Raw genomic sequence first — 72089 nt, 5'->3', positions numbered from 1 at the left:
CCTTGATCCAACCCCACTGTGATTACTGGATCATGGCACTCAGTGCCACATCCAACCTCATCTTAAAAACCTCCAGGGACTGTGAATCCACCACCTCTCTGGGCAGCCCATTCCAATGCCTGATCACTCTCTCTGTAAAAAACTTCTTTCTAATATCCAACCTAAACCTCCCCTGGTAGAGCTTAAGCCCGTGCCCTCTTGTCCTATTGCTGATTGCCTGGGAGAAGAAACCGACCCCCACCTGGCTACAACCTCCTCTCAGGTAGTTGTAGAGAGTGATGAGGTCACCTCTGAGCCTCCTCTTCTCCAGACTAAACAACCTCAGCTCCCTCAGCCTCTCCTCACAGGACTTGTGCTCAAGTCCCCTCACCACCCTCGTTGCTCTTCTCTGGACCCTCTCCAGCACCTCAATGTCTTTCCTGAACTGAGGGGCCCAGAACTGAGCTAGGATCAAGCTAATACACCAGAGTGGTGTTTGCTGTGCTGACTGCTGCCTTCCAGGAGCTGCCTTACTCCTAGGAGGCAAAGAGCTGACCTCTGTAGACATAGAATTAGTGGAAAAGGGAAAATGTTGTGGTATCAGAAACACAGAACAAGAACAGAAGCAGTATCCTGCTCATTTAAGTAAACCCTTATGAGAGCAAAGCTTTCCACGGCATGGCAAGAACTGAGTGGATTTGGAGAGATCAAAGGTTGGTAACCAGTTGTGATAGCTGGCAGTGTGAGGTGGGTATGCACTTTTTACTGGGAACTGAACTAAAACTAACATTTCCTTGAGTGCATCGTGGAATGAACCATAGATTCAAAGGGATGAAACTTCATGTCATCATTTGTAAAATTGTCTGAGCGTGGTAAAAGTCCTAGTGCTATTTCTTGAATTTGAACATCTCTGCCCTCAACTGAAAGAGATTTGAAGAGGAAGAGAACTCTTATAGCAAGATGTTTGGTCTGCTGAATTAATTATTTCCACCTTGAGGTTCGCACTAATTTTGTTCTCTTTGCTACTCTTTCTACCAATCCTTCTAAAGAGAAAAAATACCCAACAGAGTAAAAAATCCAGTACTTTCCACCATGTTCTCTAGGTATATGACAATCATCTCTAGGGACAGCTATGAGACCTGGAATATCTGAGCTCAGAACCTGCTTAGAGCAGGAGAGAGGAATTTATGTGTCCTCACTGGTAACCAAAAGGAGGTGAAAAAAGAGGGGATGCTGACTGGGACTTGAAAAGTGTGGATTTTTTCTGCCCTCCAGAAACCAAAGCCCGAAACCTTTGTTTCCTGTTCCAGTGAAGATCTGAAGAAAGATAATAAAAATATAAACTGGTAAATAATTCAGAAAGAAAACACTTCTAGTCCAAGAAGTATAATTGATAGAGTTTCAAGATAAAAAAAAAAAAAAAAAAAAAAAAAAAAGGAGAAAGAGAAAATTGTGGTAATATAATCTGATCCCTACTGTCACTCTCTCCTGTAACAGTTTATGCTGAGGCTGAAGCAAATACATAATTACAAAAATGTCTGCAACACTGATTTAAATATTTCTGGTTTACAGGGTATCAACACCAATCAACAAATAACTTATTTCAATAACCAATCATCCTCAGTGTTAAAATTACTACGTTATCACTGTCCTGAACTTGCCTAGATTTAACTCCCAGATATTGATTCTTATTATATCTCAAACAATAAACCAAAGAGGGCTATTCTCATCCAACTCTGGTTTCCACAGTGAAATCTTAATATGTGACTTGGCATCATGTTTGGTGATATTTGGAGATTTCTGCAATGCTGTTACAATGATGTTGGCTGATACTCATTATGTTCCTGACTGGAAGAAATCTAAGAGATAAATGAGTGAGTAAGCAGTTTCTGTAAGTCAGTATGAACCAAACCTCAAGAACGTTCCAAGGAAAAAAGAAGTGAAATGGTGATAATTAACTAACAAATCAAAGTGACATTCCAGTTTAGCTTTATCAGAACGAAATAACTGATGCTCTGAGGCTGACTATGACTCTGTGTACCCACCATCAATCTAAGAAGAAAGTTGAAAATGTGATCAAAGTGTAGGCCAACACTTATTGTTACAGAATAAATGGAAAAAAAAAAGCCAACAGAGAAAATGCTGTGGCCTGACTCGTGCCTGTCAGGGGTGAGACAGACAAACAACAACCCATAGTGGATTTGGATACTGACTTCTGTTTAAGATCCAACTGATCACTTCATGTGCTCATACTCTACCACCAGCACTATCTTCCCTAGGTCTTGACTTCCCTCCCCAGATGGGAGATCCCCCTTGGCTTGGGAAGATCAGGCTACAAGTTAGGATGGTTCCTGCTGCAGTCTCACCAGCTAAGGTTCCTGGCCATTCCTAGCATATACCTTGTTTATCTCCACCATTTCCAAGTTCTTCCTCCAGCTGGGCTGCCTGCACACACACACACACACACACATGCAGATAATTATCTGCTGCCAATAAAAAACCATTCACAGTGATATTTTTTTCACCTGCCACAACGAGTATATTTTTAATTTTTGTAACTGGACATTTTGCTAAGCTACAAAAAAACCTCTGAGATTGTCAGAAGCATCTAATGGCCCTAAAAGTGTCCATGAATTTCCTACAATAGAGACATTCTTTACAGAAAGAACTACCTCAGCTTAACAAATCAATACTGGATGACTTATAACAAATTGAGAAACTGAACTAGAGAAAAAACTACCCAGATCAAATGATATTTATTCATGATTTTAAAGCATTTCAGCTATGGAACTGCCATCACATGTGATCTATATCTGAGCACCGACAAAGTGCTAGTGGAATGAAAGATGGCAGTATGGCACCAACTTTAAACAGGGGCTCCCTGCCACTGGTAAAAACCACAGAAAAAATTCCCAACCAAAGAAAAGAATGAGTAGTAAATATGATGTATGTATGAACATTTATTTTGTTCAGGGAAGACATCCGTGTCATCCATCATACAGACACAATCAATGCTCAAGTAATAGGTTTGCCATCTTCCAAAAAAGGTGGCAACAGTGCTCCTCATTGAAAGCTCTTCAGCCCTCTCAGTTTGGAAGGAAAGATTCCCTCAAGGACTGACAATATCTTAAAAAGTAGGAAAGGGAGCACTGAACTAAATACAGTCAGTTTTCACTGGAAGGCAGTGGAAAGGCAGTCATCCTGCTCCTCCCAGGTTCAGTGCTGGATCTGCATTCTTTAACAAATAAATGACACGAAAAAGGCTATAAAGTGACATGACAAAGATTTCAGATGATACAGCAATTTCTGTATGCTGAGATATAGTGTGGCATACAGCTCTGACTACTGTGAAGTGCTGCAGAAGGACTGCGTGATGTTGATTGACTGAGTAATAAGATGGACAATAAAACTGAAGAACAACGGCTGTAAAGTAATGCACACGTAGAGAACTAAATCAAAACCACACAACTCCCATACAGAATGTTTCATAAATTGTAAATGAGCTATTTTCATTCAAGAAAGAGCTCTCCCACCCACTGTACATGCTTCTCTGGGAAGACCAGCTGGATTTTCCAGTAGGTGTCAAACAGGCAAAAATAGATGCTTTAGCCAAATAAGCGTCTCACTGCTGACACAACTTGGAAGCCTTACTCCCCCCTACTCCCCCTTCTTAGTTCTTTCCTTCAGTCCTATCCAGCCTTCCCTTCTCTTTCCTCCCACATCCGCTGATCCCAAGTGCATGACCCTCCGTCTGGCTCTGTGACCTACTGATCATGAGGCAAGCCAGCTCGGCTCACCAAAGACAAAAGCACTTCTTTCTGTTATTATTTAAGTGACCTTTCTGCCATTTCAGTGAATTGGCTTACTGTGTGTCTGGACAAGCACCAGCAGTGCACAGGCAATCTGGGGTTTATGAAGCCAGGAGCTGGGGGTGCAGAAGCTGAAAAACAGGGCAGGACCTTTCTCTCTTGGCAGCAACAAGCTCTTATCCTGCCTCAAGCTGTATTACGAAATCATAAGCTGGTGCTCATTTCTAAGCATCTGCTACTGGCCCTGGAAAGCAAATTACCTAAATTAATCTTTATTCTGATCCTACACTGAAATACTTATATTCAGTGATTCAGTCTTGGAAAGCAATATGGATAGTTAACTGCAAGCACTGTAGATAATTCTGTGAACACTGTCCCAGAACTTCTATACACTTCTCCCATTAAGTCATCATTAAGGTAATAGATCTCCCAGATCTTCTCCCTGTTTAACAAATCACAAGGAAATTTAACTATAGAAATCTATTATAAACTTTATATATTTTGAGTCTCTCAATTCTTTCCTTGGTTTAAAGTGGAATATACCCATCTTTATTGTTTTGGGTTTTGTTTTTTTTTTTCTGATCATAGAAATAAATATATTGTTATATACCCAGGAGAAATATTATAGCTGAATTCATACTGATATTTTGGAAAATATTTCACCACTATTGTGAAGTCCCATATGTTGCAAAACTTGTCAAAGAATGAAATGCTTTAGGGATTAATTACAGGCTTTGAGTCATACTTTCATAAAGCTACCACAAAATGGCATCTAAGGATTACTCAGAGATGAAACCATTTTAACTTTTGAAATCTTCCAGCCTGAAAACAGACAACTCTACCTGGAGACAGTCTTGAAGTTTGCTATGTCTCTGTCCTAAGCTGAGGCATCAAATCGAAACATGGAAATATGGTGGCCAATCAGTCAAAAGGATCCTCAACTGGGGATGAACACAAGGTCAGCAAAAGAATGTGTCGTTCACAGATGTTACCTTCTTTTTCTTCAGGACATACCAATGCAGCAAAAAACTGCACAAATTTGAATGCTTAAGCTGAAAAAAGCCCAAGAAATAGAGTCTCTGCTCATTTTTCTAAGAACAAGGCATTTTGCACTACTGTTACTGTCATAGATGGTAAAACTCAAGGGGTCCACACACAAGGCAGCTAATGAAGCACAAGAAAGGTGAACATTTGAGACTTTGGTTGATTTCTCTCTAAATAAAAATGAAACATTTAGCAGATGTGCTAGCTTATCTGTTGTTGATCAACACATTTTAAAGAAGACAAAATTTGTCCCACAATACAAATATTAGCTTTGGTAACTTTGCGCTTGTGTGTGGTTTTTGTACCATTTCTTTGCTCTGGAATAGCTATAACCATACTGAACAAAACAACAAGAAACTTTATGTATTGCTTGCTGGTATAGCTTGGAATAACACAGGCCAAAACCATTTTAAGTTGTGTCACACTTCTCTTCCAGCAGTGTGGCTGTATCCAGGTTAAGTGCAAATATAGCAAGGCCTATATACACCAATTGATTTTTTTTTGTATGAACAGGAGGCCAGTGAAATCAGGATGCCAGCCTGTCTTAGATGGGAAGCTGCTGGTATTTAAATGAGCATTACAATCCACTGCAGCAACACCTAGGGAAAATAACAGCCATAGGCAGCTAACAGATTGGTTAAACATTCTTCACCTTCTGCTCTAAGCGGAACTATGAAAGTGCATTAGTATAAACATTTGCATTTAGCATATTACATCATCTTGGAAAAATGATCATGAATAAATACAAATCCAAGCACAATTTTTTTTTTTCTAGCTTATAGTGAGAGAAACATATGATCCTGTGTTCTGCTTTTCAAACATTCTCAGTCCACAGAAGCCCAGGCAGCTAGCTTGTGAAGCAATGACAAATTGCTGTTATAAAATATGAGGGAGGGAGGGAGGGAGGGGAGGGAGGGAGGGAGGAAACTCATCGACAGCACCCGGTGCACATGGCTGGAGCTGAGATGGTGCAACTCTGCCCTGGCTCCCACCTTCTGTTTGACCTTGGGCAGAGTGCTGCCTTTCTCTGGCCTCTGTTTTCTCTGCTATCTTCTGTTTCTCTTCAATGTGTAAGGCATGTGATCAAAAGTGAAGAAGTTAAGCAGAAAGATTCCTCTGCAAGTCCATTTGGGAATTTAGTTGCATGTAACCAAAAAGTGAATTTTAGGTCAAGGATTCACAACCAGGCACTACCTAGGGTAAACCTAGCCTAAAAATGACTTTTTAAAGAAAACAGTTTGCATGGCCATGAAGCACTGCCTTAAGAGAGGTAACTGACTTAAACCTCAGTTTGCAGTTAATTCTCAATTTAATGAGATTTCACAAATTAGGACTTTAAAAAAGGGCATCTTTGCAGTCTGGTAGTTCAGCATATGGATGCTGGGGGAAGGAAAGCTATTTTCCATGTCTATAAAAACTCATACCAGAAGCTGACAATTATGAAATGTGTGTCTAAAGAGAGCAGAAGCTGTTTGTCTGATGGTGGCTTGTGTGGGGAGCAGGGGGAATATCTAGAAGTGAGTAGGAGGATTCAGTGCTTGGCTTCAGCACTGAGATATTGCAACTGATGTCAAGCAGGAGTGATCAAAGGTCAGTGCCAGAAAACACCTGGAGAGAAAGTGTTGCCCACTGATATAGAAAACATTTCTTCTTCCCTCCCAACATCTTAAAGGACATAGAATGACCATTTTTTTTCCTTTTCTTGGAAGAGTGGAGGGAAAGAATGATCCTCTGTGTGTTTTTTGATAGCAGGGTTGTTGCAGCTTTGATGGCCAGAGAAAGTGAAGCTTGGAGCAGAGCTAACATCACTCATCAGAGCAGATACAAAATATTTTCAAAGCACAGAGTCAACTGTACAGGGTCTCAGAACCTGAAAGCACATCTGATTTTTCCAACTATATCAACAAATCTGGTAAAAAATGTCTCTCCCTACTGATCTTGCTTTCCTGAAAATACTTTCTATAGTTTTCTACTATAACAAGTTACAACACAGTTAAATTGTAGAAAATGTGAGGCCTGCGGAAGTTCCTGTACTTCTACTGAGTAGAACAAGAGAAAGAGAAGAACTGCTGAAAGACAATAACCTTTCCCTTCTTAGCAGTGTTTAAGCAACATATCTTTTAGAGTTTTGGTCCCTTGTCTACCCCCGGATTCAGTGAATGTGACCCCAGTTTGACAGAAAGCATAGCTTTGCTTAGTATAAAGCAGACATGAATGTCAGAAGCAAATGTAGTTTGAAATGAAATGAGAAACCCCAATCACTGCTACACTAAGTGCTCCTTCTGGGTGTCAGTAGAGTTGTGGCAGTTTGCCATGTAAGTATGATTCTTCTCATTTCTCCAGACAATACTTTACAAAACTAATTCAAGTATACAGTGATTAATACTAACAGCAGTCATGACAATTATTCTGTGAAAGCAGCCACATAACATTTACCACTCTGGCTCGATGAAGTGACTTTCCACTGAAGCAGGGAGAATAATGGCTGAGATCAGGAAGTAGACTGAGGACACTAGCAAGCAAAGAAGAGGAATAAAAAATTAGAAGAGAAAAAAAAAAAGTTAAGAAGTGAATAATTAGTAAAAACACAATCAAAACCAATTTGCCAGTTTTACTGCCTGCTGATCCCTTTTCTTTCCAACCAGTGCAAGAGGCCACATGCTACGTCAGCGCAGATCTCAGGAGTATGTTTATTCCCTTGATCACAGCCCTTTCTCATTGTTGAAATGCATGCTATAAAGTTGGCTCTGACAAACCTTTGATAAAAGCCTCCCTAAACAAGCACAATGTGATAAAAAAACAAATCCAATTCTCCTCCATGACTTATTTTCCTTTAACCTCTGTCATCCTTGAAGGAGATATCAGAGTGGTGCAAGTTACTTGCTAATCTCAAGCACCTTCTGAAAGTAGATTCTAAAACTTGGCTTTCCAAAATAGTCCTAATCTCTGAAAACTGCTATCAAAAACTGCAGTAAACCAGCCATCCATTCTCAGCTCTTGTCACAGTAACTCATAAAGATACATAGCCATGCTGACGTGTTGAAAGCAAGTCAGATTTCAGAGACGGCCATCTGCATGCAAAACTTGCTCTGTTTTCGCTGTCTGAAATTAAGCCTACTTTTATTTTCTTAGCTGTTTTGTGTGTGTGCCCATGTGTGGCTTGTAATAGCACTTGCTTGAAACGGGCACAGAAGAAAAGAGATCTCAAGCACAAGGCTGGAGTAATGCCCAAGTATACCCACCCCATTTGCTCCAAAAGGTAAACTTCTTAACAATCTGGTCATTGCCAGGACAAGGTCATATTTTAGGACTTGGTATTTTTTGTGCATTAAAATAAAGAGATTTGTAAGTTTTTATATCCTGATTTCATCCAGTTTCTGTTCCTTCTCTCCTGCTTCTCTCTTGTCTGCTGTTCTTATGCCTACACCTTTTCATTCTGTATAAGACTTGCTTCCCCTTGACTGTTTTCTCTGGATCTCCTGAGCCCAATTTGCTTCTAAAATATTCTGAAAATAATTTGTTTTGTGGTTTACCCTTTAAATCTAGTTCTTCATGATCTTCATGAAGATCTCCAAATCCCTGTTCTAAAGACATAGGGATAGGTGGAAGAGTTGTCAAAAATAATGGCAAAACAATGCTAGTGTTCTGTGTCAGGAAGGGGCTGCTGCTGCCATCATCTTAAGGGACAAGTCACACTGTATTTTTGGTAAGAGAAGGAACCACAACTGTTTCAGCATGACTGCACCAATTTCAAAGCAAGCCAGAAGTTGAATCACTATAATTTAGTCCCACGAAAAAAATGCTTTTCAGAATCACCCTCACTGTGCACAACCCAGATGTCCTATGTTCCTTCCTGAATAAAATACAAGTGGTCTGTTACTAGTAAAGGGGAGCAGCAGCCTCTGACAGAGTGGGAGAGGAGCACTGGCAGGACTAGAGAGGCAGCATCTGTAGCTGAACACTTTTGCTAGTTCATCAATGAGCCTAGCCAGGACTTGCACAGCTTTTGGGACTAGCAGCCTGAAGGGATAAGGTCCATAAAGTTACAACAACAAAGCTGTTCTGTGCTTATTTGAGCAAAACTCTTCCCCTGAGGCACAGTCTGAGAGCTCCCCAAGGAAAACTTATTTACATATTTGAGTGATACATCACTCAGTTATGTGAACATTTCTCAGGACTGTAAATCCCGTAGCTAGTCTAAATCTGTGATCTTGCTAGGGTTTTTTATCTTCTTCCCAGTTATAGGCAGAGAAAAATTCAGATAAACCCTTTTAAAAGTGACTCCTTTTTTTACAGCTGAAGAAGAAACAGTAGCAAAATGAGCTATAAGTTTTCAACCAGCTGGTGGCGAAGTTTGTGACTGTTTTTAGCTCTTGAACCGCAGACCATAGGCTTTGAAAACTTGCAGTCCCACGCAACTCCCTCTTTGAATACTGAAGAAAAAAAGTTGTCTTTTATTCTAGCTAACCAGAATGTTTTGGGTCACTGAAGCAGTGCAAGTCTATGAGACAGCTCAAATCTAATTGAGTAGAGATTTGGGGAATCAACCGAGATACGTTTAATATCAAGTGGTATGGAATGGAAAGTCAATGTATCCATTAAAGCATAGGACTCAGATGTTATAGGAAATCTGGACATCTGTGTGATACATACCATATGTTGCACTGGAGTGGGGGAGCGCTACATATATATGGGATTTATAGGAGAGGAATGGACTGGAATAAGAGAACAGTCGTGGGAGTTTATCAGCAGCAATATCCCACAGAAATGCACTTCTGGAAAAAGGATAGGACCAAGCTCTTCTCCCGCGCCCGACCTTTGCAGGAGCAAAGTTTAACAAAATTCTCTTTTTCTTGTGTGACTAAAATGGAAACCTGGACGTCTGTGATTCAGATGCTGGCTCAGACATGTGGTTCACAAATATGAGTGCTGTGGTCTTCAGTGCTGCAACAGCACAGAGCATCTGGCCACAGCAAGAGCAAGCAATAATACTTCACAACATAACAAGACTGCACCGGCTGCTGCCTTGTGCATGGAGTTAGGCTGGAGTCCTTTAGGTGGAAACCTTCAGTAGCTCCAAAATGCTGAAGGAGTTACACACACACTTTGTGGGCCTGTACAAATACTGCTATGGACCTTGCTGGAAGTGCTTCCCTGTGGAAGTAGATTTCTTCTTGTACTTCAGAGCAAACACAGAGGACAAGGAGCCCTACACAAAGCCATTAGCATTCATTGTTGGGCCCTACTGCTGCTCTGGAGTTCGGAGGGGAAGATCATGCACCCTTCGTATTGCTGATGAGTTGTTTTCCACAGGGATACTGCTGCTGGCAAATTACTCAGTACCAAACCCCTACATTGTATCTGTCTGCTCTAGGGCTTCTTCTCTCTCCATAAATGTGGAGAGAGACACAGGACCAGAGAGATGAGGGAACGATCAGATTACTGCAAGGCAGAGGAGAGCAGATGGAATTGTAAGCAGCAGCAGGCACAGAGAGGAGGCAGAAAGACGTGAGCAAGTAGCTTTTGTTTCCAGCTAGTAGCATGGTCAAATTATCCTGGCAAGATCAAAATTACAGCTAAGGTGGAGTGTGTCACAGGGAATCCGTTATTACTGGAGAAAAGGGGAATTGGCACCAGCTGCCTGCAAGCACTTCTGTGAGTGAATCAAGGGTTGGCTGATGACAGACTTCACCTGGCCACCTGACTGGAGAGAGGGACAGAGAATGCCAAAGGCAGTGCAGAACCAGCAGAGCAAAGCTGTGAGGCCAAGAGGAGTGTGCTTTGTCCAGGACCCTCCCTGGTGTCCTGCAACTGGAGTCCTCCAGGACCTGGCTCCCCTCTCTGGCTTGCCTGGCTGTATTTCTGTCCTCCACTTTGCACAGAAAGAAGAGCAGGTGTTAAGCAAGGAAGAAGTAGTTATCCCTGGAGAAGGTAATCAAATAGAGAGATATGAGGAGCAGAACTGAAAAAAAAGAAAGAGAAAAGAAGCTCTTCCCCAGGAGGTACGGCGAGATAAGTCCCGCTCTGTCCTTGGCACTTTATTGTGCTGTGTGTCGTCTGCTATCCAGAGATGGCCGCTGGCCATTCTCTCATTGTGTGGCTCTGTTTGCCTAGTTAGGCTGTAAACTTTGAGGTGCAAGGACACCCAGGCTCTCATTCTGCTCCTGCACCATGTCTGGTAACAGTCGTGGTCCCTCTGGATCTGTGTGAGCCCCCAGGAGCTGCTGTAACCGTGTCAGCGTGTGTGTTGCATTGAATGTTCTGGTTCCCTTTAGCTGCAGCAGCAAATCCAGCAGCTGCAGCAGTGGGATTTGCTGAGGATCCTCTGAAGCTGTTAATATCAAAGCAGAGTAGAAAACATATTTAGGAATAAGTAAACTTTCATCTTCACAAGTTCTTAGCAGGGAAGGAAGGAAGAATAAACAAGCAGATCAGCAGCAACTGAAGTGGATAAGGTACTAAGATCTTCTGAGGACATTCTAGGCACAGAAAACTGTTTGGAGTGCAAAAAAGTAACTTTGTGATGCTCCCAGAGCAGATCTCCGAAGTAGGTGCCAACACAGTAGCTCCCTGTAATTCTTTCTTTAAGGCACTATCAGGAGGAGGTCACCATCATCACCATCATTATTCCCAGCTTATGGATGAGGAAACTGAGGCAGAAGGAGGAGAGATGAATGGGCCAAATATGCAGCCTGATCCAGCTCACTCAAGCTGCTTCTATTCTCTCACGCAAACAAAACACAGCCTCATGTTGTCCAGGGGTAGGCACTGACAACCCAAACTCCTTTTATTGGTTCATCAGCAACAAACACTGCAATGTCATTAGTACTGCCAATCTGTTTTGAAAGTTATGGTTTGACGGGATGGGTAAAACTTTTTCTAAAATCAACTGCGTGCACTAGGAAAGATAAAAAAAGGATCTGCTACACAGAGATTTCCACCCAGCTCATGCACTAGAAACAGTCAGAGCTAATGCTTCTACATCAGCTGAGAAGGGGTGGAGTTCAAATCCTGCTAAGAGATAGTTTTCTTATGATATTTACTTTAACAAAGATAAATGGAAGGTAAGATGTTTTCATTTTGCCCATGGTCTTATCCTGCAGCAATTTTCAAGCATGTCCTGTTCTCCCTGAAGAGTAGTGGCTTAGTGATGGAGATTTTAAAGACAGAGGGCTGCTTGGTGCAAACTGTTCTTTCAGCAGATTCTGGTTGTTGCTGCAGTCTGTTGTACTGGTTGTTTGGTTTCACCTACCTCTTATCAGAAAAGCCCTATCTGCTCTGGCTGTATATGTAGATTTTATAAACAGGATCAGAGCTTTCAAAAACAGTATTCTTAATTTTTTTTTTCCTCTTCTGGTATGCAAGCTGAAAAATACAGACACATTTCTGACTTCTAGTACAAGTCAAATGATTCAGAACTGGAGACAGACTTTAATTAGAACGTTTAACCTTCAAAACGCCATTAATGCCATATCATTGCCCTAGGATATTTTCCAGAATGTCATGTGTTTTCGAAGTTACGTATACACACATATATATATCTCTGTATATATGTACTTTTTTTTCTTAGAAGGGGTTCATGATCTGCATACTATATATACACCAGAAAAAGCACTCATTACTGAAGATGCAAATGCTGAAAATGAGTTGAAAATAAGGATGTCACTGCTAGGGCTCCACTCCTTAAAGTCAAGCTGGAAGAGGAATATCAGTTTCCACGCAAAGCTACTGGTGCAGCAGAGGATGTCTTATGTGAGAGGGCTCTGGGAAGCAGCAGCAGTGCTGGGTGTTGGAGAAGAAAAGAGGTTGCCTCTTCTAAAACCTCTCATCCTAAATCTCAATTGTTTTAATGCCTATAACAACAGATCCTGCAGTCAGTCCAGGAATGAACAACCTACTCACTGTCTACATCCCCTGAAGGTGCAAATGCAAATAACTCATTGCAAAGTGGTTTGCACCTAAGAACACATAACCTTGTATCCCCAACACTTCTCTGCAGAGAGACGTTGTGATATTGCCATGCTAATTCTGGTGTCCCTCTAGGGAGGTGCTGAATCAATTTTTTAGGAAAACAAAGGGAGAGGTAATTGCACAATATGCAAAGGCTTTTGTAATTTTCTTGAAAGGCTGAAGAATCCCCAGGGGATTATTTAAGCAGAGAGGCAATGGGCAAAGCCATTCGAAATACACAGAGGTACCAGTGAAGAATTGGAAATGAACTAACAGTACCTAAAGGTCAGTGAAGGTTGCAACAGAAAAAAAAAAAAAAAAAAAAAAGGAAAACTAGATAATTATCCTTTCTTTCTTTCCTAATTAACCCTTGTTTTCAGCTTCTGCCTAGCTTTCCAGTCCTGAGGGAGAATATGTTTGCAAGACAGATGACAGATGATCCAGTTCAAGGTGTCTCATCACTTCTGAGGCAGAAGCAAATTACCTGAACTTGAGAATAAGCTGGCAACTACAACAAAATCTGCTGTCACTTGGTATTTTTAGATCACGAAAATGAGATATGTGGCCACAAAGGAAACCCCACCTGCACGCTTCGATTCTAGGGCTGAGGACTATTTTTGTTTTCATCTTAAAGGGCGTCACTCCCCTGTGTCAGGCAATTTTGACAGGCTTTAGAAAGTCAAGCTGCCCTCTGCAAGCCTGTGCAAACTCTCTACTGAGTAATACTGAAACCTAAGTTTAGAAGCTAGCTTTCACTGGTCTTTATAAAAGACAACCCATAGAAGTGTGTTTTTCTATGCTTTTTAACTTATATCTTCCCTCTTTCCTTTAAATGGTCATATCTAATAAAATCATGGTGTTTTTAATTTATGTAGAAAAGAAATTATTGCCTGACATTTTCTAAAAAACATGAAATTTTTCTCTAGAAAAAGTAACAAGAGGATGTGATTCATAATTTACCAAATCTATGTTAGGGAGAAACCAGCTGCCCTGCAGGAAAAGGAGCAGTCATGGGTTGATCTAATCCCCACTAGTTCCAGACAGTGCCTAAAATCTTCCAGCACCACTGGAGGTAGATTCTGAATCAGGAGTAAAAGAGATTTTCATGTTGCCCCAGCCCCTGACTTCATACCACAGAAATAATTCTTGCATGTTAGAGAACATAATAAAGAATAGCATGAAGCAAATGATGCTACAAGCATTTTGCAGCTATCTACTTCTCAATCAGTCCTCCCAGCCAGAGCCTCCTGGAAAAATTTACATTTTTTTCCCATAGCTCAGACACATGTTCTACAGAGCAGGAAGAATGATGGGAAAATTAAATCCACACATTAGACTAAAGTGCTTCTCTGCTCGAGGAAGATGTGTTACATCCACAGCAGAAGAAGAACAAGCAATTGATCACTGTGTGTCACAGGACAGGATAGAGCTGCTGAATTAGTATTGAGCTGGAGTGTTCCTTCTGTTAGGAAGCAAAGCTGCATTTCACAGACGTCATTTATAATGAAAGACAAGATTTGTATTCATCTGCAGGTTAGATCTTTAATGAGATTCCCTTTGCTGGCCTGTATGTCACAATGAAGTGACTAGAGCTCTCCAGCAGCCACAGACCACCCAAATAAAGTGCCCAGCAAAGCACCCTCTTACTTTCCCTTGTCATCACATATTCACTCGGGATACAGCACCTACTGTCACCCACAGAGCCATGAAAAGTGGGAAACTGCTGTGTGTGGTCAAAATGAGCTGCTGCAGAGCCAGGATGCTTTCGTTTGCCTGAAACTTTCACTAGAGAAATAAATAGTCCTACTCAAAATACTGTCTAAGGGAAGGCCTTTCCTGAGACAAAGGCCCTCTTTGCAAATAAGAATTTGTAGCAAAATAAAATGAGTTAAAAAGAAATAAAAGGCGGAAAATTCCCGACCCTGAGCTAGGTCATTTGTCCGTGGTTGCATGACCTCATATAGGACTTTGTGTTTGAGAACTGTTAATTTTTCTAGTGCTCCAGACAGAGCAACTTAATGTAGTTGTTAGGCAACACTACAAATTAATGCAACAGGAAGCTGAATTCAAATTGTACCTTATCTTTCCTAATTTTTGAGTGATTAAACGAAGTTCCTTAATGCTGTGTCTAGGGCCTCTGATTGAGTATCCAAATGTCATGCCTGTTTGATGAATCCAGGTTCTGTTTCTCACCCATATGTAGCCTGCAGACACTTTAATAATAGCACTTAAGTAATTCATTACACACCTGCACAGATGTTTCACATAATCTATTTTGGAGCTGTCACCCAGAGTCACATAGTTCAGCCTTTGCAATAGCCCTGGTGTTGGCCATCAGAAGCCAACAGTGTTGCCTGGCACCCTCCTCAAAAAGCCAGGAGTTTTCACCGGCTCAGATGCTCAGCAGATTTATAGTCTCCTCAGTCAGTCACACAAGCACCAATGTCTGACCAAAGAAGGGAGTAGGATTAGACAACTTGGGGCAGGAAGAGGAGTAGAATTGTTTGAGCCCTAAAGAAGAGCATTTTAAGGTTTTACCATCCAAAGTTCTGCCTCTTTACATTTCAGTCTTTCATAGCGTACCCTGAAGCTCCTCGGTGTGACTCACAGATAAGGACTGCCAGCTACCTACAATGGTTTGAAACTGGCTTTTAAGTCATTCTCAGCATTGATCCACTAATCCAAAATGCAAAGCAAGGAGACAGCAAAATGAAACTGGTTGATTTTTTAGCTGTTTTCTCACTCCAGTGCTGCCTATTGCTAGCTTTGGCTGAAATAAGGAGAGATGAAATAAGTAGGACTGAAATACATACAAAATAAGCTACACTATTTCTAGCCACATCAAAAGCACTTGGAAATCAAAGCTTAGCATGCAACACTGTTGTCAGTAAGTTTGGATGAAGATTAAAATCAGATTCAACTTTCGGGAACCCTACTCAAATGAAATTTCTAAACTTATCAAGGTTTACTTGTTGTCAGACATTCTACTCATTCACCATGGCAGTGGTGAAAATTAATGAAAAGATAATCCAGAATTCAACTTTCATAATACATAGCACTGCAAATATACAAATTCCTCTGCAGATCAAAATATGACTTGTTTTAAAAGTAAGTGACTTCACATGGTGTGATTTCTTAGGGCTGTCCTGTGCAGGGCCAGGAACTGGAATTTGGTGATCCTAGTGCATCTCTTCCATCTCAGAATATTCTGTGATTCTGTAAGTCATTAATAGAGTCCACATAATTTTTTCACTCATGTAACAGACTCATAGAAATGAAGTAAAATCTTGAAGTCAAGTTTTGTTTTGCTTATTTTGCCACTGTTGGGTATGAGATCACTCAGACACTTTGGGAAGTAATCAAGACCTCTTTCACCTACAGAAATAAAAAATATTTAATAATTAATTCTCTAATAATTAGGAAAATAAATAACAACAACATCATCTTTTTCAATACTGCATCTTTCTAAAAGCAAGAAATCCTATAGCTGTGAGGTATTCTGAAGTTCTCTCTAGCTTTTCCCCCCTCCCACTTGTTTCTTTTAATCTTAGCTATATCAAAAAATATCCATGTCATTAGGCAGGAAACCTTTCCTTTCCCTAAAGCCTGTTAACCAAGTGAGCCTTTTATTCTTGAGTTATAGGAAGTCCCTTCTCCAGTTTCAGTATTATTTTGATGTCTTTTAATTCCCCCCACAGAGGCCTTCTGCAAAGGCAAACTACATGTGTCCAAGTCAATGGGAAGTAAAAAACATGGAATAAACAAGCTGCCTGTGGTAGCTTTGAACTTTTCTCTGTGTGTTTTCAGAAGAGCTCTCTAAAACTGAAAAGGGCAAATCTCATAGTAGCTGAAACAGAAAACTTTCACTTCAGCACCATAAGATATTTAACATCTCAGCATTAACTATTCATTAGGAGGATACATGGATCAGTTCAATAAATGATGAAATAAATTCTCAAGATACCAAACCACAAATACTAGAAAGAAACATTCTCTTTCACAGATGAACTACAGACTTACAAATTTGCTGCCAAAGGCCAAATTGCTCTTAACCCACTGAAAGCTGTATGTGTATATCTAGGGTCTCATAACCATTTTTCCCAGGTTAAAGAAAATGGGTTTCCCATTTATCACTTTTCCTTTCCCCCCCTCCTGCCTCTCCAGTGATCCTCATCTTCTTTGTTGGTCTCAGTATAAAAAAAATCTGTAGTAAAGATGACACCAAGTGCTAGATGATTGAGATTATTCACTGATTATTCAGATCATACTATGGGTGGCATGGAACTTGTACACTAAAAACCTGAATTTTATCACATCAAGAGATTACAGCTGTCATAGGTAAATACAGCACAGAAGATCATTTTTCTAGAAAGGAATCTGATAGCAGTGATGCTGTTAGGTGTTGAAACAAGTGTTTTATGTGTTATCAGTTGACAAGCAAGGTGAGAAGATGCTTAAATGAAGTACAGTTAAAAGTCCTGCAGAGTCAAAGCTCTATTCTGTTTCTAGGCATTCTTAGAGCTGTAATTATTTGTGTGGATTTGCTTGCAGCACAATAAAGTTTAGAAGTAATTGATATTTTGTTGCAAGTACAGGAGAAATGACTTTTCTGATTATTCACAGCTCATCTTTTTCTCCCTAATAATGAAGGAATAGCTCAAGGAAGCCACTATTATGGTTGATGTGTTTGCACATGTTGGAGTCCCTTGAGGTTATGATATTTATTTATAAGCAGGGTTGCTCTTCTTTTTAAATTGTCTCTTCTTTAAGAAAAATAATATCCAGAAAGCTCCTGGACTGCTTGTACCCCATTGTCTTGTGTCATCAGCAGACAGAAGGGTGGTTGAAGTCTGCCATGAGAACCAAGGTCTCAATCATGAGGCTTCTTCCAATTAGCTGAAGAAGGCCTCACCTGATCAGATGGGCTGCAGCAAACACACACCAGAGCACTGCTTGTGCTGATCTCTGATGCTGACCCATAAGCTCTTGACTGGCTCATCACTCCCTGTGACAGATTTGTGTCCATTCCTGCTGCTCTCTCACCTAAAAGGCGGCTCCCCAACTCAGCCTGCTGGTCTGTCCTTCCTAAAAAGCCAGCACCCATCCATTGCAGCACATCCCTCTGACCCCAGTGAGATCATAGCTCTGCATCTACTCACAGACATCTAGTTCCTCATGTGCTTCCCATGCTGCTTAGAGTTCCTAGAGCTAGACCCCTGATCTAACTAAAGAAGTAGGCAGGTGACTGCTGCCAGTCAACACACTGTGGCTTGCCAAAGCCCTGTTCAATGGCTGAGATACAAAACCAGACTACAGTACACTTGCAGTTGCAAAGTGCCATTTAAAGTAATTGTTATGATTGTTTCACCTGTAAAATGGACAAGCCAGATTAAAACTGGAAGTATATATTTGACTGATTCACTGAGCACGACTTGCAACATGGCAGCCCTTTTACAAGTTCTTGCTTTTCAGCTGTAGCGGTAGGATTGTTCTCCAACTATCTGATTATAGCCTGCATTTAACTTGAAAACCTGAGAGCACACCATCCTAACACATATGAAGAAAAACAATGATAACTGGGACTAATCTTTTGAATTATTTCTTTTCTGAGTATGAATTCAAACTGGATGAAATGTTAGCACTTACGCAGAACACAACATATAATCTGAATTATTGCATGGTTCTAAGGAACCTCGGGAGATCTAGTCCAACCTCCATGAGAAACTTCCAGCTACAGGCTCATGTAGACGCAGCTTTGCAACCAGGAGGGATGTGGTGTCTGTGGACATACCTGGCCATCGAAGATGATGAAGCAAATCTTGCCATACCAGATCTTTTGGGTTTGTGTGTTGTTTGGTTTTTTTGGTCAGGGTGTTGGCTATACTGATGCAAAGAACAGTTTTCCTGCTGTAGCTCTGTTCACTCACACAAAATCTTTCTAGCACAGCACACTACTAGTCCTGGTACTATAGACATGTTCTTCAGCTGAAATCATCTGGTTTCACACTTGAAAAGTGCAAAGTTTACAGGATGCTTTCACTTTATTTTTTTTTAGCTAATGATGAGCAAAAAGACAACAATAATAATGATTTGTACCTTAAGCACAAATGAATAATGAAAGATAAAATATCCTGAAATATTTTTGAAAGTCAAGGAATAATAGCCTCATAGCCGAGAAGACAATGACTATTACAAACCCAAATGTGTTTATTAAGGGGTAAAACAATACCTCAGGCCAAGTTATTTCAAATTAATGGGGCCTGTAAAGACACTTTTCTTGATATATCTCATTTTTATCTGCTGAAGTAATAAACAGCTGTGAAGCATGGCCAGAATTGGTAAATTTCTGCTGAAGAAGCTGCAGAATTTTCATTACTTCAATTAAGTAAAATGAATGGGGGAAATCTCTAAAGCAAGTTGGCAAGCTTGTTTTGTATGAATCCCATTTTCCTGGGAGTAAAGATCCATTAATCAGCAATGCTACATCATGAAGGAAGCTGAAGTCTACAAAAGAAAAATCCTATCTAGACCTTTAGACCTTACAGAAGCACTACCTCAGCACTGTGGATGCAGCTAAAAATGACACTAGTGGAGAGGTGCTAGTGATGGCAGGCATCATATCTAAGTGGAAATGGAAATAAACTGTACTGCTAGAAGCTGTTTTCTCACTAGAGTACTAATACAGCTCGTGTGAACAGGCAAAAAAATGAATAATAAAGCATTACACTTTTGACTGAATTAATTACAGCAGATGTAGCCTGGTCTATGTAAGGCTGAACTGGACTTAGATCAATTGAACAGCTTTGTGACTTTAACACCGTTCCACATCTAACACGGCTCTCAGAGCCATTTTTCAAATCTTTTTCAGGTGGTTTGCAGTCTCTTTTTCATAGAGTGAGCTGTCACAGTGACTCAGTAGGATTCTGCAGAGTAGTCAGTGTCATGATCAATACAAACAGCTGCAGGTGATGTATCCTTGGGAAAAAAAAAAAAAAAAAGATGACCCTCAAGACTGATAATTTTCTTAGAATTTCAAGCTTTTGTTGCTTTTCTTACCAAAATCCATTCTTTTTCCATAAGGTGTACAGAGAGGTAGTCTTCAACAAGCACAATATCTGATGAAAACGCCTATGAAATACACTGAGTGACCCAGTTTCAGAGGACACCTAATCCAAAGTCATCCTTTAACATACCCAGAGAGGCAGCCTAACTAATCATTCTCAACACAACTTTAAAATGTTTAAATCGATATAAATTGCATAAATATGTATCCCTTGCAAGCATTTTTTGTCAGACATGTATTTTAATGCTTTTTTAAAAATACAGTTGTCTGTATTAAACATATATACTCCCAAGAAGATGAAACTTCACAAAATTGCAGGCCTAGGAGGACTTTGGAAAAAGTGATCTAGACTGCACATTGTCCCAAAGGTTTACAAGAGTAATTTCTTGCAAAATAAAATAAAAAATAAAATAACAATAAAATAACAATAATAATAATAAAATCCATCATACCTGTTTTTAAAAGCATTTAGTGATGGAAACTTCATAAACTTTATAAAAAATCAGTTTCAGAACTTCACTATATCTCAAAAGCAGATTCCTCACTACAGTTTATAGCCATTTTACCTCGTCTGCCACAGTCAGGGAGACAAAGAGCTTCTCTTCCTCTTTGCAAGAGTGTTTTACATATCAGAAGTTCTGTTACTGTGTGTTTTCTGGACCTTTGATCATTCTCGTTGCTTTCCTCTGTATGAAGAATGTTCAGAGTTTATCCTACTGAAATTGAGAACTTTTTGTCTCTCAGAACTATTTGGAGTGGCAGTAGATGTAAAACATTAGCTTGCTATAAGCTTTTTACCTGTTTGCATTGCATCACGGAAGAGAGATGCCAGTACTTGGCCAGGACTTTGGGACTCCGCTACAAGGCACTGAATAGATTTGGTAACAACAACTCCCAGTGGAACTTCAGACTGAGAATCTGGAGATGTGAATTTTCCTTCTATTTCGGTCCCTGACCACAGTGCTTTTATCTCCAAGTGTCTGCTTCCTCTATAAACCTCCCTCGTGCAAATGGTGTATAAGAACCAGGCATTACTAATTATATTTTTCAGCTGTTTGCCCACGCTATCATTGTAGAGGGGAACTCTAGCAAAGCTTATATAATTACATTCAAAGTGTTAGCTCAAAATTTAAGGGACTGTCTGCTGTATTCACAGGGTGATGATAAGTAATTGAAATACAAGACAGTCTGATGGCTTGTCACAGGCTGTTTGAACTGTCAGGCTGCTGGAAATCTTGGATTTTCAGTTGCAACCAGTTTCTGGAACATATGGCAGAGACACAAGTTCACTCCATTCCAGGGCCTGCATTATTAATGATCTGTCCAAACTTAGTTTAGATGGAGATGAAGTCGTGCATTGAAGTTGCCTTAATAGCCACTGGTAATTTGTTGTTTGCTACAAGAGGCAGGGGCAAGGAATCAATTAATTCATTCAGAAAAGGAATCGATTACTCCCCTAGGCGCATGTTTACCCTTGGAAAGAGCAGTTTATAGAGTAGGATGTTTCACAAGGACTTTGGGGAAAACCAAAACTTTTAATTGCCTGACCATTTACATGTTTGTGATGCTCACATTCTCTTGTTTCCTTTGAAGTTAGAGTCCAGAGCCCCAAAGGACGGTAAAGTTGCAGGATAATTACTGAGTGTTAAGGAACAATGCTTTGTAAAATAATTGTCCATATTGGGTTTTTCCTATTGCTTCTCCACCCAATAGTCAATTGATTTTAAACAGAGAAACTTCTAGATAGAAAATGTTTAAACTTCCCAAAGACTTTTTACAACCTCCTTCACAAGAAGCTATTGAAGAAACGTGGCAATCAGCACGGGGATAAGTAGTGGCACAGTTTAAAACTGGAGACAGAGGGAATTAGGTATCAGTAGCTATTTCTCACTCTTGACAGAGGTTAATACTGGAGTGACATAGGGACCAGCCTTAGGATTGGACTGAGGACATTCAACCAACATACTAATGAATTGAAAGGGAAGGTGAACAGCAAGGTGACTTTGTCCCCTTGATTATTCTAGATGCTTGTGGGCAGTAAGGATTACAAGAAACTTTGGAAAGACCTAGCAAAGACCTGGGGAATGTGCAAGATGTGATGAGTTCACCAATAGCTATGTACAGGTTTTGTTACTGCTGTAAATTAAGAAAGAAAAATTTGCTTCTTCTCCCTAACATCAGTTAAAAAATTGCCTTAGGGTTATCATAGTTTTGTTATTTCTGTTAGGCCATTTTCTGCTTTTTCAGCTTTCTTTAGGATCAGGTGAGCGTCAATGCTAACACAGGAAAAGAGGTTAGGGCTCAGCCCAAGACAGGGGGGAAAAAACTGCCTTTTTAAGCATTTGTTACTTTAACTGTTTCATCAAACTGCAGCATAAATGATTTGTCCAAAGACCAAACAAAATCTGTCACATGAGAAAATCAGCTCTCCTGGCTCTGGAGACAGCCAGTTAATCATTTGGCACATCATTCTTCTCAGCAGGGGAATGCACTGAACAGCAATATTCTACTGGCTGTCCACTCTGTCTTTCTGTACTGGGGGGTATCTGTAATTCTCCCTTTACTGCTGCAGCGACAGCAACACGTTTGTAGAAGCCATGAGAGCTCACATCACTGTATCTCACACCAGTTGCACAAGGATCCTTTACACCAGACCCCAATATGTTACCCTATAAATAGATTTTTTCTTCCTCCTCTCTGGCTCATGGAAGCTCATCAGCCAAGGCCTGCAACATTATAAACTAAAAAGGTGTTTAACGGTGCTTAAAGCAAGCCTAGAGGTGACAGCTGTGAAAAATGAAGTCATTTACAGCCAACCTACCCAGGCACGCCTGCCACTGCCAGCTGGGAGACAGGGAGCCTCCTCAAGGACAGGACTTTAGCAGGAAAACCTGAAGCTTTGTCACAGTGGATTAGCTAACCTTCAGCCAATAGATTCATGCTTCCCAACCTCTACTGGGATTGCTTATACCAAAATGAAAAGAGTTTAGTGCTTGTTTATTTCAATGAAATATACATTTATCTTTGTTATTTCTCTATTAAGGATTACTGGGTTGGGTACTGATTCCCAAACTTTTCTGTATAAGGAGTCTCCATTAAACTTGAAGAAAGTTTCTCAACTACAAGCCAGCTATAAATAAATAAACAGAACTTGGTCATTCCCAATGAAAAGACAAAGTATGAAAGTGTAGAAAGCCTGTGGAAAGCAGTTCTTGGTAATTATTATTCGCTTATACACTGCCAATTTTAAATACACTTTTGCATTTTAGAAGGGCTGCTGTGCTTGCCTATTTCAGGAAAATATATTACAACTGCTTTCCTGTGCATATTGCAACACTGTGTTTCACAATGCTATTTCAACCCAGCAGAATTTAGTGGTTTTACAGTTCAAGATTAAATAATACTACCAGTTAGAAAGCAAATATACCTTCAAAGCTGCAACCTTCACTTATTCAAGTATTTAAAATTGTAATTAGAATAAAAGAAAAACTAAATGAAAAAGTGCAATTAATTAATTTGAAAATATAATTACTACCTCAAGTTTGGACTTACTTCTTTTGCTCTCTCCTAAATTACAGCATTAAAAAAAACCACAAATTTTTTTAAACTCTTGTATTACTATACTGAGTCAAAGCCTTTTGAAGCAGAAACTATTGGAGTAAACCTGAAGTTAATTAGTGAATGTATTACAACACTCATTTATTTCCTTTCTCACAGAGTAAAAACTCTTTCTGTTGCCCTGGTTACAAAGACACCTTTGTTCCGAGAATCATGGATATGAATGCTGGCCATATTTTGCCATTCTGTATTTTTTTCCCAAGTTGTTGTTGTAATGCATACTTTGCATTATTTCCCTCTTTCTTTATCATGTTGCCTGATAATTTTCTGTGTTCCCTAATAACACTAAGAATGTCCTTCTTTGCCCTTCTTATGCATTATCTTTAAAGATATTCTCTGCAGCATCACCTTCCAATATGACTTCCTCCAAAATTCATCAGTTCATCATGAAGAGAAAGCAATGGTTTGGACCCTTTCCCCAGCTGGGATGACCACGTTTATGGCCATCAGTTCTCACTGGTCTGAGGACACTGAGTTTCATTCAATCCCCCATTTTTCTTCCTTGATTAGCAGGTACAATGAATTCAGCTGCAGTCCTGGTATATTCCTTAGTTTTGGAAGGACATCACTCTCAGTGACAAGAGCTATGAAAAAGCTGTTGGGGTTCTTCCCTAAGAGGGTGGCTGGGCACTGGAACAGGCTCCCCAGAGAAGTGGGAACAGCACCAAGCCTGACAGAGCTCAAGAAGCATTTGGACAATACCCTGGGGCACATGGTATGACTCTTGGGGATGCTCCTGTGCAGGGTTAAGGGTTGGACTTCATGATCCTTCCAACCTGACATATTCTGTGATTCTGTTATCACCTACAAAGTGCAGCTGCTTTGACAAGTAGAGCCACATGCACTGCATGAAACCCTGCACATTTTAGCTTCTTGTCTTCCCTGAAGACAAGAAAAGTCTGAAAAGTCTTCCCTGCCATTGGCTCCACTGCTTGACCATATTTTCTTTTCCAGCCTAAAGTCATTTCTTGACATGCAAGCAGGACAAATTCAGAGTTCTTTAACTTGGCAGTAACATCCTGGGCATCTGCACTGCACTGGTTAAAAGTGCTTAAAATCATGACTATTTCCTCCTTTTGATCATGTCTTTGCAGAGGGAAATCATAACTAGCAAGGTCAAATGCAACCTTTTCAAGGAGGGATTTGCTAAATAATCATGAAACTGAGGGGTGCAAAGATTTTCTGGGGACTTGGCTTATTTATATGTTGGAGAATAAAAAATCAAAACCATTCTTTTTTCCTCCCCTCTCTACATACTTCTTGTATGAGTCCAAATTCCTTTATTGCAAAAATAACTTGTTGCAGGAACAACACTCAAAGTTCAAATTTAGCTTTACAAAAGCTAAACCCTGCAGATGACAACTGTGAAACTATTTAACACTGTCCCTAATGTTTTCCTCTAGTATTTCTCAAGAAAGGGAAGCACAGAAATAGAAAAGATCATTTGGCCTGGATATCAGTTAAAACAATGCCAAGTGGAAACATTTGCCTGAAGACATGGTGGAAAAAAGAGAACAGATGGCTAATACACAAACCTTTGAGGCCTAGTATCTCATGTTTCTCTGATCAGTCACATAACTTTGGGGAAATCAGTTTTAAGATGCTACCAGTACTGGCACAGGTATAGAGACAAGTCCTTCTATAGGCTTTAGTATCAAACATGGTTAAGAAGTTGATTGAGTTGCAATTCTCAGTTTGGTGGACAAGACATTAATCTCCCAACTGTCTCAGGCAGGACCACAAGAGTTATTTTTGCTGTTGGTTTTGTCTTTTTTTTTAAAAAAAACTTTTTTTGTTTGGTTTGTTTGTTTGTTTTTGTTTTGCTTAGGGTTTGCTTGGTTTTTTGTGAGGGAAGTTGTTTGGTTTGCATTTGAAAAGGAAGTGGAAAGATTACCATAGTTATCTCCATACCTGCTTACCAGCTGCCTCAAACTAAGTACAGTCATTAAAATCTTATTACAATGAAAGAGTTTGGATTAAATAGCTCTAAATTCTTCAGTTTTCAAGAGGAAATTCTTATATATTGGGTATCAATTGTGATAACAACGATGTTTGACGTGATCCATTTATGTAGCATTTGACTGGTACAAAAATTTCATCAGTTCTTATTCTTATACTAACCCTGCCAAAGATATACTGATGAAGGCATCAATTTTTAATGACAAAATTTTATCAAAGTCCAGGGATGAGGGAAATTCCTACCACTTATTACCTAGTGATCAATGGTCCCTGAGTAAGATAAATTACCCTCTCACTTCCTCTCTAAAATGAAAGAACAATAACTAAAAACAAAAAGTCAACTTCTATGCTAGATACTAGTTTGCCTGTTTACACATATAGAAGTTTCCCCCAGGCTACAAGGGATTATTCTATTTTAATCAAAGAGCATACAAAGCACACATCCCAGCTTTAAAGCAGAGAACTGAGACACAGAATAATGAATTCATCTACTGTTATAGGCACATGAATTCATGAAACAAGAGAAAAAGCTGACAAAATTTCTCATTATGACAAAAGAACCCTGAAAAAATCCCAACTGCAGGTAACATGTTAAAAAGTGACATTCCATACCATTACCCTGTCAAAAAATAAATTTAATGTAATTTCAAGGCCTCGTAAAGCAAGTTTTGTATTTCCTATTAGTCAAATACCTTATGAAGTCAAATCCCTTACTAGGTATTAGCCTTTATCACTGCTGCACTTACACAAAGAAACCTGCTGCTATCTCAGTATGCATCCCCAGCAAGTAACACTGCATTTCTTAATCCAACTGCTGTCAGCGATGACAAAGGCTGTGTTAGACTGCTCGTTTCACCCATCAGCTTTTTAACAGTGGAACACAGAACATTTGAACAAATATTCTAAATCCTCAGTAAGCGACAACATGACCAAATGGTCGGTGCATCGTAGCACATAAACCTACTACCTGGCAGTGGTTTGAACATTTCCTTGGGAGAGGATCCAGTAGAATGTGCTTTTTTTCCTGAAGGAAGGTTATACTAGACAAGTTCAAATCATCATTTCCTCACTTTGGTACGTTGCCACTACACAAAGAGAACAACTCGGCCAAAACCTTTTTCTTCTAAAATTTGACAGGTTTCTGCCTAGATGGCCATGAAATTATTGATGGGTTTTCACAGTCACCAGTGGGGAAAGTGCATTTGGAAGTCCACATTGTGTCGCAGCTGCTCTTCACAGCGAAAATGCTTTTGTGTGCAACAGGCAGCTCTGCACTGACACGGGCCTCTGCTTCACAGCAAAACTCCAGTGCAATAAAGCAGCATTTTTCAGTCCAAATGACACCTAAGCTCTTCTGAAAAAAAAAGAAAAAAAAGAAAAATCAAACAAACAAACAAACATAATAAAACCAAATTCTGAGAATATGTTTCACCAATCATTTTGGAGCAGGAAGGTAATAAACAACATGTTCAGCATGAATGCACAAAAGTATTACCAAACACTGTAAGTCAAAGTATTAATAAGAAAAGCCAACAAGTTTCATTCATTGGATTATATCTCACAAACGCACACAGAAATCTTAGCCTTTAAATTATCAAGGGCTAAGGGAAACAGGCTGATTTGTAGAACACAAAAACTGAATGTAATATTCCTTTTTGTGCCTTACCTCAGCAAGTATTGCCTTCCACCCCCTAGTATGAAGCTCAGGTGTTTATGAACTTGGCTTATAATTGTTATTGAAAAGTGTTTTTTCTCCAATGGGAATTGTAAAGAAATCAGCCTGAAAGAGAAAATAGCTTGTGAAAAACTACTCAGTCAGTACAGGATCCTATTTTTTTATCCTTCACTTGCCTGCCTTGTTCTTTGGTGCAATATTCTAACTCTAGCTCCTCTTGAGCTTCTACGTCTGTCTTTTTACTCTTCTGCATTACAGCTGGTATTTTAAATCTTGATCTTTTATGAAAAATGTCTGACTCAGCCCTCTACAAAATGTCTAATCTTGGATGAGTGCATTTGCACAGGTATATTTTGAATTACACTGTATCACAGCTAGTGTGAAAATCAGGAACTGCAGGGCCAGCTACACCGTAAAAAGCAGTAGGACCACAACATGTGACGTCTTCTATTTCTGCCAGCAGTATGATGGATTAACCATCAGCAGTTCAGTAGGCTAAATTCAGTACCTTGCAGGTTTCAGATAATTATCTTGCTGCAGAGGTGGGAACAAAATGAAAGTCACTTACATTCTTGCTACCAACCTGTAGCATTATCACAGAATAACAGAATGGACTGGGTTGGAAGGGGCCTTAAAGGCCATCCAGTGCCAACTCCTCTGCCGTGGGCAGGGACACCTTTCATTAGAAATTATGAGAGAAGCAGTCAAAAGGACATCAACAACTCAAACAATATGCAATATTTCTTGTTACATCCATGGTACTTCACAAGTTAGCACCTAGGATCTCTGTGGCACCACTGATATTACTGGATTTTGCAACCATTTTGTCTCCTAACAGCTTTCAAGGGAGAAAAAAAAAAAAAAAGAAGTCTATTATGTTATTCCAACCCTACAACTACTCATTGTGCATCCCCTGCGAAGAAAAGCAGTAAGGACATGAAGGATGCAAATTTTTTATAAAAGGTACAAACTACTGTAATATCTAAAATGAAGAATATGCCTCTATTAGCAAGGAGATAAGAAGGAAAAAAGAACCTTTCATTTACTTAATTTCTCCCTTGTCTTTCCTCTTCTGATTTTAATTCTTCCTTTCTTGTTATAGATGACAGCCTTAGATGGAGTTTTTTCCAGTAACATCTACTAACAAGTTCTCTGCCTACTTTCTAGGCAGCTATTAAAAAGGGAAACTGTGACAGGGTAAAGCAGAGCTTTTGAAAGCTGTGCATCCAGGAGGGGCAGGTAAAGATGATAGAATGGGAGCACACGTGTCACAGGTCAGCTCTGGCATGCGGGGAACAAATTCTTTTGACAGAATGTGATCTTTAGAAACCACTCAGGTAGGCTTTGACATTAATTTATAGCACATTTCACTCTCTGTGCATCTCTGTAAGTCTCTCCTCTCAAAATTAAAATACAAAACAAAACAAAGAACTTCAATCTCAACCTCTGAGCTTTGCAAATTGGGAACAAGGGAATTCTCTTTTTTTCCCCCCAAAGCACCTACCTGCTAAGTAATTGTGGTTTACAGGCTACTTTCTTTCTTCTTTTTTTCTTTTTTTTTTTTTTTTTTTGTCCTTTTTAAAGCCATAAGAAAGAATGGCCAATATATATTCAGCTGCTTATAGTGAGAACACAGCCTTAGGAGCACCTCCTTATTAGGTACACAGGCTATGCAGTGTCATTGTTGTAGGCTGCATCTCCTAAAAGCTACTGTTTAATACGGCTTTGTAAATATTTAAATGTATAGCTATCTCCAGAAATTTCACTAATTTATAAGCTTGAGTCTTGTTCTTATGTTTTAAGCCCCTGACGGTAGAAATTGGTGTGTGCTCCCCCTCTCTCTGTTTCATCTCTCTCTTTAAACAAGCTCTTCTGTGCTTTTGAGAATACTGACATTGATTGCAAAGCACACTTAAAGGTGTGTCAAGACTTGAGAGCTAATTCTCCCATCAGCTCACAGGTTAAGTGAACAGAAGAGAAGGAAAGAAGTTTTCCTATGGATAAGAGAAGTTTGTGCATAGACACACAAATCTGCTGTTGAATAGGACCCCACTTCTAATGGTATCTCACCCCATGTCTCAAAATCTGTTCCAGATTTATCTACATGTAGATATTGGTATCAGGTGCAGGACTAGCTTTTCATAACAATTTGTCAAAAGTAGAGATGTGAGGTATCTTTCAGCACAGATGTTGCTGTATAATAGATAAGAACACACAAACATAGCCTGTATTTTTTTATTTCAAAATAATGTAGAAGATAAACTTCTGCTGCAAAAGGTAAAACTGCTGCTTCACTTCATGCTGAAGAGCAATGAAAAAAAAAAAAAAAAGAGCAATGTTGCTTGCAGAAGCCTCCTTAAAACACATGCAAGACAAAGCCCATGAAAATATATGCAAGTAACAAGAATAAACTTAGGGAAAGACTTCTGGAACTTTACATCAGGATTTACTGGCTCTTTCTAGAATGCTATTTTGTTATGAAGGCCACAGCTCTCCAGTGTGATGACAAATGATTGTTTAACAAGCTTTAACAACAGTCTTCAGCATTACAGAAACTGAGTTAGGTAATAACAACCCCATTCATCATCTGTCTTTAGATTAGTCCTAATTAAACCATTACATCTGCCCTGTTCTACTGTGGACTGTAGCACAAAGCTCAAATAAAAGATGCTACAGTGGTCTAAGGCATCATGCAGCTTTCCCAGGGATACCATCAGTCACAGATGTGAGTGGTTCAAGCCAAGTTGAATCATTCCATAGGGACATGCAACTACTGATCTGGTTTGGTGGCAGAGAGAAGCTGGCAAAAAAAAAAAAAAACAAAGAAAAAGATATTTTGTGTCAATCTGGAACAGATCTTTTGGTTTTCCACTGAAGTAAATAATAAGAGACAACACAAAGTGGTTGGACTTCGTCACAATGTGCTCTGTCACTCTTTAGATACAAGGCTAAATAAAGAGGAAATATAACTTCACTTTCATGAAGTTAGATAGTTTTCAAGACTTTCCACCTCCACATACTTTCGAGGCAATATAGTTAAAACACTGATCCAAACTAATCTTCTTTATTTTACTTTGAAACAAAAAGCTTTAGCTGAACTAACTGAACATTCTTCCAAATGTAATGAGGAATTACTTCCATTTAGAAGAAAATAATAAGAAACAGTTATAAAGAAATGTTTCAAAGGTAAGTTATTTAATATATGCACAAACCTGAGTTTATTGTAGGTCAAGAAACTACTTTTGAGACTAAGCTTTGGATCCTCCAAATTTATGCTCAGCTTGAGACAACTGAAAGAAATTTTCCTTTAATGAATTGCAAGTTTGATAGATGGATTGAGGCATGCAGTCTGTTGTGGTTTTGGCACACTGTCCTGCCTCTTAACTTCAGTGGCCACGAGATGAACCTCAGTGCATGAAAGCCTCTATTCTTAATTTTGAAATGTTGCAAAATGATGTAGTAAACAAGAAGTGATTGAAAAGTACAAAAGAATTCTGTAGCAGCCTGCAGTGTACCAAAACCAGAGACATTTGGGACATGGGAGAATGGAGTGCACTCAGGTGCTTTCCAAATGCCATTTGAAGGGCAAAAAGACTCAAGAGATTCCCGTATTTCTATTAGAAAGAAGGTTCTCAAAATTAACATCAGATCAAAATAGCAAGCAACGGTATGTAAAGGCAACATTTCCTAGTTTATAATTATTAATATTATTTTGTTTATTTTTTATTATTATTTTATTATTTTTTAAAATTATTAACATTATTTTGACTGCTAAGGTGGGGAGAGTGCTGCTCCATGGGAAAAAATGGTTATTCACTTCCCAAGCAGGCAAAACCTACACACGTTTGAAGACTTTGAAGGCACCACACGAAAGCAACTACTTCCCAAAAATCTCATCTGGTAAGCTGATGTCATAACTCAGTTGGAAGCTCTTCCAAGATGCCAGATTATGAGTAAAGAAAAAATATTTTGAGTAGAGCTCTGAGAATAGAGTTTTCTCCATACAGAGAAACAATCAAGTGATGCAATTGAAAAAAATCTTTTCTTGGGCCAACATCCTTTTGGAAGGGAGCTGAGAAACCAATTTCTTTCAACAGATCAGCCATAGACAAGTATTAAAAATCTCTACAGGCATAGATGAATTTGGTAGCCAGTCACTGAGAAGTGTGAGTGACAGAAACCTGCATTCTGAACCTTCTACTTCCTCCTACAGAAAAATGGTCCTTTTAAAACAAAACAAAACAACCCTAAACAAACAAAACTCCCAGAAACAAAACAAATAAACCAGTAATATGAACAGAGGAATGAAGCACACACATCAGTTGCCACTGTTATACTATTTCAACTGCTCTGGTATTTATAGTGAACACATATTTGTTTTCTTCAATGCATACAGCATTAGAAGTTCTTGTTTTCAAAGTTTAGCACAGAAAAACACAAAAATTAAATTTATTTTGAAATATTTTGTGATATATATATATATGATTTTTTTTTTACTTTGACACATCTTCCTGTACTTCTTCTTTACAAGGGTATATTTTTAAAATAAATCATATCAAATGCTTCAAGCAGTTGGATCCAAATCTCTGAGGAGCAAAGTTATAAAAGGAAGTTCTGACAAAATCACCGTAAAGATGCCACAAGAATAATGAATAAACATTTCTATACAATTTTATTTATACTTTTATAATAGTTTTGTTTACTGAAAATAACTTTCCATTTCTTTGATGGAGACAACAAATTGCTTGAGTCTTCACAGGTAATGGGAGAAACATTCTGCTATCTACAGACTGCCTCTTAGAATTTAACATGAATAGAAGATCCACACAATTATGCATTACCCTTCAGCAGGAAATGCAGACAAGACCACAGCAAATAATCAAAACTTCTTTTAAATGGATGTAATTAAAAAAAAAAGAAAAAACCAACAAAACACAAACCACACTCAAACCCACAAAACAACCAACCACATACAACATTATATATTTAGTATTCAAAGCAGCTTCCATTCCACATTTTAGTCTTATAAGCACCTGAACAGTTGAATCACTTATATGTGAGCTGGAACTTGGATGCCTTCCAAGCAAATGAAAAGTTGTAGCCCAAGGCTAATAACACACAGGAGCAGGAAGAGAAATAAAACTCTACATTCTCATATCGCACAATTCAAGTTTATTCCATTCATTCTTGCAACACAAACTTAAAAATACAGTATCATTTAGCATTCTGATGTCTATGAACCATGATAATGATGAACCCAACTGTGTCAAAACAGTTAACAATGGTGAAAAGAGAAAGTCAAATATCAAAATGCACAGAGCACTAATTTTTCTTCTGTCACTGCGTAGAAAGATGATTGTTTATCCATTTACAAAATATAGTTAAGACAAGTTCATTTTGAAATTTTGCATGCAACACTGCAATTGCTTGACCTAGGACACTCAATTCTTACCAGCCTCTTCTACGAATAATCAGTGTTATGTTCAATTCCATTGAACTATTGTACTCCTTTTCTCATTTGCTCCCCATTATGAAAAAGAAGCAGAGGGTACAAAATCCAAAATATACTTAAAGTTATAACTTATTCAGCACAAATTTCAAAGGAAAAGATTTAAGAACAAGAGTGGATTTCCAAGTATATGCAATCCCAATCTGATAAAGTATTTAAGTTCTGTTTATAGAATGAAAAATAATTTACAGTTTGGTATTTTCATCTAGTTATGACCTACTCAAAGATAGAGGAAGCCACCCATTATTTTTTCCACAAAATAGCTGACAAGAAAGGAACAAACAAACAAGCCCAGTTTCCAGACAATTACAAAAGCATAACCTTTTATTTTTTATTTACCTTTTTTTTTAAATCCTGGGCAAAATGATTAATCACCTGTTATGTAGTGCAAAAAGCAAAAAAGTATTTCTTCTTTATAAGCCAAGCATTAAATGCCATCTTTTCACTATCTTGAAAGGCAGCTTGGGTATATCTTACAGCCAAATTAACACTTGTCTCACTGAAGTCTGTTTGCTTTTTTCCCCCCACTAGGGTGAAGTAAGAAAAAATAAGGTGTTTCCATAATTGTAGAAAAAGGGAGGCAAAATTGCCTCAGTGAATCACCAGAAGAGTTAGTACAAAGATGATGTTTCTTTGCTTACTTAAACAAGAGTTGAAGGGAAGGGCAGGAAAGAATACAGAGAAAAAATAACCCAACAAAAACCTAAAACCACTATGGCCAGACAACTTGACACTAATCAACATAAAAAACTCGAATAATCAAGTTCTCCACATAAAAACAGATTGCAGTTTTCTAGACTAGTATTTTAATAGGTAAGTATTTAATAGCATAATATGGAGGCAAATTGATGCCAAAGATTGTTACTTTCATAGCTGAATAAAGAGTTAAATCTATAGTCTGTGTTCACACTATTACAATGACATGACAATCCAGCACTGATCAGAAATAAGATTAAAGAGTTCTCTTATAAATAGTTATTAAAAGCACTGTTTACCAAATATTCTTGTTTTTTTATCAGCAGCTCACCAATTGATTCATCACTGATTTCCAACCCTTCTGCTCTTCCTTGCCACCCATCTCCAAGAAATAAAGAGTAATTGCACTGTACAGTTTATGGTCAGAGTTGATTGTTTTCTCCATTGCTTTTCTTATGGTATATGTAGACGTAAATCAGTTTCTGCTCTCATTTTACAGTCTAAATGCAATGCTTTTCATAGCTGACACATTCAATCATAATATGCAACATGATTCAAGTAAAACTAAGTCTCCATTAAATATGAGTGGTAGTCACCAGTCTACTTCTAAATATCCTCTTAATTTCAACATTAATATCAAAATAATATCGGCTACATTTGTTTAAGAATTCAGCATGAGACAATATATACATTTGTTTTCTGTATTGTGTTTGTTACCACAAAGTTCAAAATCTGTATTCCAAAAAAGAGGAAGATGTATAGTTTGTGGTATACAATTTTTTTGTTATAGAACCTGTTACTCAGTTCTGGGTGAAACTGAAGTCTAGTGAAAATTTTCAGGATGAAAGCCAGAAGCTCAGCCATTGCTGAGGACCATAAGATGTGATGGCAATCCCTACAACATCATTAAATACCTTCCCAGGAATTATCAAGCCTGTCATAGTACTGGCACACTTACTGGCATAGTAAATCTTATCTAAAAGTCAATGGTTAATGTGGTCTGTTTGCACTGGGATCTTTCAGAACAAGCCTCATGCCTTAATGAAATTGAAGAGGTTCATTAACTCAACACTGAAACACTGATTTGAAGATATGAACAATTAAAAGTTTTTTTCTGCAGTAGTTAGAGCAAGTTAAGACTTCTACTTGTACATCTTCCTGTTTCTACATCTGAACTTGGAAAGCTTACGTGTTTTCTAGAAAATTTTAGCAACAATATTCATCTGATATGAATGTCTAAATAATTACCGTTTATTTTCCACATTTGACTTGATTATCCTTGCGTACCAAACAGCCTATAAGCTTTCGCATTGTGTCTAGAAATTTTATGTTGACATGGTGAGTAAAGAAATTCTATCTTACAATCCTCTTGGAAATAATTAGAATGAAATTTTGAAGTGTCTCAAAAGCAGTTACTTAAAATGTCTGTCCTGGACTAGAACAAATATTGGATAGAAAAACTTCAAATTCAAGCATCCCAAAGTACCTGGGCATATTTTATGGAGTGTAACACCACCATGCCTCAACTGGTCTTTTTCCTGGTTTACTCAAGAGTCAGAAAAACATTAGTGTGACATCCAATTAGTCAATATAAAGAACAGCTCAAATAACTGGTATCAAAAGTCCTCAAAACTACAACGTAAGCTTTAGGCAGAATAATAAAGCTACCCGGTGAGAGAGAAGGGAGAAAAGCAACCCAGCCACCTACATTACTACACTTCAGATTACGGCAGACACTAAGAGCATGGGACTATTGTCTCCTTCACAATTAGTTTCAGGTACATAGCACAGTACTTCCATCTAAAGGAAGTGCTTCCATCTGTCTAAAAAATCTTAGTTCTAACCTAGGAGGCTTACAAGAGCATGGTCTGTCTTCCTTCTTCCATTTTCACTAGAAATGGGAAGGGATTGTAAACTGAAAAGAAGTCCTAGAGGGACACTGTTCATAATAGTTTTCAACCCTTTCCGACCAGATTATTTTCGATACAAGCCCCTAACTATTCTGATTCATAAAGAATTTCCCTCCCCCCAAAGTATTTAGCTGAAGAAGCTGGAAGATGCAAAGAGTGACAGACAGGCAGCAGTGTGAGGCCACAGGAGAGACATTTAAGATATCAGTCCATCCGTCACTGAAGAAGAGTCTTGATTGCCTGGTTGTCAGTGGCTTCAAAGGCAGTTAGTCCATCTGGGCCTTTCACAGTCTTATCAGCACCCTGTAAAGACATTGAGAAGAGCTGTCAATTCACAAAGCCAGGCTGTATCAGTATGAAGTGTGCCTAAACAGTTACCTACCTTGCATAGTTATATTGATTAGATACAGCTGTTTAGTGCAGTGCATTTGCTTTCATTCAGAGACCAAACAGACAAGATTTATGTACAAAAGTATTCATCAAACAGCTAGTCTAAGTTTCCAACTTTATTATTTAGAATCAGGAAAAAAGTCACGTAACTTTTGTTTCACAGCAAATTGCAAGTCCAAAATATTATCAGTTAATCTTGGGCAGAAACAGAACAATTTTGTTTCCAGCAACTACTCTTACAAATGCAGAAAATCAGTGTTACACACTTCTATGAAATCTATGGTGCAACAAGCTCTCACATGCTAAATTAGACAGGTAACATCTGGAAGAGCATACTAACAAATCATACTATATTCTTTCTATATGATAAAAGACTACACTCATCTAAAATCGTGCTCCTCTTCCATTTTGAAAAAAGCCCCTATTGCTACATTGGAAAAACACCACCACAAAATCATTCCAAGTCCTAAACTGCTCAAGTTTGTTCTGCATGAGTTATGCACACACCTAAAAGGCAACAAAACAGAGCAGGGAGGTGTTGGGAGTATGGAGGATAATGCACCAGCTAGATAAATTGCAGAATAGTAAGCACAAGCACAGTGCCAGAATTATGGGAGGAGAACAAAAGAAGAGAAACAGTGTGATTAACTAGTCATGTCTTCTTTGAGCACTGTGCAGTCATATTCACAGAAGGGAAAACAGACTAAACTGTAAATAGGGAAATTAAATAAAGGGACAAAAGTTATTAGAGAATACAGGACTGATTTCAGAACAACTCTTCAAGACAATATGCACATCTTGCTTTAAAATGTGTGTATTTGCTCAATGACAGGAAAAACACTGTGGGTACAAACACACTTTGTCAGAAGTGTGTAGAGCACAGGGTTCTCTTCAGTTTATGCATAAACTCTCTGTAGAGTAAGTACAAATCCCTTCTCAATTAGATTACAAGGAAGTAAGAACACAGATTGTTAGTTACTTTTAAGGACACTCAATAGTTTAAGAACATAATGGACCTAGAATTTCCAGAGCTTCTTTACTGTGTATACTCACAAAACCCCACTAAACCTCCATACATAATATCATGTCTGTTCCCAAGACAACTTTCACTTCACTAAACTTTCCACTGTAACTGTTCCTAACAGTCTAACAAGCTGCATCTGATACTACTATGATTTGATGCCAATACAACTCTTCACAATAGAGGATATTTCCCTCTCTGAAACTTCTACTGTCTTTACCTGCAAATATTGACCCTGTCATTCTAAAATGACGTTTTTGCAGTGGCTTTTAAGGCAGCATTACCCATCTTGTGGTCCGCTGGTCAAACTGATCCTGTTGGAGCTCTTTATCTTCCTTGTATTCCTTCCTAGAGACACTCAGTGCAAGACATGAGCTTGAGCAGACTCTTTTATTTGGTGGTAGTTACCTGTGGGGTAACTGCTATCAGGGAAAACCAAAAATGTCTCAAGAACTCCAGTTAAAAAAAAAAAAAATCAGAGAGGGATATTCATAAATGTAGTAACATCTTTCATGCAGCTTATTTTCTCTAGTACCTTTCAGGTAGTGGAATACAGACACGGATTTTGTGTGTATGCAATGGATTCACTCCAGTGCAAGGAGCAATTGAACATTTACCTCTCTCCTACCACTGTGTAACATCCTTGACCCAAACAGTTCCCAACATGCTGCAACATCATTGTTCAGTATGAACAGGAGCTGAATCGGCCAGCCTATTCCCAGGAAGTGACAAGTCAGCCATTGCACCTACACACTTAGGCTGAAACCACTGAAAGCTATTGCTTCTGAAACATTTACTTTTCCCTAAAAAAAAAACCACCGAGAGATTTCACAGGTATTCAATACTTATCTTAGTTGTCCAGGGAGAAAAAAGCCAACCATGGGAGTAGTAATGCCTTCTTTGGCAGGTGTTGATTAATCCTGCTGCTTAGATAGCAGTCAGATTAGAATCCATGTGGAAATCAAGAGGGCTTCAAAGCTGTTCTTTGATGTTAAGCTCAGAAAACCTGAAGGAACTTAGACTTGAAAAGTGGAACTATGCAGTAACTGACCTGCCAGAGTTTAAAGAAATTTAATTTATAAAACTCTCCAGTAATGTATCAGCATTTAGGGTACTAAAGATAAAACTGTTAACTGAAGTAACTTTAAAGAGAGCTTTAATTTCAACATAGGACTGCTTTCCTCTCTCCTGCACTTCAAGAAACTTTGTACTTCAGGAAAGTTACAGACATGCAAGACCTGAGTTTCTAAAACAGCTTTACTGAATGTAGGATAAGAGGGTCATGACTACCTAAGGAGGACACTGTTTATTACACTCAGTGTTAATAAATGAAGAGAATGGCCCATTAGCTGGACAGAAAGATTCCTGCCTAAATTCAATAGAAAGAGAAGGAAATAATAAAGTTCAGGTCAGGAGGAATTTAATTTTTAGAAGTACAACACTGCCTGGAAGCAATTTTAATAAAAACCTCAGAAAAGTACAATGATTCCACAGTATTATTTACTTCCCTAAAGTAAAAAGTTATTAACATTTTATATTTGTGTTATGTTCTATTCTTAAAATACACATACACAAATAAATATAAACCCTCTTTCTTTGTCAGGTTAACAGGAAACAATGTTTGCTCTCCTAAGCCTCCAGGCAAAGTGCAAATGCTAACCATGCTCTGAAGGCAGCACAAGAGTTACTGGGCTGCAATTGTCATTCCAGAAAAAACCCCAAACCAACAAACACAAAACCACTACAGCAGCTGACAAAGGCAACACAGAGCTATCACCAAATCGTGTGAAACCAGAACTGGGGGCACTTAATGAAGGTGGTAGAAGACTGGTTTACACAGCTAGCAGCAAACTTCTAGGAGTTGCCAGATGACACAGTGGAGGCTGATGTCTTCTTGTTCAAAAAGCATACAGATGAATTCATGGACAATAAATCTATAAACATTTCTTAATAGGTGATAGATGTGTGCAGCTCTATAATCCTTAATACAGCAACTAGGAATGAGGAGAATGAGAGAGCAGAAGTGGTCATACTAATAACTCTTACCAAATGGCATTCTTTCTGCCACTGTCAGAGGAGAAAAAAGGTGCTAAACTGTTCAACTCAACAGGATATTTCTTATAGCACATGTTTAGTAGCAAGCAGAGATGAAGTTGCAGTAGCTATCTTACAAAAACCTAGCTAAAAAACTACTTTGAAAGTTGAAAAAATTACAGGTTTCCATTAGAAGCTTCCAAAGCTGTTGTCTATTTTAACGTACTGTTTTTTTCTACACTAAACTACACTAACTTCTTACATTACAAATCAAACATCAGATTCTTAAAGAAGAACATTGAGCAACTTGAATTTTTATCTATCTATCTATCTCCTTTCAAATAGGTATCCCTTAAATCCAATGTCCCTGAAAAAGCTAAAGGCAAACTGAAATATAGTAACTAATATTACTTCAATTTAGTTCTTTGTACTCTACTTTATTTGTTACTTTGCTTTGTAGAAGGCTGGCATTTAGCATGAATAAAATAAAAACAATTTAGTTCCAACTTTGTCAAAAGCTACTAAAAATTCTTTTCCTCACTAAAAGTAAAATACCTTCCAATATTATAATTATTAATTTAATAATTTAACATTATGAATAATACTGAAAAAGCTGAATTGAAAAAAATTAACATAAGATATGACACTTCTGTTTTGCTTTGAAGTCACAATATGCTTAAAACAACTTTACTCTTTAAAATTACAAAGAACATTTTAATATGTTTAAAATTAAAAAAAAAATATTCAAAGATTATATATAAAGGTTTACCTACTGTAATGTAGTAGTAAGACAAGTAGTCCTACCTTTGAACTAAAAGCTCTATTACTTTCATGTATTACAGTAGATCAGAGCAAATGAACATTTTTTTAACTGAGGCTCAGATGCTGACAGAGCAGTTTTAGGTATCACTCCCAAACCTCCACTCTGTGGAATGTCTACAGTATAATATTTCACACATTTTCATTATCTTGAAAGATATACTAAAAATTCCCAAAACTCTATCTAGGCCACATTTGTATTTTAGACACAGTGTCATCATAGCATTCATTCCACGTGTTGTAAGGATTAGCTAAAAACCTCAAAATAGTCCTTCCTGAGGAGCAAAGTAACAAATTGTGCTTTAGCTTAGGAAGCCTCATTGAAAGTTAGTTGAAATTCATTTTAAAAATTGCTGCTTTTAAGGGACAGCAGTTTTTACAGGTGGTATAATGTCTTCAGCTATTAGTACCATCTACAGCAAATTCTGTTACTCATGTGGCACATACACCAAAAACTTCTGCAGAGACCTAACTGCTAAAAATCAATGTGGGTCCCCCAGTACTTTTCAGGTCTTACTGAGTGCAAACGTTCTAATATGAAAAAAATAATAATAAAAGAAACTCGGACATGTGTTTTGTGCAACTGCATGACCACCAGTATCTTTAACAGATTTAAGAGAGTGCAACACGAAGTGAAACTAAATACAACCTCAGGAGCAGACCAGTGGCATCCTGGCCTGTTATCAGAACTAGTGTGGCAAGCAGGACCAGGGCAGTGATTATCCCCTTGTCCTTGGTACTGGTGAGGCTGCACCTCAAATCCTGTGTCCAGTTTTGGGTCCCTACCACAAGAAAGACATTGAGGTGCTGGAGAGTGTCCAGAGAAGGGACACGCTGGTGAACGGTCTGGAGTACGAGGCTGATGAGGAGCAGCTGAGGGAGCTGGGGGTGTTTCCTCTGAATGAAAGGAGGCTCAGGGAGACCTTACTGCTCTCTAAAACTACCTGAAAGGAGGTTATTGTGAGGTGGGTATCATAATCTACCAGGAAACAACTGACAGGATGAGAGGAAAAGGCCTCAAGTTGCACCAGAGGAAGTTTAGATTAGAGATCAGGAAAACTTTCTTCATGGAAAGAGCTGTCAAGCACTGGAATAGGATGCACAGGGAAGTGGTGGAATCACCAACCCCTAAAGTATTCAAAAAACATGTGGATATGGCACCTGAGGACACTGTTTAGTGGTGAACATGGTGGTGGTGCTGGGTTAAGGGTTGGACTCAATAATCTCAGAGGTTTTTTCTTTTCCAGCCTTAATGATTCTAGGATTGTTTAAAGACTGCTCTGTGGTCATACTACATGAAAGAGTAAACAGCTTACTTTCATCAGCTGAGTCAATCTTCTACAGTAACAGAATATTCACAAAAATCCTAGATGTCACCTTGACTATCCTTTTTCATATTTGATACTTTTATTAGAGAATATTTTTTGAATTTTAGGTCTGATCAGTGTTTGAAACATTTCTTGAAACACCCCTCCTCCCTTCAATAGCTCAAGAGCCTCACATGAAAGGCTTACAAACATCCCCATGATTCATACACTACAGAAGGCAATGGAGAATGTTAGCTTAAAACAATTCAATTTCCAAATTAACAACTGTTTCCAACATGAAATTATTTATATTAAATCTAATCTTAGAAGAACAGTCTCTTATTTCTTACATAATTTTAACTTGATCAAGCTGCTAACTTTTTGATATTCGTGGTATGCAATAGACTAAGGAGATAAGCATCATTGTTCACCGGTTCTCAAAACTTGTGAAAGTACAAATATTCATTATTTGTGCTTCCTTTTAAAAAATAAATTAATGAGGTAATTGAATTTTAATCCAACAGCTTAAGAGATACTGTATGACATAGGCCACGTATGCAAGAGATCAACTAACAGGGTAACTGGAGACAGCTGGAAGTAGGTGTGTGTAACAGTGCAGCTTTTTAGCAGTAAGTACAAATTTTGTGTTTACAAAAGCAACAAAGAACAGCTTTGAAGAAAAAAATCTTAAAAATATTGGTGCATCATTTGCAATTATAGTTCCACTATGCACATACACTAACATAAGACATTCAATATTTGCCCTGTATTTGGAGCAACAATAAAATACAGCCCACTCTAAAAGTAACCAGGAAGAACATTAAGCAGTCAATAGTTTTTACGTGTTTCAATAAGGGTTGAACTACCTGATCTCCCAAGCATCTGCTGTCAAAGAACATATGACTGGGTTACAAACAAACTGTGACATGTTTAAACAAATGTTTACACAAGAGTCATAACTGTGTTAAGAGACGGAACAGCCTCTATACATAAGCCCTGCCTCAAACAGACTCAGCTGATGAGCAAAGTTTCAGTTTATAATATCTCATTAGCTAGCCCACGTGAATGGAAGCAGTAACTTGTGGTACAACATTTAACTCTATTATCTGAAAATAATACCAGCTTTGCCAAACTATCCAATTGCAGTAAGATTTTTAAAATCTCAACTGGTCCAAGCTTACTTTCTTTTAACATTCTGCACGTCTTAGTAAGATTGCCTCATCTTTATGACTATTGGACTCAACCAATGCCCTTCAAACTGTATCACGTAAAGAGATCTTTACTCTCTCACATGCTGTGTGAAAAACAGCTGGTTCAGGATGGACCTCAGTGCCCTCACTGATAGAGACTACAATGAACGCACAACACTTTGTAGCTGCCAGACAACTTGTGTGTGAACTCAAGTTTTGAGGTATCTTATTTATTATTTGAACAACTTTTCTAGAATGGAAAACCCTTCAAATCAGAAATGAAAATTAATCAATATAGGATAAAGGATAACTTTTTTTTTTTTTTTTGGATGATCCTAAATGAAGGATCAGTCCTCACAATAAGTTTAAATAAGTTGGATGCACCATTTGAATCCTAAATTAACAGTCATAGCATTTCTTCACAGAAAGGCATAACTAACATCAGACAAGATCAAGGAAAGGTTCAAGAAAAGTGAAATTCATGCAACATTAAGGTAGTTAAGGAAAACTTTACCCTGGAAGTGGCATATGAAACTATTATACTGCATGAAATCCTTCAGTCAAATTATTTAAGTGGGTTCATATAATGAAATTGCACAGTTAACCTTCTCTTTTCAAAGTGAGGTGTAACAAAGAGCACGTATGAATGGGGACAAAACATTGCTTGAATTAACTACTGCTTTGTAAAACTGATCACCTTTGTAATACGAATCAATACTATGAAATAATATGAACACTGAGACAGATTAAGCTTATTCTCCCCAGGACAAAATTTAGAAGCTCCATGACAGAGAAATCTTGGCTTCCGACTTTTACTTCCCCTCCCTCTGCCAACACAGATGGGTTTTCAGTCATCTGGCAAAAGCAGAGGGAAACCACACCTCCGAGCAACTTCACAGTAGAGATTCCATCACATGAAACACTTAAACAGCTGCCAAAGCTAAATCCCACTCCTCCATGTCTGCTGGAGGAATGCATTTTCTTTTCTTGACTGATTTGCTGTTATACTCTCTAGCTGGAGCTCAGAATACTCTTAGTGGTCACTCTTGCTACACCACAAAACTCCTGGAACTTTCTCTTTCAACTCTCCCTCACTATAATCAGAGTACCCTCCTTGGTTTAGGAACACAAACAGCATTGGTTTGATGCTCTGAACATATAATCCAGATCATCACAATCTTATTGAAAAGAATCAGAGTAATGTGCTTTGCTAATGGATAACTTATTCTAAACATTTGTATCTCACCTTTGACAGAAGCAATTTCACACAGGAAACGTGACCCTCATAGACTGCTGATAGGAGAGGTGTGATATTATGTTTGTCTGGAGCCTGTAAATTGAGACAGAGTTATTTGAAGGACAATTTCATACAGCATCATAAGGTTTCAGTTAACTTTTCTATTTTCTTTTATCAACAGTAGAAAGAAGTAAAAATTTTAGAATATTATCCAGAAATGCATTCCCTTAGAATTTTTTCCCTCCTTTTTGAGAGAAGTCATTTAAAAAAACAGGTAATAGCAAGATATTTCTTCCATAAGACTTCTAAGCATCGCACAGCTTGCCTATTACTTTAGGCCAATGATGGAAATTGTGAGGTTTCAGTTGACAAATTTTGCCCAATTTAAAAACACTACTCCTAATTCTCTGCTTTCACAGCCAGTCTCACTTCAGAAAACAGTTTTGGCTCAAACATTGTTTTGGCTGTCTTCTCTCTAAACTATAGTCCTGGAAAGAATAATAAATGGAAGAACAGAAATGTTATTTTTAACTCTTCACCAATGAAGAACTCCCAAGGTGAAGATTATCTTTCAAGACACCGGGAGGGGGGGAGGGAAATCAAGCCTTTCAGTTATGAACTACAGTTAAAATGTTAAGATTAATATGTTAACTTGTAGACAAGCATTCTAAGGTACAGCATTTGAAATGTATGGTTAAAGTATTTTGGAACTTAACTTTAGGGAGAAATACTGTTTTGAAGTGCTGATATAGTTTAGTCAAGTCTTTTCACAACAAAAACCCATGCATGTCAAGCTACAGCAAAATGACTAAGTTTGTACAAGAAAGAAGGTCTCCAAAGCAGAAAAAAAAGCACACTACTTTAAACAGTTGACGCTGTCTTGGCCAAGGATGTCTTCTGAAACCCCTTTCAACAAATGTAATACACATTTCATTTAAATGTTATACTGATGTGATTACTGGATTTATTTTTCTAATTGTGGTCAAATTACATTTAAACTTTTTATAGCTACACATAATTTTTTCTAGCATGTCCCAAAAGAATTAAAACATTTAATAAAGAGAATTTTAAGCTTCTAACCTCTAGGAGACCACCTCTCAAATAATTTTAAATACATTAAACTATTAATTTGATTATGTCCTTCAGCAACCATTTAGGCACTTACACCAATCCCTTATATGAGCGTGTGTGGGAAGATCCTAACACTTGTTTGCAAACTGATGTACATACATTAATGTCAGCTCCTTTCAATAGCAGAAATTCCAGAATCTCAAGCTGTCCACAGTCTGCTGCATAGTGAAGAGGCTTCCTTCCACCTTCAAGTGTCCGGTTGACATCTTCACCCTCCAATGTAAAAATAATCTAATGAGCAAAATTTTAGAACTAACACACCACAAAGAGCTTGAAAGAAGCCCAATACCTTCAAATATGCTGAAGAATGTTCCATCGAAGTATTTCAGTCATTGCCCAAGAAAAATGAAAATTAAGTGGCTCAACTTCTTTTCCCTCACCCATGCATTTAAGACTGTAAGACCACCTTGATCCCTCCTTCCATACTGCATCTCAAGTGCAGTGAGTACACAAGTGCACTAGGAAACTCATGATTTAAAAAAAAAAGAAAAAAAAAAAAAGAAAATCATTAGAGCTTGTAAAAAATGTTCACATTGTTCAGTTCATTTCTCCTTCCCCACAACGGGGATCCTAGTTACCAGGTTAAGTCACTTTATCTGTCTCTGTGAATACTGAAGTTTTGCATACTGAGAAAGCTGCATAGAAGTAAGTCAGCATCACAAATACTAGCAAGTGAGTACAGGCCATCCATGATTTAAAACTCAATTTTGAAACTGTCCACCCTGTTTTATAAGTGGTACTTGTCAATTCCATGTGATGCAAACAACTCTGAAGACAGTAAACCAAATCAGGACACAGGAAGTTGTATTCTAATGCTACTCAAACTAGTGGATTGAGACATCTCTTAAGGCGTAAACAAAATTTAATTTACTGAGTGCCTAATCAGCTTTGTTTCTTCACCTTGGGTTGTGCAACTAAGGATAAACTGATTTGCTGGCCTTCAGTAATGACAAGAAGTTACGGGAAACCAACTACCAGCAAGGTATGTGGTAAGTGGCTTCTTGTTCGTAGGTGTAAGCAATCTTAGTACTTTAGGAAATGGCTAAATTTAGCATCATACCTCAAGCCCTGCATCTCCACAGAAAAGCAATCAAAGGAATTTCAGCTGCAGTACCAATTCATATTTTTCTATAGAGCTCCTGCAGTTCCCTCAGTCCTGTCTCAAATTTCTAAGAAGTGCACAATATAGAGGGATTGACATAAATCTTCCAAACACCGCTTCCCTTTTAAGAATGGAAGAGACAATTGTCAGAAGGAAATCTTATTCTGCTTTTGATGTTCTATATTATGAGAGTTTTACACTACTAGTCAAATGAGACGATCTCAGAATTCTCCTCCCTTCTCAACAGGATATTCTCATATTATATCCTGCTGCAAGTCAAAGCAACAAAACAGTTGTTTAATAGGCATTTATGTAACAGAAACACTGCACACATTCTGTGGTCTCAAAGGTCAGGCCCTGGTTCTCACACTATTGGAAGTTCTGGCTTCAAAGTAGCACAATGAAAAAAAAAAATCTCTGCGACTGCTGTTACTGACCCTGAAACATATTCAGCTCTGTCTTCTGAAGCATGTTGTACATCAGGAAAAAGGAAGCTTTATCTATGATTTTCAGAACAGCAACAAATTGTACTTCTAAACAAAGCCTACTACAACTTAAGCTATGTGGACTATCAACACTGTACAATAGCTTGTAACATAATATCCCGATGAGACTTCAAGGTCTAATTCTTTTTTTACCAGTGAAGTTGTTGCAGATAACATGGTGATGTAAGTTCTCTTTTGCTGAATTTCAGTACAGAACATCAGTGGGGATATGTTAACAACTGTGTTTCAATTAAAAAAGTCATCCAGATCAAAGTACACTAAAAGCACACAAATAGCCACATTATTCGGAAAAGCATATAAGGACCCATCGTAGACTCACACAGAAGGTTAAGCTCTACCCATATTTTTCTTTGTACCTTGACACTTCCCATGAATTTTAAAACAGCTGGCATTTAAATAAGCCATCATGTTTGCAGATACATTAGGGATTAGGTGCAAAAGTTTAGGAAGCCAATCACATGAAAGCCGCACAATCACTAAAGCAAAACAGGCTCTAAAAGCTCCGGTAAAGTCAAACACACACCAAGATATGGTAAGGAAAGGGGCCTGGAAGAAGGACAAGCAAACTAACTCCTGGGACTGCACATTCGAAAGGAAAGTTAGAAGCATCACCTGTTAAGATTAAGGACAGTCCAGCAAAGCTCCCACTTCCTTAAGCTTATAAATATTATTTGGCTCACTGGCTTTCTTTCTTTTTAAAGAATGAAACACAGATCCCTCTGTTCTCGCCTAAGCTGGCTGTGGAATGAATTCCTGCTGGACAATGAACTTTAAGAAGGAAAAAACAGCACCCAAACACCTAGTTCTCTAAAAGATGATGAAAGCTTGTTTATAGGGGAGTACTTAGCAAAAAGTCTGCAAACAAACATGTCCCAAACACAGATTACATGGATTTGCATACTAGGACTGAGAACACATATTAGAAGCATTCCAAGTTAAACATCAGAATGTTTTAGCCTAAATTAATGGAACTAAGATGTCCTGTAAGTTACAAAAAAAAAAAAAAAAAGGCAAATAGTAAATATCCAGTTGTTTTATGGGTATGAGAATCCACTGTAAAACAGATCACTAAACATTCTAAAGCTTTATTTGGCCTTTCCTACTGCCAATCCAAGACATATAAAAGTAGGAAGGGAAGATAAACCAATTTATTTAATACACAGGGATCAAACCCTGGCAAAAACACCTGTTTCAAACACAGTCTCTAAAACATGTACATCAGAAAATTTGCAGCATTCTTCATAGGTAATTTCTCTCTGTTCCTTAGATCTCCTATTTATATTCCCTAGGGTATTTCTCCATAAGAAAAGCAGTGGTCTCCAAAGTAGGGTGTGAAAACCCAGGGAGGTGTGCAAGACAACCCACTAGGGTGTGAAAGTATTTTTGTGCTATTTAAAAAGTATAAAAATAGTATTTATTTAACCTTTATCTCATCTCTTAATTTTCATTTTTTGTGAGTATGTTTTATAACTGCATATTACATAGTACAATAGAACCCATTAAAGCTACCGTAAAACTCATTAAGTTCCAACCACCCTGCCCAGGGCCAGGTGGGGCTTTGAGCAACTTGGTCTAGTGGAAGTTGTCCCTGCCCATGGCAGGGGAGTTTTAACTCAATCTTTAAGGTCCCTTCCAACCCAAACCATTCTGTGACTCCATATTTATAAATATATAGATACTGGTGGTGCATGCTCAATTAATTTTTTTACTGACGGGGTGCATGATCAAAATGTTTGGTCAAGAGCTCTATCAGTATCCATGGAAACAACGAATTAATTACTTTTCAGAGCTTGTTTCACGCTGGAAGACTAAGCAGTTTCTATAGGTCAACTAAAAAAAACCCTAAACCTTACCCCTACCCACAAATTATTCAGATTCAAGATCAACTGTTATAAAGCAAGCACACCAGAACATCCTTACAGTTCCACTTTTGCAAAATGCCTTTACATGTGAAAATACTGTCCTTATATATTTAATTAAATTGTATTTTAAGTTTCAACATTTATCTACACCAGCTGCCTTTCGTGTGCTTATGTAAAGTCTCCAAGATAAAGGTTTCGCATAAAATCACCTGTGAAACGGCAAAGTCAGAGAACTGCTTGAGCCCTTGTGATCCCAGCTGGTGGTACACTGGTGCCACAGGCAGCAGTTACCACAGTTACCAATAACCCTTTTACTTGGCTAGACAGAGATGTGAAACACAGCTAACATCCTAGACAAGGCTGTCAAAGGTTATCTTAATAAGCTGCTGCTTTCCTTTAAGCTTTGAGTGTACAGTCCTGTGGGTGATGATTTTTGCCTTCACTGGATGAGAACTCCAAGTTGGATTTGCTCACTATTTCACAAGAAGTTTTCTGTTCAGCTAAGCCAGGGGAAGACGTTTGACTTATGTCAGCAGTTGGGTTTGCAGTTCTGACAAACAAGCCAGCCATAACAGACATTCTGTACAGGGAACAGGACTTTTCTATATGGTAACAGCTATATATGATTGACTACACAGTTGAAAATTTAAGGCATCACCTTAGTGAAGAAATCATATGTTGGAGTTATAGCACCAAGCTCCGAATGCTGATTCGCATCTACACATGTTAAAAGAAAGTCTATGCATAAGAAAGATTTAAGCCCCTCTCATAAACAGGGCAGCTCTGGTGAAGGTGCGGTTAATGATGTCAACAGAATGAGGCAAAGTGGTCTTATTAGCCCTGTAATGCGTTGCAGCAGGAAACAGCACAGGAAGTAAAGATTTAAAGATAAGAGTTATCTCTATGCAAAGTTTTCCAAAATTACTGTGATTTTTAATATTTATTGGCCAAACACATCATACTGAATGTTTTTAAATTGAGTATCAGCAATCTTGTCACATGTGATTATTCTCAATACTGAACTCTTGAGACAGCAATGTAACCAATATACTGCTAGACTAAAACTAAGACTGTATTAAATAGTTGTTAAAGGTTTACTTTAAAAAAAGACCATACTCTGCACAGGTATATGGTCAGAATCCACGTGAACTGCCAAAAAGTAGCACAACTTTTCTTTTACAACTCCAGGAACAACATCTTACATGCACTAGACAAAAAAAAAATGACAGAATGATTTTCCAGGCAAGTTTTATGGGACTTCTGTCCACTCCTACAGTCTAACAGAGCAGCGACAAGGTTAATAGTTACAAGAGTCTCTGAAGGAGATACAATTAAGCCAGTATCAAGGAATCATATCAACCTCAAAATAAAACATACCTTCAGTCAAAGGTCACGTTTCTCCTGAAAGAAGAATATTCATTTTCACTTTCTAGAGTAGAGCTACAAGTTCAGTAACAATTGCGCAGATGCTCGTGCAAAGCCTCAGAAAGTTTTCCCCATGCAAAAGGAAAGTCATGATCACATCTTTAATGACCTTCCAGAATACACTGAGTTTACTTAGTCAGATATTTAAGGCTAAGTCTGGCATAAACCACATCAGTGATGTTTTTCATTGCAGATCAAAGACCTCGGGCACCAGCTATGCAATAACATTAAAAACCAGTTCAACACACGAAACATCAGAAACAGCAGATCACAGGTATCTGCTTTAATCCCCTCAATTAAAATCTGATTATGGGTAAAGAAAAGCCTCTGTGAATCTCCAATTACTGAACAAGAGAGCATGAAAGAAGATTTTTATGCCCTATTTCAAAATGTCACATGCATGGATAACAGAAGAATATTCAATTAGAAGGACTTTAAGTGTCACCGTCTGTTGAAAGCCGGCTATCAACTTTTCACTGAAGGACAGGTAAATAAAAACATGAAGTTCACTTCCAAATACTTTTAGGAACTTTACCTGCTTTTTGAATAACTAATAGAAAAATTCATTATAGCACCCTCCGAATGCAACTATCACCCACTTTCTGTAGTGAAGCAATTTAATCCATAAAAATATCTGTTCTAACTAAATTTCTTAAGTGAGTACTGTCAAAATTACTTACTTTTGAACTTAATTCTTCCCTTACCGTCTATATCACACAATTTCCTCGCTTTACCTTTTCTTGTTAATATACCTACACAAAACCCCTGGTTATATCTCATGTCCTTTTCCAGTTTAGCTCTACTCAAGGCTTTGGATATTTTAGTTCCATCCCTGCACACCCTGGGAGTGCACCTACATTCTTCTTGGGTATCCACCCCTAATTCCACGTTTCATGCTCCCCCTCTTTCTATCTCAAAGAGGAGTTCCCTGAAAGCCAAGCTGCCCTCCTGTCACATCTGATGGATGTCCCAGAGTAATCTGGAAGGACCTGCACCTTAACAGCTGCCCTGAATAAGTTCTGCCAAATTTAATTCCTTATTCTTTTGCAGCCCTAGTTAAAGAAATGAATCAGAGTTCACTGACTTTGTCCCTAACGCACATTATGACATCAGCTCATTGAAAATGCTGAACGAACAAGTTTAGTCATAAAGTACAAGTTCTAAAGCTCATTATTTTCCAGGCAGATTATTTAGCCACACCAAACTGACACTGTCCTTGAACAGCCCCAGCTTTCTGTAGCCTTTATTACACAAGACTATTCCATGCTTTCCTTGGTCTAGCTTTATCTGCTAACTCCCTCTTTTCCCAGCTCCTGCCAGTTTCAAAAGCATCAACACTTGAAGCCAAACGAGCTCAACTCAACACTCCCAGTGCTTCAATCACAGGCCTATTCTGCAGTGGCAAACCCACTGAAGGCAAACCTGAGCCAGTTCTTCACGTGGGCACTGTGGTTTGTCAGTCAGGAGTGTTGCTCTAGAACATTACTGCCATGCTACTCATGTCACAGCTCACCCATCAGTCTAGCACTGATTTTCTCCTGTGTGGCAGCTACAGCTTCACTACTCCCAGCCACAGTTTGATCCTTCCCACTGCTGCACCAGAATTAGTGGCTGAACGATGAATCCAGTGAGGGAACTGATCAGTCTGACAATTAATTTGATCAGTTTCTTCTTCCCAGATGAATCTGTTCCTTCATCTGTTCCACGACTTGGCATCTGAACACAGCAAAAATTAGTAGCTGGGATTTACACTGCAGTTCTACCATAGGAAGAGAAACTGAAAATTGTGGTCTCATTAAATCCTATTGCATAGGTTAACTGTATTAGTAGAGCAGTGTCTGTAATACTGGTGGCATTAAAATGCTCTTTCAGATTTAGAAACAACCCCACAGCCCCATCTGTACTTATCCTGCCATGCAAAAATAACTCCCTTTCCCTATTTCATGCATTCCTTTCATTTCAGGTTTAATGAAGGAAATCAGATTCCAAGCAGTCAGATGTCCCTAGAGTGCAGGGAACCATCTTACAGGAGCTACACTACTGTGTAATTTCTGTCTTCGTTATTCTGGGGAAAAAAATAACTCACCGTGCAGTCTGTTGTGTTGCTTCCATCTCTTCACATACACAGGATGGTTATTCTTACATAGTTTTAGGTAACTCTGACATTTTAAATACATCAACAACTTTATTGTTATTGTCTGAGTAGGAAAGAGGAAGAATGAAAAATTCTCTTCTATAAACAAAAACCTAAGTCCTATGGATGAAGTATTTGGAATATCTTGCTGCATATTTGGAATACTACTTCCAAGTATTTCATATTTTGCTATCTTCCCCACAGGCCTTTGTTGGTGCTGGTTGTATTATTTGTTTTTAAAAATTCAAAGAGTTTAAGTGAGATAGTTTATCAGAAATATTTCCAACCAATCTCATTGTACGGATCTATAGCAAAAGGCATTAAGAATTCAACTTGCAGAAGGCAGGAGTGTCTCTGATTTGGAGTGTCTCAGGATTTGAGTATTTATATTCCTCAGATGTTGGAACAATAAGCAAATATGTCCAGATGAAAGAGAAAAGTAAAATTTAGGCGTTGTACCTTTTTGTTTCTTTATCACATCACAGTGCATGGCCTTTACATCAGAAGGACCACAAGTGTAATGTTCCTTCATGTAACATTAGCAACATTTTTCACTTTAAAGTGCTTTAACACCAAAAAAGAGTCCTTGTGGGATTTTTACACCAGAAGAAATACTTGGAAACAAACAGGTGAAATTCAGTGTAGCATTTGCTTTCTATGTTAATCTTCACAAGATATCTTTAAGAAAAAAAAGCTAGGTAAGCTTTGATATACAATAGTAATGATGAAGGTATAACTGAAATGTAAAATCTTCTTTTACATTGCAATATTCAGAATAGAGATCCCCCTCTGATTGAAAATGCCATGGTCAGGTGTCCCATTCTAATTCTAACTTTGTAAAATGAAACTGGTAGAAGTAAACTGTAATTTATGCTTTTGGATACAATCTCAAGACATATTTGGACATAACAGGAATTATACAGGTAACCACTGAATGAAATCTTTCCCTCCAATCTAATTTTTAGTTTTTAGATCAAACTAACTGCTTGTATTTTAAGCCAAAGTTTACTGTTTAACCTGTGTTTGTTTCAGTTCATGTTCACAGACTTTCTGAGTGTTTCCTGCTGCCACATGTCAGCCCTGTCATGTCATCTAACCCAAAAGTTACCTCTCTAGCACTGAAGATGTAAACACCCTGACTGAGAATCCTTAAAAACAATTCAGCAGAAAGAACCGAAAAAACCACCTATTCTCTACTCACAAGGTCAATCATTCTACAATTCCTAAAATAACTGTGAGCTAAAAAATATCGTAACCTAAACAAAAAATTCAGCCCTTATTCTAAGAGTAAAAACAAGATGATGTTTTTAATATATCTAATCCATGGGTCATAAACACTGGTAGTAATGAGGGAAAACTCAAATACCACGCTTCCTGAAATCTGACTAATAATCTAAAAATACAAGGACAGTTTAATGCTACAAGCTTGACAGTCTAGTGACTCAGAATCACAGACTATTTAAGGCTGAAAGGGAACTCTGAAGGTTATGTAGTCCAACACTTGCTCAAAGTAGGCAAAATCAGATCAGGCTGCTCGGGACATTGCCCAGCTGAGTTCCACACACCTCTGAGCACAGAGGATTACACAAGCTCTCAGGGCATAAGCCCTTCCCAGGGTTTGATCATCCTCACATTCAAGTATTTTTTTGTCTTACACCTGATTAGAATTTCTCACATTTCAACTGGAACTGTTGTCTCTTACACTTTCACTGAGCACAACTAAGCAAACTTCTCTATATCCTGCCCTTCATACAGAAAGGTAACTATAAAATCTCCCCTTTATCTTCTTTGGGGGAAAAAAAAAATCAAAACTACCAAAACGAATCCCCCACCAACAAAACCCAAGAAACCAAACCACCCTAATTCCCATAGCATCTCCTTGTACATCCTTCACCTGCCAATAAAAACTGAGGCAAAAAAGCCTGTACATATTTTATCAATAGGTCCTTTGCTCCATTAAGCTGTAGATACAGATCTTCCTTTGCCTTCCAAATCTCTTGCTAATTTAACTGAACTTCAACTGTCATACCTCCACCTCTGCACATTTAAGCAACATTTCTACTTTCCTTCCAGTGGACTCTTTTGCTTCCAGTGGACCTTCTGAAAAACTCTGTGTATTGTTACAGATTCCTTAAAATGCGTGACCTGGGACATAAGTTGCAGCACTGAAAAACACTCAACATCTCTCATGCTGCCACAAGTGAGTTCCAGAATCTTAAAAAAGGCCCCTAAAGGATCTTAAGCTTCCTTACTTCACAAAGGCTGCAGTATCATCTCATCTGTATTCAAATAGCACAAGTACAAATAAGCACAAGTACAATCTGGGCAGAGAATAGATGGAGAGCTGCCCTGGAGAGAAGGACTTGGGGGTGTTGGTGGATAAGAAGCTTGACATGTCCCAGCAGTGTGTGCTAGCAGTCCAGAAAGCCAACTGTATCCTGGGCTGTATCAAAAGTAGAATGGCCAGCAGGTCAAGAGAAGCAATTGTCCCCCTCTACTCCACTCTCCTGAGACCCCACCTGAGTACTGTGTCCAGCCCTGGGGCCCACAGCATAAGCAGGACATAAACCCACTGGAGGAAGTCCAGAGAGGAGCCACAAAGATGATCAAAAGGCTGGAGCTCCTCTCCTATGATGACAGGCTGAGAAACTTAGGATTGTTCTACCTGGAGGAGTCTCTGGGAAGAACTCAGGGCACCTTCCATGACCTGAAGGGAACTATAAGATGACTGGAGAAGGACTTTTTACAAGGGCATGCAGTGACAGGAAAAGGGGCAATGGCTTTAAACTGACCAAGAGTAGATTAGATATTATTAGATATAAATCTAATATATTGGATATATTAGATTAGATATTAGGAAGAAATTCTTCACTGTTGAGGGTGGTGAGACATGGAACAGGTTGCCCAGAGAGGATGTGGATGCCCCAACCCTGGAAGTGTGTTCAAGGCCAGTTTGGACAACCTGATCTAGAAGAAGGTGTCCCTGCCCATGGCAAGGGGCTTGGAACTATTAAGGTTCCTTCCAATCCAAACCATTATACGATTCTATGAAATAAAAAAAAAAAGGGAATCTGATCTTCCATCACAGAAACAGATTTTTATAGCCTTCTTCCCCTGAATTCTTCTTCCACTAATCAGCTGCTTAAGCATAGAACTGGAGCCTCAAATACTCTGTCAACTAACTTGGAAGACTTAAGAACTAAAATTGAACATTATGAATTCAAACACAAAAAGCCAACACAAAATAATAAGCTGAGTCTTACAAATGAAAAACTCAAGTCCTACTACCTCAGTTTTCTTACTATTTGAATTTTATCACTATTGAAACGTTCCTTGAGCTCGTGTACAGAGAGCCCAGACTTCTCTTGAGACCTGAAGGAGAGTGCTTTCATACTCCTCAGTTTGCCTCTGGAGTGGTTCCATAGGTATTCCATTCTGTAACCCCAATTCTCACCTTATGACTGCCAACGTGCTGATTCACATACTGCTAAACTTGACTCGAAGGTGGAACAAAGACAGTTACAAATATATACATTTATGTAAAATATGCTGAAGAAATCCGACAACATTATAGAATATCGGTTCTTAACAACACAGTTCGCTACACAAAAGTGTCCACCTGATCTGCCCATTAGGCCTTCAGTTCAATGATCCCGCAACATTCCATCCAGTCTTTTGAAGCAGTGTTGCAGTTCAGTTGACTTTTGCCCCCACTCAAAGAGTAGTCTCAGGGTATAAAAAAGCAGCATTGACTCTGATGAAGCAGTTTTCATTCTTGTCAAGACAAACTGATTTAACCAACCAAAATCCACACTAGCCCTTTCAAAGATCCTTGGAGATTACCAATAGGAAAAGACATTAGGTCTGAATTACTGAATTAATTTTAAGGGTGTTTCTAAAAAAACTTATTGTTTTCAGGTGTTAAAATTAACACTATTGAAACATCTTTAAATAGCAGGAAGAATAAATTAATTTCTTCTTCCAAGTTCCTATATATTTTCTCATGGTAACTGAAATGGAGCACTAGCCTGAAGCAGTTTTTGCTGGGTAGAGCAAAGAAGTTAAATATCTACATCTATTACTGAAGTTGTCACAGTTTGAAATTGATACAGTAGAAAGACCCTCACATCATCTGCCTTAATACAAATCCAAAGTAAGGTAACTTGAACCACTAGTCCAATGCTTCAGACAAGAAAACCATTTTTGTAAGCTTTTGGGTATTTCATCATAACCCTAGCTTAATGGGCTGTTATCACACTCCTATCTGGTTTTATTAGCTAGAAGCAAGAATAATTCAAATGACCAGCTCCTAACACAAGTCAGGGAAGAATATTATTTAAATCTCTGTACATTATTTTTTTTTTTACGGTAAGAGGAAAAAACCTCTTTACATAGGGTGCTTCAGGGATTGCAGACCTAAGAACTGGGTAGAGCAGCTGAAAATAATAAACTTCACATTTCCACTCAACCTGGTGCATTGAAAAAACTACTGAAACAGTACAGAAGGCCAAAAAAAAAGGAACAATTTCCTATGGCTTCTGTTCAGCAAGTTTGAATCTCAAGGTTTCTTATCTCTATCTTATGATTCACAAGAAAAATTACCCTGTTTCACATGGTCAAAAACATTCAGCCCAAGAGCAAGAGTGGAACCTGGTGCAGTAACTAATAACTCAAAGGCTGGGTGAAGTCCAAAGACCAGAAAGAAAAAGATTAATGTTGTAACTTGTGAATTGTTTATGATTTTGAAGCAGATTTCTTCAGTTAAAAACTTACAGGAAGACCCTGCCAAAGCCGAGAAATCAACTCATTCTAACTGTAAGTAGGCAGTTTTCCATGGCAACTGCAAAAATTTTGTGCAGGATCCAAGTTTTCATTTGAATCCCCTTTACTTTCAAAAAATTACTTACTTTCAGTCCACTAAAAAAAATTAACATAACCTGACCTCTTTCAGCCTGCCACAGAGAGACTACTGCTGCTGTTGCTCTGTGGTTCAGCAAATTCTGGCCATTCCAGTACTTTTCCAACTGCAGCCTGAGTGGACTACAGTTGTCTGTGGACAACTGAACTGAAGCAAATGACCTAGATTTATTGTATGGGATAACTACTTTCCACTTGGAGAATTTCAGAAAACCTAGAAGCTTTTTGGTTTTTGTTTAACAGCTGAGACCAACTCCGTTGGCTAAGTCTTTCTAATTATTTTTATGTTCACTCAAAGAGATACTTAATAACACCCTTTCAACACTGCTGGGTGTTTTATTCCCTGTCCTCTAAATTTTATTACCTAAAGCTGTCTTCTTTCTGCCCTGTATGCTTTGGGAAATATATGGGACAAGCTGTCTTTACACCTCCCCCTTATCACGTCTTACTGAAACAAACAGGAATAGCAAAAACATCCTCAAGAAATCCTGTAGATAGTGATCAAAAAATAAATTCAAGTTAACAGATGTTGAGAAGGGAACTTAAACACAGAAAGTTAAATCTCTGTGGAAGAAGCTGCAGACATCAGTATTAAATTTTCATCATTTTTCTGGATCTGGATACTGCCACATCCATCTGAGCTTCAGTATTTAAAAAGCTGGAAAAAGGCTACTCAAAGAATTTCAGCATGACATTCTCACTAAACGATCCTCATTAGTTTATCAAAAAGGGGTATCTGTTCTGATAATGGTGTGTGGCTCTCTAGTTGGCATTTTGTAGCAAATTCTACAACCAGAGAGCAGAGAGGCAGAGATCCCAGAATATGCTGTTGGGAGGGACCCACAAGGATCATCGAGTCCAACCCTTAGCCCTGCACAGGACCATCTCCAAGAGTCACACCATGTGCCTGAGTATCATCCAAACGCTTCTTGAACTCTGTCAGACTTAGTGCTGTGACCACTTCCCTGGGGAGCCTGTTCCAGTGCCCAAGCACCCTCTGGGGGAAGCACATTTTCCTAACACTCAACCTAAACCTCCCATGGCACAGCTTTAGGCCATTCCTTTGGTCACCATAGAGAAGAGATCAGTGTCTGCCCCTCCTTTTCCCCTCATGAGGAAGTTGTAACTGCAATGAGGTCTCCACTCAGTCTCCTCTTCTCCAGGCTGAACAGACCAAGTGATCTCAGCCCCTTTTCCTACGGCTTCTCCTCAAGGCCCTTCACCATCTACATTGCCCTCCTTTGGATGCTTAATATTGATACCTACTTTGCAATTCTCTATTTAGTAGAAGCCTCAACTGCCAATAACAACATCAACACTTGGTCTACACAAGTTAAGAAAATGATTTATGAACCTGTTGATGAATTTTGTCTGTTTTGATATGGTCTTTAAAGTACTCTGAAAAGCTTTTAGAAGCACTGATACACTTATTCTGGCTTAAGCCAACAAAAAGGTGTTTAACTAGCATACTTTTCAGGTTTTGTTAGTGAAAAACAAATATCTAGCTTATCCACCATAATCAAATGCAATCTGAAGTCCTTTGTCTCAGTCAAAAGAATACAGTTCCAGAAACAACTGCTAAATAAATTGAACTACTGAGCCATCTGTGCTTCAGTTGTTGTATCAGCATTTTGAGAGACAAACAAACCTGATACATGAGTTGTTCTGTAGAAGAGTAATGAACCAATTGCTTCCTAGCTACAGCTTCTAGAAACTTGTGCTATAATCCCAGCTTCAAAGATGTGCCAAATCCATGAGTTATTGAATACAGTTGTTCTCCCCTCCTCAAATACTTAACCTGTGTAAGACTTGAGTGAAAAATAGTGTCACTATTTGCATTAGCAAGTGATGAAACAGGAATGAATGGACTAGTTGTGCGTGGTCAGCTCCTATGAATTCCCATTTAAAAATCTGGTCCAAAAGCACTTGTCTCTCAGTTCGACAGCAGCTCAGAGCAATTTAAGCATCTAGTTCTGACAGAATAAGCTGATGCAGACAGAGGTATTATTACTTCTAACAAGAGATTCTCTGTCCCGATTACCACTTTAATTGATGAATGTTACGGCACTAAATATTCTAGATCATGAACTGAAACACTCAATGGTTAGACACTTTCCAAGCAATCTCTGCTTAGAAAGATGGTTAGAATATGGAATTAAAGTTAAAATGCTTTAGTTATAGCTCCAGACATGATCCAGGGGCACAAACATAAATAAAAGCCTTTAACCGCTAATTCTGAAGGAACTGCAGATCAATCTAATGTAATGTTCACTCTGAAGAGATGTGGTAAGCACTGTATCTATTGAACAGTGTCCATTTTCACAGGCAACACTGATCTGGCCTAAAACAATTTTTTTTTTTCTCCAGAAGTAATTGGCCAGACACCATGTTTTACCACTGCTGCATTTTCGGTGACCTGATCTGGATGATATCTGCTATAAGGGTATACTGAGCAGAAAATATTCCAGCTCACATGGGTACCAGATGATGGTTAAGCAGGAGACATCAACCATAAACCAGAAATCAGAGGAGGTCTCAGTAACCCATCAGCAGACTGACAACAGATGACATTATCCAGAAAATCGGCAAAACACCTGTTCCTATAGTTTCACATAAACTCAAGTTTAATATGTGAGACATCGCTCCAAAATTTAACCAGCTGAGCAAAGAACAACAGCCATTATCATGTCTGCATGGAGCTGCTAAATTAAAACACTTTCTGTAAGAGCCCCACATCAACATCAGCATAAAACTCCCCAGCACAGGTTTGTCCAAAGAATGCACAGGAAGTGGGTGTTTTCCTTCAAGGCAAACAGTCGGCGCCAGCTACTGGGTTTCAGTTTCAATAGATGCCAGGTTGATATTCTGAATTCTCAGCATGATCTAAAGACACAGTAATTAAAAAAAAAAACAACTCACAACAATAACAAATAGGAGTTCTAAAAGTTAAGGTTGTACTCTCTCAGGAAGATATGAGAGAATAAACAGGAAGATGAGTGTATCTTCCAAAGATTACTGCTTTAGTTACAAAAATACTGAATTTAAATGCTATAATTGGGGCTTAGAATCATAAGCAGGAATTACTTCTCTAGAATCTGAACAAAGGATATGTCCAAGGCAAAATCAAATGTTCTGTCAAATCCAAAGCAATGAAGCTTAGCTTCTAAATAGGTTTTCCTATAACAAAACAGGCATTATTTTCCTGTTCACTTCGAATTTACATTTTCTTCATGCAGCAATGCATAAAAAGATATGAAATATCAAAAGTAGCATTAATGAGTTCTAGAAGTTTTGTGCCTTAAGTTTTGTTGACATGCTGAAGCAGTTGACGATTGGAATCATGCAAAAACACGACACAGAAGCAAAAAACTTGATCAGAAAAGCTATTTTTACATCCATAATATAAACGCTGCTTTCTAAGCAGTACATACTTAAAAAAATGTGCATTAGCATCGACAGAATGGCTCCCTAAACCAATTATATAAACTTGAAATATTCAGCTTCACTGTAATACTTTCCTTAAAACTTACAAATATTCACATTGCACTTTTAAATTTTAAATAATCCACCCACAAAAGTTAAGGTATGGTCTCCAGATTTAACCAGGAATTACTGCTGAAAATGCTTTGGTAAATACAGTCTACCAACTTGTCACAGGAATTGAACTACAGACTTTCATGTTATAATCTAATAGGAAGAACATACTGCGAAATTAAATATATTTACTGTCACTATGCCCAAGATAAATTTAAGTAACAAACAATTATTGCTTTATCACAAGCCAAATTCAGGTTTTTTAAACCATACTAAGTATCCACCATTTTGGCCAAGGAAGAGTTCATAATATTATTGAAGTTATTAAGAGGTCAGCAATTGAAAAAATAAAACTTATCCAAAATGCCTCACTAGAATACAAAGGATTCTGTGATTTTTTTTTTGTTATTATTGGGGTTTTTATACAGGGCATACACAGAAATGCAGATCTCATCTCACAGGAACTTTCTTTTTTATTTAAGAACTCCAAACCTTCTCCTTTCAATTGCATTACACGAATCAAGTACTGAAGTATTTTTAAACAAACATAAAAATACTTTTTAAACATTTATTGCCTGGGGCATTTGCATTCATAGCATAATTAACAAATCAGTTTAAAAGAGAGATGCTGATGGTAATTGCTCTATGGACAGCTCTCTCTATTGTCTCAAATGGCCTTCCAGCTCATCTTTCCTGCTTGAAGCTTATCACTAATTTATAGGCCACAAGACTGTTCAAAAACAAGTTCATAAATTACTGGAGTTTGGGAAATGAAAGTGTCAGTCTTTCAACAATAATGATCTTGGCTCATAAGAAACTTGGAACACACAATTTTGTTTTAAAAACTGACTCCATAATTAGATATGCTTTAGAACATTCTCTGAACTTTAGCTGGAAGTATGACAGGGAAATCTCCAGAATACCTTTCTAGTGTTGTTTTGGTCTGTTCAGCTTATTAGCCACTGAATGCAATTACTCCATTTGATTTTCAAAGTGCAGCTGAAGGCTAACTAAAATGATTTCACCATTTCCCTTCTGGGCTGACACCAGGGAGGAAGGCAGTAATATATATAAGAAAAGACAAAACTGCAGACCATCCTTTAATTCCTGGTGCAGCAAGAAAGACACAAAAATTCTTTCTTTTGAGAAAGGCAATAACCCTTGGCATATTATGAATCTGTACTGAGCTACAGAATTGCACTGCATACAAAATGGTATTAAAGACTGTAAAAATGGGCAAAGTGCTAAAAGTACCAAAACCCAAGTCCCCCAAGCTACTTCAAAGCCATATATGTGTGTATTATGAGTTTTCAAGACCATATTTTTCTTTCCCTTCCTGCTCTCCCTCATCAGGATTTCAATTGCTTTCAGGATAACATCAAGTTATTGGCTATTCTTGTCTTTATTAAAAAGAGAGAAAAAAACCCTACCACAAAACACACACAAGTACTCTCCAGTTAAAGACGGAATTAAGACAAGAAATGTATCTTGTTCAACAGGACTTATTAAATACTGACTGCCTTCCAAGCCAAGAGAGCAATGCTACAGATACTAGTCCCTTAAACATTTAAAGGAAACTATTATTTCCCTCCCCATCTCTGGCCTGAGATTGTTGAATTTGCCATCACTGGTCACAATCAACAGAGGATTTAACATCAGTCTGCTGTAAAAAGAATCCAGTATGACATCCAGCACCCAATAAAGATTTCAAATTCATTTTAATACCAGCTGTGCTGATTTGTATCCCTCCTCATAACGAGCTAAAGCAGAAAAGCATCTAATTGTTCAAAACTGCTGAAAGTGCAACTTATAAGAAAAACAACTGTTGTATAACCAACTGCTCAGTTATTGGCACTCATTAATTCCAGCTAATGCTTTTGTCCTAGTAAGATCTGTCTACACACATGACAACTGCCTCTTTCCACAGAATTGTGTTGGCTGGTAAATTTAACATTCATGTTACTATGGGGGATAAAAAATTTAAATTAACAAAAACCTTCAACTTGGGAAGTGTGTAAGCTAGGTACAAAAAAGTAATTTTGCTCACTTTTGTCTGGATGCATATTTCGAAGTTGAAACAAGCATAAACACAAAGCCAAAAAAATCTGCTAAACTCAGCTGAGGATGCACATAAAAATGTGTATGTGACTTAAGCAATACAACTGTAAACATCCTGTGGTTTTCTGCATCTTTCCTAAATTTTCTCTTCTGACCTTTGACTGGCATTAGAAATTCTTGAACATGAGAACCCTCATTTCTGAGTCCGCTATGTTCTCGGTGACCTTGAGTAGAATATTTGACTTTTAAGTCATGATATCTTAACAGCTAACGGTACAGTCCTTCAGAATAAGCATATGGAAGTTGTTTGGTCTGTTTTAACTATTCAAAGGAATCCTTATTTATGCATTTTGACATTGCTTCAAGATTCATTCATTTAGTAGCTTTACTTATGTGTCCTGCATGAGTCACCAATGCCACGGTACCCAAGTCAACACTCGATGCACAATCTTCACAACTAACAAAACTTTTCATACTCCAAATGAATACAGATACAAACCATTGCAGAACTGTTCTCTTGGACTTTTAGAAAGCCTAACTCATCTTTTGGAGGCCTTCCTGTTGAAGTCAAAATTAACTAACTGAATTGGAAGAAAAGAGTTAGTTTTGAAAAGCAAGGATTTATTAAAGATAACACTGATGCAAGAAGGAAAACTGTGGTTAGAATAAGGGAGGGCAGAAAGAAAAGCAGTATTAGAAGTAAATATTTTCCTCACACTCTTGCATTCTTTGCTTGTTACTTATAACCTATTCCTGACTTTGACTCTCATACTTAGAAATGCACATGCTATATACCACAAACTCAGACAAAACAAGTTATACTCACTGTAGATAAAATTTGCTTTCAATTTAGGGAATGAACTACATTAGCACATCAGCAAAAAAAAACCCTGAAACTTCATGTTTTATTAAAATCTGATTTTAATAACTCTCTAGTTTTTGCAGCAAACACCAATTAGACACAGGACAAATCAGCATAATAACAGCCCAAACAGAAACAAATAAGCAAGTACTTGACTTGGTATTTTTAAACAAAGTCAAACATGAGTCACTTAGACAATATGTTAAAGCCACCAAGAATTTTAGAGCACAGAAAGCAACTCAGTGAACAAAACCATCATAGCCCTGACAGCAACATCTCAGAGAGAAAATACTACATTAGCATTTACAGATCCATGATCAATCAAACGATCACAGCTGGGATGAGCTCCATGGACATTTCAGACTAAAGAATCAGCTTAAGAATCAGTTACATCTTTACCTTCACAAAATGGACAGATTTGAGAATCCTGGGATGTTCATTCAGCCAGTGAGTCACACATTCTACCACAATGCCAGGTTTGCAGGTAAGTTTGTTATTCCATGCTGTTCCTATAAACTACTTGAAGAACTGATCCACAAACTATTAATATTTGTGAGCAATTCTCTGCCATGTCCTCAGACTCTTTCAGATCAGACTGGGGAAATCAATAAGCCATCCTGAAAAGGTGTTTTTTAACAACCTCATTAATTTTATTGTACACACTACTAAAAGGCAGTGGCTGTGCTGTGTTTTTCTAGCACATTTGTGGGGTTTTAGTTCCGAGTAACTCTACCATGAATATAGAACCTGGTAACAGCAGGTTACAATAGCAAACAAGTGTTTTGTCCCATAAAAGAAAAGATTTAGGTCATGTTCAAATTTACAAAATGTAAATTGAACACCAAGTTTAATTAGAACTAAGCAGTAAAAAACCCTGTATCTTTAGCAATCACACTCCAGCAGACTCAACAGCAAGAGTCTGGAAAGTGGAAAATAACAGAAGGCCTAGAATCTCCAGATAAAGACAAACCCACACAGTACAAGTATTGGCATAACACTGAGGAGTTACAATACAGAGACATCCAAGAGGTTCCACAGGGAATGAACTCAGTCAGCAGTTCCCAGGTCAGGGCTAGCCCTGATATGTTCCTGGACAAACTACTGAGGCATAGATACCCTGCACTGTAATCCAGACAGGCTTTCAGGCTGTCACTTAAGAGCAAGAAATCTGTTGCCCAACCAGAAGCAACTCAGGTATCAATGTAGCACTAATAAAAAAGTGCACTTCAGCATTCAACATAATGAGACAAGGTAAATTTCAATGTATCCATGGTATGCTTACTCTGTAATTCAAGTAACCCAACCCATATATACCAACCATGTAAGCCTTTGTTTTCATTTAGTTTGTAACTGAAGTCGTTTGAATTGACACTCAAAAGAACACAGGTTGCCCCACAGAAGTTGAAAGATATTTATTTCTCCATGTTAATCCTTCTTCTCTCAGACATATTTAAGCCTTTTCTCTTTTCACAATACTTACAGCTTAAGTATACACCTGACTGCTACTTCTATTTCAAAAAGGTATTTCCAAACAATGTTTTTACTTTAGTCTCTGTGGTTAGTTTTGCAGTAAAGTCTTCCACATTTCTCAAGAGGTATTCAAATGTCATTACATCCCAAAGAACTGCAAGACTATTTGTAATATCACATGGCATGGAATACATAGGTGGTTGCTGTTTTCAAGCTGAGTTGTTGGAGGTCCTCTAGGCATTTGGCTTGGTTTATTTTGTTATTTTAAAAACCCAAGACTCTACAACAGAAATGCCTACTAGGCCAGTACAGCATATACATACTTACAAAAAACATCCCTTTCACAGCCTACCACCACTTCAACATCCCAGTCCCCTCTGCAGTAAAAACCTGGTGCTTCCAGTTTGGTTGGCTGTCCTATCTTCTTATGGTATTAGGTTAGTTGATTTACCAAACATAACTGTAAGCAGTGGTAGGTTTAAGAAACGATGTAGGGGATTAAAGCAGCTCATGAAGTGAAGGAGTTCTCAGTTAAGCTACAGGATATGAAATTACTTTAGAACAAACATTTATTGAAGCCTCTTTGCTACAAATCTAAGTTTAAACTTTGTGCCTGGTGAATGAACAGAAATTGTACTTAGCCTGAACAATCTGCTGCTGGCTGGAAATGTTATGTTCACGTGCTGACAGAGAAGTCTTTTTGAGCAATTGTACAGTTTATCTAATTCCACTGGGAAAGAAGGCTAAAGAAAAAAGAGCAAACACAGTTCACGTTAAGAAATTCCATAGGCTTAACATAACCTGCTCTTATTCTAATATTTTTAACCCCTTCCCTACCTCGAGAGAAGGAAATCTCTCTAATCTGCGTGGGTCCTCTTCGCCTATTAAACTGCACATTTGATTCATCTCTTCCCATGAAAGCTGCTGCTTTCTTGAGGAATTTAAAAACTTTGAGTGGATGTACGTGGGAAGGGTGCAGAATTCCTTCAATCCTTTAGATTCCTGCAAAGACACCTCTGAAGCCAACATATGCTGGCTATATTCAGAAGGAGGACATCAAAGAAAGCAAACTGTAAAAACTACTTTTTAATCTAGTCATCATAAAAATAGCTGACACCAAACTTAACTGCTGGCAGAACACATTAGCTACAATACTTCAGGATAAATTAACATTTACCATAAAGAAAAAGTTGACACTCTTTAGAGTTTAAAAAAATGTAGATGCTAATAAGATGTTTCTTACAAAAAAGAAAGAAGTCTTAGAAGACTATTCAAACTATAAAAATAATCTTTCATATTTTTATCAAGTAGAAGCCAAAAATGTCTTCCAAATGCACAGACTGGCAGCACTAATATCTCTTTTGCTAAGCAACAGAGCAGTATCATTTGGCACTTGTCTGTTCACTGCCACCCCTCAGAACTACTGTTTCTGTGAAAGATTTTTTCTGAAGTATCTTCAAGAGAATGCAAGATCTCTTTACATAGAAATATATAAAAAGCAAACAGAGACTCCTGCTTCTGTTACTGTATCCTTTCTTTGTCCAGGAACTGTTGAACTGGCAGAAACATTCTTTACTTAAAGAGGATAAGCCAAGTCATTGGAAAGAGAGGTTTTCATATTATACTGCAAATTTCACCTGCTGTTTGAATCAAAGCCTGAGAACCAGTAAGATACTTTCCCCTTGGTACCTGCTAGCCCAGCCTCATATGAAAAAAAAGAAAAAGAGATACTAACGACTCCAAAGACAGAACCTCCACAGCTTATTATGCACAAGTGAAGAAAACCCATGACTGATTAACAGAGTTCAACTCTTACAGTCCCACTGATAAGACCCATTTATATTCTTATTTTTAAAGTGCTCAGGTTCATCTTAGCATTTCAAGGCCTGCCATTCAGATATGGAACAAATTCAGAGGACAAATCCTTCATGTGGTAATGGGCAGCAAAATTATATCTAAAAGTTGTACTGTTTCCAATCACATGAGGAAACAAGACTACAACAAGAAACAAAACAAATGAGAAGTTGGGAAACAAAAGTTTCAGGAAGATAGACAGGAAAATTTTTACGAAGATGAAGACTGTAAGATATATGACTGCCTCCCCCATTACAGGGAGAGGAAATTTCTGCTACTGCAAAGTTTATATAAGTAAAATTCCTGAACACTAAATCATACTTAGAACAGGAAAGCAGCAGGGAGCAGAAGCCATGTAACTGATAAGGAATAAAGTCAAAAAAGAACATGCAGAACAGAACAGATACTTTTCTTAGAACTGTAACTACCAAAGCATGATTTGCCCTCACATACTTCATTAATTTCAGAACCAAGAATGTGCAGTTCCAACTCAGGCTTCTCCGACATTCAGAGGATTTATAGAGTGTTCTTGCCCCTCCTCAACGTACATTTCCTGTTGTGCATTAAAACATAAGCTCATTCTTGATGTTCTTTTCTTCCCTGATGGTACCTCCCTCTTTCATTTAGTTTCACAAAACCCACCCACATGCATCCCTTTTACAAAAAATTAGCCTAAAAAACTAAAAAACCATTAGGACGGAAGAGTCAAAACTTGCTCAAATAAGCTTCGTTTCCACAGGAAACCAGCCTAGGAGTTTACTAGCCCACAATCTGTCAAGAACACAGAAATGACTGAGAACATTTGACTTCTTGTGTTATTGTCAAGTAGTATGGTTAACGACTGATGATAGAAAACATATTTGCATGTGGGAGAAAAGTGTGAATAAGATTAGATCACAAACAAACAGAAAGTTCCCATAGTTTATTCACCTTCTACATTAGAAGCAGACCCCAAATGTACGATTGTTCAAGGTTTCTTTCACTCTAAAAATCTAACCATCATCAGTACCTCTCTTCTAATGACTTCTGCCTCCTTAGTGCAGTTAGATGATGCCCTTCAGCCTCTTTACTACAATACCATCCAGGCTGGCTCAAGCCTCTTCCAGTAGCACATGGAACCAAGTATTTGACTTTGCACTGATGCAGATGAAGACTGATCACATAAATCCATTTGCTAAGAGTTGCAGTGATCTTGAATCAAGAATCAAGATGGTTACTGCCAAACCTTTTGCCAAAGGATCCCATAATTACTAGCGTGCAGTGAATTTTCTAGATACATATGGAATTCCTTTAAAAGCTGTAGGAAGAATTCAAATCTGCTGCTGACAGACTCTGCAAGTCCCCAAATCTGAGAAGAAATTAGACACATCAACATGTTATCCAACTTTATTACACAAGACACTGTACACAACTTTTAACAAGCGGCTGAAATGGGATAATTTCATTACTCCCAGTTATTACCTCCAGCCCTTTATAGACAGCATGTGAGTGCACAGCCACTTTGATGCAAAGTCCAGCAGCTTAGCTGAAACTGTCAGAGAAGACTATTCAAGCTAAGCTGCTGGACTTTGTACCAAAGCAGCTGGAAGTACTTGCACACATTACTCTTTGCCAGGAGCCCTTCAAGTTTTAAAGTTGTCAACTGGAGTAGAAAGAACTTAAATCATCCCAGCAAGTTGTGTCAGCATGTGTCAAGCTCCCAAAGACAATCATTAACTTGTTCAGAGATCTAAGTAATTACAGCTAAATTACATGTGAACCTCTGCTCTGATGTAACAGTTTCCAGACAATATTCCTGAACAGTAAGGATCCACTGAAGCAGAATCTTGCCCTTATGTACATGTACTTTCCCCACAAACCTCCTGGACAACCATGAGGCAAACGAGGACAGAATCCAGCCACCAAACACTGCTGTGTACCTGAAGGCTTTTCACCCACTGCACAGGTGTCCACTGCTCCCGCAGCACTCACCCTAACTAGATATCAAAACAATTCGCAGAAGGTTAATGAATTAAGCCCTAACACACCCGGTAGCTTAACATCACCCTATTAAGGATGAGCCCTGAGGCACAGGGAGGGAGGATAACCAAACCGAGGCCACAAATACACACGAGATCAGCGGGACAGGACCGGGATGTTGCCTGCCAATCCATTTAAGTTCCACGTAGTGACACAGAACAACTCCACCAGGACGCAGGAGGGCCGGCCGGCGGCAGAAGGAGAAACCCAGAAAGGAGGAAGCCCAGGAAGCGAGAGGCCCCAGGGAGGGGGAGGGAACCCCGGCCCTGCACAGAGCTCACCGAGGCCGGGCGGGCCAAGGTTCCCGCCGCCCCGGTTCCCTTCGCGGGGGCTCCGCGCACATCCCTCCCCCCTCCTCCCGCAGCACCGCCTCGCCCACCCCGGACCCGCCGCCGCCTCCGCCTACCTTGGCCACGTAGTCCTTGACCTCGTCCAGGTCGCCGTTCTTGAGGGCCCACATGAACTCCTTGTCGGACATCGCGGGCTCTGGGCCGGGCGGGGCGCGCGCGGGGCCGGGGCAGCTCGCGGGGACGGCGCGCGGGCGGTGGCGCGAGCCCCTCCCCGGCGGCAGGGCGGGCGGGGGCGGGGCAGGGCCGGGGCGCGCGGGAGAGGCGCGCGGGAAAAAGGGCGCGCGGGGCGGGGCGGGGCCGGGCCGGGCGCGCGCGGGGCAGCGCGGGAAAAGGTCCCGCCGGGGCGAAGAGCGGCTTCGCTCGCTCGCTCGCGCGGCGCTTCCGCTTCCGGTTCCCGCCCCGGCCCCCGCTCCGCCGCGGCCGCGACGCCCACGCGGGAGCGCGGCGCGCGCGGCGCAGGGCGCATGCGCAGCCGGAGCGTCCCCGCGTTCCCCGAGATACCGTGGGGGGAGCCGGGATGTGCGGGGGGGACTGCGCATGCGCCCTTGGCCACCGCGGCCTCGCCCCGGCGGCCCCGCCCCGGTGCGCGGTTGCCATGGAGACGCGGCCTGGCCGGGCCCCGCTTGGACCTCGGCCCCGCGGGGATCCGCCGGGCCCTCAGGGGCCGCTGGCTCCTGCGGCCAAACCGGCTGAGAAGCCCCGAGTTTAAGTGTCTGTGCCCGCTGAGCGAACAGCTAAATAGCTGTTCTGCAAGCCCCGAGGCGTTGAGCGCGCTGTGGATAATTATGGTGATGCTGCCAAAACATGAACGTGGGAGACATGAAAGGAGACATGCGGTCGTTAATTAATATGTTGGAGCTCGGCGGTTGCATCTGAAGCCACATGTTTTGCGTGTGGAACACGCGGCCTGTTGTGTGAGTCAGGCTTGTCTGCTGCTCTTCCTGAGGCCCCCCGGGAAGGAGCATCCCCAACGTCCCTGGGTGCTGGAGCTGCTCTGGGGCCAATGCACCCCGTCTGAACCACACAACCACACAGTCAGTTTGATTGGAAAACATCTCTGAGATCAGCAAGACCAACCTTTGACCGAACACCACCATGTCAACTAGACCATGGCACCAGGCGCCACGTTCCAGTCTTTCCTTAAACACCTCCAGGGACGGTGACTGGAGACAATATGAAAATGTACAGACACTGCACATTTTCACACATCTCATCTCTTCTTAATGAGATGGAGATGGCACACCATCATACAACCAGAAAAAAAAAAAGGTTAAGTGGGGTGGTGGTGCCACACAGCTTGTCATTTTTCCATGCTTTCTTTATCTTTCTAAACTGCAGAAATGTTAAATGTGTAGGGCTTTGCAGGTTTTTTTTTTTTGTCAGAGCTGGAAAGGTGTTTAATTGAAACAGCTGGAATGTTACTTGCAAAGAAATAAAAATCTATAAAGGTTCAAATAGGATTGATTACTGATTTCACTTATAAACAAGTTTTGAAACACATTATTTCATTCTCGTTCCATTTCTTAATGTCCCTACTGAAAAAGAAGACAAAAAAAAGTGAAAAAGGCAAACTCGAATGCCCTTCTTCCGTGGTTTTGAAAATGGTCCCAGTACATATTTAAAATTCTGAATACTAACTCAGATACTTGTATGTACATCAAGGAGTTGAGTTGTGACCATATATTCTAAAATGTTGCTGGACGCTTCTGTTGGATAATTTGCACTCACCAGCCTGTGAATCCAGTCCCCAAAGTATGTGGTTTAGCCACACATTTCTCCCTTTCTACCCGATACCTGCCTTTTCTAGAGGTATCCATCAATCTAACCATCAGTTAGATTCAAAACCAAATTCTAAATGGCTTTTGTCAGCTTGGTGACCAACACTGGATCTCTCAGGCAGGCATCCAGAAATAAACCCCTCTGCCTGATACCATTTTCTAACTGTGGGACACCGTCAGACACACCTTAAAAGCTTCATACACCACCCTCTTGTACTCTTTTGAGCTTAATTCCAACTGCTGTCTGTTTGCATGTAAGAACTGTGGTTCTTTGGCATATTAATCAGAAAAAAAATGTGGAAGAGATTCAGTGAATAAACATTTAGCAAAGTAATTTCTTAAATAGACCTTTCTTAAAGCATTATCAAGCTAGAGATTTTTGAAAAGAAATGCAGTACTAAATATACAAAGTCTGTGAGATCCAGGTTTGGTAATAATTTTTAAACTGGGAACTTCTTTAACCCATCCCTCTCCTTGCCTTGTGCCTTGTAAGCAGCAGTAGAACCACTTTCCATTTGTGCAGAGGGTCTCCTCTTTGTGCCGTCTTTAAGCACACTAACCAAAGTGCTGGGCCAGCTGTGGTTTCACTGACTGGAGAGTTAATTCATTGTTGAGAGGGAATCCTAATTGTTAGCCATGGAGTACCCTGGCTTCTCGGATATAGGCCTTCACCTGATGACATTCCCTGTTTCAAAAGACACTTTTAGTCCATCAGCAAAAGTCTCAACGCAATATGCAAGTCATGCTCCACAAGAGTTACGGTGTGAAGGAGACCCCTGAGCAAAGTGCTGTTTGTATTGGGGTAGAGGCTGGCAAGAGCAAACATTATCCTGGTCAGCAGAGCATAACTTCTTATGTTCTCTATGAACCTGTGCTTCATTTTCTGATTAAAAAATGGTTCTCACTATTCTGTGTCCTCTAGAAAATTTGAGAAGGAACAGGAGGTGCATTACCCCATCATTCGAATGGCTGAAGGAGGCAGGGAGAGATAATGAGTACCCCAACATGGGAAGGACATGGACCTGTTGGAGCAAGTGCAGAAAAGGGCCACCAAGATTATCAGAGGCATGGAGCATCTCTCCTATGAGGAAAGGCTGAGAGAGTTGGAATTGTTCAGCCTGGAAAAGAAAAGGCTTCAGAGTGATCTAATTGTGGCATTCCGGTACTGAAGGGAGCCTACAGGAAAAATGAAGAGAGACTATTTATAAGAGCATGTAGTGACAGGACAAGGAGCAATGGTTTTAAGCTGAAAGAGGGTAGGTTTAGGTTAGATATTGGGAAAAAATTCTTTACTGTGAGCATAGTGAGCACTGGAACAGATTATCCAGAGAACTTATGGATGCCCCATCACTGCAAGTGTCAAGACCACATTGGATGGGGCTCTGACCAACCTGGTTTAGTGAAAGGTGTCCCATGGCACCTTCGCACAGGGCTTGGAACTAGTCCCTTCCAACACAAACTGTTCTATGATTCTATGAATCTATGATAATGAGTTAAAATGTGGGAAGACTACTAGACCAATTCACTGTGCCTTTTCTATCCCAGTTATTCCCTTTGAGATAAAATTCAACTATCTGCTTGCTGGTTAAAACCTGCTTTGAAGTTCTATGTAATTGCTAAAGTGTCCCAGTCTGTTTCAATAAATAAATTTTAATTCATTGTTGCATTCAGTTAGAGAGTGTTATTATTCTTTAATGCATATGCTTGTACAAATCATAAATGCAGTACACAAACAGTCTAGAATACACAACAACCTAATTAATTTCACTATCCGAATAAAAAATAAAAAACAAACCCAAAAACCAAAGTGCAAACAAAACATAAAAAAAGAGAAAGAGACTTGAATATGTACTAGTACCATTGCTGTTTTTATTTAA

At 38.9% G+C, this 72089-nt stretch overlaps 1 protein-coding gene across 1 annotated transcript; it reads right to left on the bottom strand.

The window, feature by feature from the left end:
* Positions 1-32254: 32254 nt before the first annotated feature.
* MTPN (myotrophin) lies at positions 32255-68657 on the bottom strand. Its single transcript, XM_050324418.1, has 4 exons — positions 68491-68657; positions 44441-44554; positions 43220-43303; positions 32255-35515 (listed from the first exon to the last, which is right to left on the bottom strand). Exons 1-4 carry the CDS (start codon positions 68560-68562, stop codon positions 35429-35431), a joined length of 357 nt encoding a protein of 118 aa, XP_050180375.1. The 5' UTR covers positions 68563-68657; the 3' UTR covers positions 32255-35428.
* Between the last annotated feature and the right edge of the window lie 3432 nt (positions 68658-72089).

This window comes from Myiozetetes cayanensis, unplaced genomic scaffold (genome assembly GCF_022539395.1).
Source record: "Myiozetetes cayanensis isolate MyiCay16 unplaced genomic scaffold, myiCay2020 scf3, whole genome shotgun sequence".
NCBI classification, from domain to species: domain Eukaryota; kingdom Metazoa; phylum Chordata; class Aves; order Passeriformes; family Tyrannidae; genus Myiozetetes; species Myiozetetes cayanensis.
The sequence above is the reverse complement of the archived record's forward strand: the minus strand, read 5'-3'. Positions and strand labels throughout refer to the sequence as shown.

What these genes read in the sequence shown, in the direction of transcription:
- MTPN (XM_050324418.1), bottom strand. Translation starts at nt 68,562, where the DNA reads ATGTCCGACAAGGAGTTCATGTGGGCCCTCAAGAACGGCGACCTGGAC. An exon ending in TCAAGGACTACGTGGCCAAG is followed by an intron (nt 44,555 to 68,490) that starts GTAGGCGGAGGC and finishes TTTACATTGGAG; the next exon opens with GGTGAAGATGTCAACCGGAC. An exon ending in TGAAATTGCTTCTGTCAAAG is followed by an intron (nt 35,516 to 43,219) that starts GTGAGATACAAA and finishes ATGTCTTTACAG; the next exon opens with GGTGCTGATAAGACTGTGAA.